Source organism: Sceloporus occidentalis, unplaced genomic scaffold (genome assembly GCF_023333645.1).
Source record: "Sceloporus occidentalis isolate IW3139 unplaced genomic scaffold, rSceOcc1.0.p SCAF_9, whole genome shotgun sequence".
In the NCBI taxonomy this organism is placed as follows: domain Eukaryota; kingdom Metazoa; phylum Chordata; class Lepidosauria; order Squamata; family Phrynosomatidae; genus Sceloporus; species Sceloporus occidentalis.
In genome coordinates, this window is record NW_028316989.1 from 16,323,974 (window position 1) to 16,392,628 (window position 68,655).

Below are 68,655 nucleotides of genomic sequence, written 5' to 3' on the forward strand. Positions count from 1 at the left end.
CGTTTATTTCAGTAATTTAAACCAGATCATTTTCCTTAACATGAACTGCTATGAGAGCATCCCAAAGACTGAAAGCAAAACAACCTACTTAGAAAATGCTAAAGGTAGCCATACAGAAGCATAAACTGGCTGAGATTAAGATGTCTTGGTATTACAATGTTTTATATTTAGAACTGCCTAGATGAAGGTAGACAAAAATCAACATGATTTTTACTTCCCAGAAAGCTGCCATATCCATCTCCAACCTTCTTACCTTTGTCATTGGTGATTGTAATTTTGTTTTCCTTGCCAGTGCTCTTATCCACAGCAGACACATTAAGGATGCCATTGGCATCAATATCAAATGTTACTTCAATTTGAGGAACACCCCTGGGAGCTGGAGGAATGCCAGTTAATTCAAACTTGCCCAGCAAGTTATTGTCCTTTGTCATTGCTCTTTCTCCCTCATAAACCTGGAAAAAAACAACAATTACAAACTTTTAGTTAAGCAGAAAACTCTTTTCCAACTACAGCGCTTTGAAGCAAACTGGACACAAACTGGTCGCTCAGACATCCAAGGAAGGTTCTTAAGCCAACATAGGTCTTTCAACCTCTGGTGGAAACTACGAATGGTTTTGGAATCACCTTCATCATTGCGATCAGACACTATCCTGTCCAGTCATTCAGGCAACAACTTAGCAGCTTCCTCAAAATAGGATGCTATATAGATTTTTAATAGCAGTTATTTCTCAGTTAGATCCACTATACAATTTGGATAACCCAGAATGAGTCACTAAAACACTCTTGTTTAGTTCTTTATCACCCTCCTCTCAAGCAATGTACCTCTCCATACCTGAATCAGCACACCAGGTTGGTTATCAGAATATGTGGTGAATGTCTGGGTCTGCTTGGTGGGGATTGTGGTGTTTCGTTTGATCAGGACAGTCATGACACCTCCAGCTGTTTCAATACCCAGGGACAAAGGAGTAACATCCAGCAACAACAAGTCTTGAACGTTTTCTGACTTGTCGCCAGACAAAATCGCAGCTTGAACAGCTAAAAAGATAAAGAGGGGAAAAAGGGAAACGTAAATTATGCATGCCAATCTATTTTTTGCTACCCTAACATACTTTTTTATTCGCTCAGACATCCAAGGAAGGTTTGGACCATCATTAGCTTCTGGTGGAAACTGCGAATGGTTTTGGAACCAATCATCAGGGCAAACAGCATCAATTTTTTTTGTTCTCTAAACATATGCCTTAATATCACTGAAAACTTGAAAATATGAATGAAAACCAGATTCAACATAACTAAGCATTTAATTGTCTTATTACCTGCACCATAAGCAACTGCTTCATCAGGGTTGATGCTCTTATTGAGTTCTTTGCCGTTGAAGAAATCCTGAAGCAGTTTTTGGATCTTGGGGATTCGGGTGGACCCGCCAACCAGCACAATATCATGCACCTGAGATTTATCTAGCTTGGCATCCCGCAGAGCTTTCTCCACAGGATCCAGAGTACCACGGAACAAGTCGGCATTCAGCTCTTCAAAGCGAGCTCTGGTAATTGAAGTGTAGAAGTCAATGCCTTCATACAGTGAATCGATTTCAATACTGGCCTGGGTGCTGGAGGAAAGGGTACGCTTCGCACGCTCACAGGCAGTGCGGAGTCGGCGCACAGCACGCTTGTTCTCACTGATGTCCTTCTTGTGTTTCCGCTTGAACTCAGCAATGAAATGGTTGACCATTCGGTTGTCAAAGTCTTCTCCACCCAAGTGGGTGTCACCAGCAGTTGATTTTACTTCAAATATACCATCTTCAATGGTAAGGATGGAGACATCAAAAGTGCCACCACCGAGATCAAAGATCAATACATTTCTCTCAGCACCAACCTAGAGCACAAAAGGGAACAGTGTAAATAGTTTAAAGCACAACACCACCAGTACACACCGCTCTGCCTTGACTATGTTGTCTTTTCGTACTTACTTTCTTATCCAAGCCATAAGCAATAGCAGCAGCTGTTGGCTCATTAATGATTCGAAGCACATTGAGACCAGCAATGGTTCCAGCATCTTTTGTAGCCTGCCGTTGGGAATCGTTGAAGTAGGCTGGGACTGTGACCACAGCATTTGTAACAGTCTGAAAGAAACAACAAGTTTGAAAACAATTTGTGAATTAATGAAGAAATTCTTCTACAGTAAAGAACAAACAAACTTTACACGGCCAATCATGACAACTCTTACCTTTCCCAAGTACGCCTCAGCAATCTCCTTCATTTTGGTTAGCACCATGGAGGATATTTCCTCTGGATAGAAGCTTTTTGTTTCCGCTTTGTACTCGACTTGAACTTTTGGCCTGCCTGCATCGTTCACCACAGTAAAAGGCCAGTGTTTCATATCGGACTGGACAACAGCATCATCAAATCTGCGACCGATCAGACGTTTTGCATCTAGAAAGAGATGGCAAGTAAGAGTTAGCTGTGTCTTTTCCAGCATTTTCTACATTACTTTAGAGGGGCTTGCTTTGTTTTCTATCACATTAGAGCTGAAGGGCGGGGTATAAATACGAAAAATAAATGATCTAGTGTGGTTTATAAACACAAGCCACACTCAGATGTCTTGCCCTCTGGGTTACCATAGATGGGAATCATTAAATTCTCCAGGTGCTATTGGACTACAATTCCCAGCAGCCCTAACCAGCACAGCCAATGGTGAGAAAGACAGTCCAACAGTATATGAAGTGATGGACTATCATTTTTGTGAATGTACCAAGCGCCATTCTACCATTCACATCAGTAGTTTCCTGGAAACTTTACAAATGACCAGCAGCTAGGGGCTCTTGGATCACCTCTCTGTTATACATAAATATAATGATAGTAGTACCTTAATGCTCACTTTTGTATGTTTGTAATTGTACGGTTCTAAGTGCTTACAAATGCTGTGGGGAAATCCTAAAGCCATGAACAACTTTCCAATACTCTTGCAACATTCCCAGAGACACCCCCCTTATAAGAGGTGTATATTCAACTATAATTTGGGAGGGTCTGAGAGCATTCAATTCTGCTGCCTTTTGAAAACAAATAGATTGAGATCATGTCTTTCAATCTCTATCACTAAAAGTTTAAAAGTTCTCACGCTATTTAATCAGGAACTGCAAACCCAAATGATCATACATCCCTCTCTGCCCAGATGTACTACAGCAATGCAGCTGTGACCACAGTATCCTTACCAAAAACAGTGTTTGTGGGGTTCATTGCCACTTGATTCTTTGCAGCATCGCCAATAAGCCTCTCCGTGTCAGTAAACGCGACGTAGCTTGGCGTGGTCCTGTTACCCTGGTCATTGGCAATGATTTCCACCTTGCCATGCTGGAAGACACCCACACAGGAATAGGTGGTGCCAAGATCAATCCCAACAGATGGTCCCTTCGACATTGTTTCTCCTGTGAACACATTCAAGACAGCCAAAGCTTAGAAACAGAGCAAAATTTCAGGACATCCAAAATGCAAGGGGAAAGATGAGTGGTCAGCATCTGCCAGACACCGACCTTAGATATTCCTAGAGAATGTGTTAATAAAATCTGCAAATAATCAAATCCACAAAAGTCAGAAGCTGCAAATGTGAGAGTATCGTCAGTTAATATGGTCACTGACTGCAATAAAACAAATGCACCATTAATACCAGTTAAACCAATTTGAGACATGCTGCAGTCTAAAAGGACAAGTTTCTACATTTAAGGGAAAAAACCCTACATTTAAAAAATAATGTGATAATTATGTGTGTGGCAAGAGTTTTAAAAGTAAATTATATTTATATATACATAGACACACATGAGATTTATGTACACACATACACATTATAGTATATATATGACCAGTTTTAAAGGTTATATGTTTGAATAATAATAGTAGTTTCAATTATAGCTTCCCCAATCATGTAGAATCAGGATGGGTTACAACAATAAAGAAATACAATATAACAGGAAACTACAATACAATACAAACCAACTAAAGGTCAAATGAAGTACAAGATTGCAAAATATGAATATATATATATATATATATATCTGTGTGTGTGTGTGGGTGTGTATATGTGTGTGTGTATATATATACACACACACACAGCAAACATAATCCAAAATTCAAAACATAGCAATGCAAAGTACAAAACCCAAAACACATAACTTAATAATAAAGTATAACATAACCTATTAATCTAACTAACAATTTCCAACTCTCCCCGGTTGCTGATCTGTAAGCTGCAGAGAACCTTTAAGGCAGAAGAGCGGGGTACAAGTACTGTAAATACTAATAAATAAAGTAATAATAATTGAAGTTGAACATCTCCATTGACAATTTGAAACCATCAAGGCACTACTTCTGCCAGTTAGTGTATTATCCTATAGATCTCAATGCGTCTGGCCTTGCGTGACTCACCAGCGCCACCCAACCCTAGGCTAGTGAGCCTTAAAAACCCACATGGCGGGAACTGGTACTGCACCCTTCCAAAGGCGTCACCATGCGGCTTGGCCGCGTGTGGTGGATTCTGGGAAAGGATGCCGCATGGAAGGGGAGGAGCCTGCTCCTGCTGCCTCGGGCCACGTGTTCTGCTGCACACCGGAAGTGAAGTGGAGCACATGGGTGGGAGGAAAAGGCAGAGACAGACAAGAAAAGGGAAGGAAGGCAAAGATGGGGAAGATGGAGGGAGGCCTGACCCCTTCCTCCCGGCACCATTTTTGCTACCAGTCTTCTTATAGCAGTGCCCCCACAACTGGGTCTTTTAAGGGAATTTTGGACTTCATCTCCCAGAATCCCTGACTATTGGCCAATGTGGCTGAGGCTTCTGGGAGCTGAAGTCCAAAAGCTCTTAAAGTGCACAGTATAGGGATCACTGCTTTTTGGGAACTGGCTTTGGAGGGGGGAACAAATGGGGTGCCTCTTCCAATATAAATATAATACAATAAAACCAGGACTGAGGAGTTGCAGTGATTTTGGGGTTATTCCATGGTCCTACTTCAGAGTAAGGCATTTTTACTCCTAAGCCCTGAAAAAAAAATAAAGTGGGAAAGGGGGGGGGGGGGGAGAACCAGCATTAATATGGCTTTTGCCTCCCTCTCTTCTTATCCCTTATCTTGGGACCGAGGCAAAGAGACAATTCAACATCTTAAACCGCAATTCAAAGTCACCTGGAGACTCCTGGCTGAGTATTATTCCATAGCTCTCAATGCCTCTCTCAAGAAAGGAGGATGAAGCCCTCCATATCCAGGGATTTAGTTTTATTTTTGGAGATTTTTACACTGATTCAACCATCTAAGGCTTGAAAACATATTGGGGGGGGGAGGGATCCCCAAAAGCAAACCTTGATTTTGCTATTTTATAAGGGACGCCATTTTACTATGCCATTGTACTTAATGGGACTTGAGTAGGTAGATTGGGGCGTGTGTGTCCTGGAACCAAAACCCAAAGGATACCAAGGGCCCACTGTACAAAATTTGGTGGTATGGGAAAAGTTTAACATAAATGCCCTTTGTTTTAACACATACCTATGAACCCCAGTGGATACCAAAGACCCACTGGATAGTATAGGAAGGGTGGGGGAAAGGGGCCTTTTGCTACTGAAGAGGAAGCCCAGTTGCATCATGATGGGAATTTGCTTTTTGGGGGGGAAGCACCCCTATTCCTAAATAGAAAGGGGAGGGAAGGAAGTTAGGATCCATGTGGCTTTTGTCTGCTTCCCTCATGGATTTTCAAGCCTATCTCCTCTTAATTCTTTTAAAAAGTCAAAGCAACTCATCCCAAAAAGTGCAGTATTTGGAGGGGGGGTCCTGGCACCCACCCCAAAATACATGCAAAGTGAATTAGCAGCCTCCATCTTGCAAGGAAAGCAAAAAAGGGTTTTTAAATCCTGCAGCCTTCTTCCCAATGCAGCCTTGAAAGAGGGAGAAGCCCAGCCGCCTCCCTTCCTCACGACTCCCTTCAGGGCAGGAACAGCTGCGATTCAGAAAAGGGAGGCCAAACGTAATCCCCTTAAGCGAGGTTTAGCCCCATTTCTCCTCTTAATACAGCCCTGGCGCCCTATAAAGCCGACCTGTTTAAAATGAGAGCAAACTCGTATCTGATGTCTAATTGAGACCTGCAAGCCGCTCTGAGGGAGCCTTTATGGCTGAAGAGTGGGCTGTATGTACCGCAAATAAATAAATACTAATATAAAAACATATTTAAAACTACTATACAGTGGGCCCTTGGTTTCTGATGATGGGGTTTGCAATGCTCAAGCCCCATGAGATGCAATGGGAGGGCAGTAAAAATGGCGCCCCTTACATAAAAGGGCAAAACCAAGGTTTGCTTTTTACAAGGTATGCACTTTCTTGGGATATTTTCTAAGCCGCAGATGCATCGATCCCTGGATGTGGATGGATATATGTGGATATGGAAGGGTTCCTCCTCCTCCTCCTGGCTTTGTTCCTATAGGAAAAAGAAAAAGGGGAGGGCAAATTCCTGTGAGGGGTGTCCCTCCCTCCTTTTTAAGCACCATTTTGTTTCCTTCCTTGCAGCACATGGGAAAAAAGGACAAGGTCACCCTCTTTATCCTCAAACTGGATGAAAGCATCACCATTGATGCAGTGTATTCTTACTACTACTATATTAAGCTTTGTTTTAGCACTGTGAAATTTACACAGCACTGTATAGATAAAAAACAAACCTATGGTTTACATGATACAGAATATAACTAAACATCTTCCTACATTTTAACAGTCAAAGCGATAAACTAAATTAAAATCAGCCTTGGGTAGCTATCATATATAATGGTCTGGGGACACTGCCCTGAACAGCATTGGATTGAGCTCAGTTTCAAGGCTAAAGAGGCAATGGATTGCCCTCCTTTCTCAGGCTGAACCAATGCAAAATGTAAGACTGCGCCTACCTTTTATCAGCTGTTATGGCAAGGGTTTTGGGGCTACCTTTTTATCCTCGGTCCCCAGGCTAAAACTAAGCTGTTTTAAGAAATGGACAACCAAAAACACCCCTAAGAACCATTTTGTTTCCTTCCTTTCTCCAGCTAAACCAATGCAAAATGTAAGGCTACCTTTCAGCCTTCAAAGGCTAGATTAAGAGCCTTTAAAAGGCAGCTTTGAAAAGGCAAAAATGCCCCTAAAGCACCATTCTGTTTGCTCTTTTCCAAGGCTATGAACCTATATGAAAAATGGCTTTTAAAACCAGGTTTATCCTTTTCTCCTCTGCCCTCAGGCTAAATTAAGCTCCTTTATTAGCTTTTATTGTAATTAACAAACTAAAGGGTTTTTCTTTTTTTTTGCAAAAGGGGCCATTTTGTTTCATAGGACAAACCTATGCCCTCAGTCTTTTAAAACATGGCAAAGGATAGTAAGAACAATCATATTTAATCATTACAAACAATCTGGTTTCTCCTTTTGCAAGCTAAACCTATGCAAAAAAGGTTATTCAGTTCCCAGACTTAGGTTTAAACCTCGCCTTCAGCCCATTTAATACATAAATTAACATATAAATATGTAATGTTACTTAATATATAATATATATACTTATTATAAAGTAATATTATATATGATTTATATGTTAATTTGTATATTAAATGGGCTGAAGGTGAGGTTTAAACCAAAGTCTGGGAACTGAAAATTGATTTTATATCTATCTATCTATCTATCTATATATATAGTGTGTGTATATATATATATATATATATATATAGTGTATATATATATATATATAGTGTGTGTGTATATATATATATATATTGTGTATATATATATATAGTGTGTATATATATATATTGTGTGTATATATATATTTTCCTTTTTTGCAAGGAATTATATATATGTATATATTTATATATTTAAAAAGAAAATATATATCATATACATATTATATAACTTGATAACAACCTAATATATAAATGTAAAGGCAATTAATATAAGAGTTAATTTAAGCATGAAAAAGCAAGATAAAAGGATATATATATATATATATGTATATTAATGCAATACTAAATATTGGAAGCAACCCTTTTAAAACGTAACTTATTTATAAAGTGTATATTGTAAAGCAAAGAAAAGCCAACGGTTTAGTTAAGCCAAATCGTATTAAATCTATGTAAGGCTATAAGGAAAGAAGAGAGTTATATGAAAGATCGTTACCTGCTTAGTCCGCAGCGGACTTTATGTTCAGTATCACAAAAGGACACAGGTCTACACAGCACCGCAGTCAGAGAGGAAAAGCCACTCCCCGAGGCGGCGCAGGGGTTTATATAGGGCTTCAGAATCTTCCAGAACGGCCACGCCTCTTTCCGGCCGCTGAGCCAATCGCGTCCAGCTTTACCCGCCTCCTCCAACCAATGAGCGCGGTGCGCGCCCTGTGACGCAACAATGGAAAGGGAGAGCGAGTGACTCAACCTGAGCCGGCCGGCTTCGCCTTCTTTCCTCCTTTCTAGAACTTTCATTCCCTCCCAGCGTGGAGTGGGTGGAGATTGTTCTACCGGGAACCAATCACATGCCTCCCTTTTTGCATAATCGGATGGGGATGACGTAGCCGCAGAGTTCTTTCCCCCCTCCCTCTGTTGAGGGAAGGACCAATCGCCTCGCGGGATTTGGTTCTCTTATTTGCATAATATCCGAAGGGCGGGGGAGAGAGAAGAGTACAGAGTGCAAAAAGAAAAGGAAAAAGAACAGGGAGGTGGGCTTAGTGGGGGAAGAGGCGTCCAATCACGTCGCCGCGCGGGAAGACGGAGAGGGGAGCCGACCAATCGGGTGGCGGGTTACCTCAGCGAGCGGGAAAGGCGTGGGCGGGGCTGAAGAAGATGGAGGAGGAGGAGGAGGACGAAGAGGCGGTTGGAGACAAAATGGCGGACTAGCGGTTGCTGCAGGGCTCTGGCTAAGAGCCAAAGCGAGGGTTAAATAAGGACGCTTAGGTCACGCAGAGGCGGAAAAGGGGCCTCAAACCACCGCTGAGAGAAATATATCCCTCAGGGAAAGGACTGTACATTTAATTCTCCCTTTGGACACACTCCCAGAGGCCAAATATGTATAAATCCCGAAATAATAAGTCTTTTTTGTCCAAGGCGTGTCCTCCATTTCAGCTTTTCTCTCCAGGACGAATTCCAAAAGGTCCTCCATTTTGTGCAGAGTGAATAAACACATCTATATTAGTGTCTTATTCTTATATGTATTTATATCCCACTGCTCTTCAAAGGCTTACAACAGTAAAAAAGAAAATACAATAAAAACCACACAATTTAAAAACAAAACATATCAAATAGCATATTAAAGTAGCATTAAGTTGCAAAAGTCAATACTAAAATTCAATTTAAAATCTTAAAAGGATTAAAATGGTTGGCTTCAGGCCCTTTTCGATCAATGGTGACCCTATCTTGGGGTTTTCTTGGCAAGATTTCTTCGCATTGGCATCCTCTGGGGCTGAGAGAGTGTGACTCGCCCAACTGGGTTTACGTAACCGAGCCGGGATTCGAACCCTGGTCTCTCCAAAGCTGTAGCCCAACGTTCAAAACACTGCACCACACCGGACCTCTCTTTTGGGGGGTTAGGCTTTTTCCCGTAGCGTCCGCGTGGCGCGGCTTTCGCGTCGTTTCCGACTTAATACCAATCCTAAGATGATCCTATCATAGACTCATAGAATCGTAGAGTTGGAAGAGACCGCAAGGGCCATCCAGTCCAACCCCATTCTGTCATGCAGGAACTCTCTATCGAAGCATCCCTGACAGATGCCCATCCAGCCTTTGTTTAAACACCTCTAAGGAAGGAGACTCCACTACACTCCAAGGGAGTTTGTTCCACTGTCAAACAGCCCTTACTGTCAGGAAGGTCCTCCTAATGTGGAGGTGGAATCTCTTCCTGGAGCTTGCATCCATTGCTCCGGGTCCTGTTCTCTGGAGCAGCAGAAAACAAGCTTGCTCTCTCCTCAATGTGACATCCTTTCAAATATTTAAACAGGACTATCATATCACCTCTTAACCTTCTCTTCTCCAGGCTAAACATCCCCAGCTCTCTGAGTTGTTCCTCATAGGGCAAGGTTTCCAGACCTTTCACCATTTTAGTCGCCCTCCTTTGGACACGCTCCAGTTTCTCAATGTCCTTTTTGAATTGTGGCGCCCCGAACTGGACACAATATTCCAGGTGGGGCCTGACCAGAGCAGAATATACTGGCACTATTACTTCCCTTGATCTAGACACTATACTTCTATTGATGCAGCCTAAAATCGCATTGGCCTTGTTAGCTGCTGCATCACACTGTTGACTCATGTTCAACTTGTGGTCTACTTGGACTCCTAGATCCCTTTCACACATATAAGTCTCCATAAGCCAGGTGTCCCCAATCCTATATCTCTGCATTTCATTTTTCCACCCTAAGTGCAGTTTCTTACATTTCTCCGTGTTGAATTTCATTTTGTTAGCTTTGGCACAGCTTTCTAGTCTATTCAGGTCATTCTGAATTTTGATCCTGTCCTCTGGAATATTAGCTACTCTTCCTAGTTTGATGTCATCTTTAAATTTGATAGGTATGCCCCCAATTCTGTCATCCAAGTCACTGATAAAGATGTTGAATAGCACTGGGCCCAGGACAGAACCCTGTGGGATCCCACTGGTTTCCTTGATGAGATTTGTTTGGAAGGGTTTACCGTTGCTTTCCTCTGAGGCTGAGAGAGTGTGACTTGCCCAAGGTCACCCAGTGGGTATGCATAACCAAGCCAGGATTCGAACCCTCGTCTCTCCAAAGTTGTAGCCCAGTGATTCCCAAACTCTGGCCTTCCAGGTGCATTTGGACTTCAGGATCCCCGTCTATTGACCAAGATGGCTGAGGCTTTTGGGAGCGGAGGTCCAAAACACCTGGAAGGCTTGAGTTTAGGAATCACCCTCATAGCCCAAAGCTCAAATCACTAAGCCATGCTGGCTCTCTTTTTTGGAGTTAATACTGTCGCCTTTTCCCATATTTTATTGTGGTTTTTTCGGGCCATGTGTCCATGTTCTAGAAGAGTTTATTCCTGACGTTTCGCCAGCATCTGTGGCTGGCATCTGAAGATACATATATGAGATATACGGTTATCTAATTGTATTATCTAATTGTATATCTCATATATATATATATATATATATATATATGAACTGAAGATATATGCTCTTCAGATGCCAGCCACAGCTGCTGCAGCGCTCTATAAATAAATGTTAATAATAGTGATAACAATGAAAGCATTTTTATTGTTTCAAAGGAAAGGAAGTCTTCAGCCAGGGCGACCAGACGTCCTCCTTTTTCCAAGACATGCCCTCCATTTCATCCTTCTGTCCAGAAGGAATTCCAAAGTGTCCTCCATTTTGAGCATGACTACGAAGCAGGGGTTGACTTTTATATTAGTGTCCTTGCCTTTCGTTTTGTCATGCCCTACAGTTTCCTTGACTGTCCCACATTTTGTGATGCTTTTCAGGGTTAGGACATCCCCATTGAGTTCACACTGGCCTGTTACAGACAGGCCAAAATAAAGCTGCTTCGAGTCACTTTGGAGGTATGCTATTTCAATGATGCATGCGTCCTAAGAGTCCAAAAGCCGCACCAAAGGCACACTCCGTTCTAAGGACTGGAGCGCAGATTTGGTGCGGCTTTTGGACTCTTAGGACACATGCATCATTGAAATACCATTCCTCCAAAGTGACTCGAAGCAGCTTTATTTTGGCCTGTCTGTAACAGGCCACTGATTCTTCCTGCTTTAGCACATGGCCAAAAGGTCTTCTTTGCACAGAAAAGCAGTTTTTAAAGAAGCCCGTTGCTGGGTTCTGGCATTAAATCCAGGTCCATGGATCTGTCGAAGAGCCAATAAGGTCCAATTATTATTATTATTATTATTATTATTATTATTATTAAACATCTCTTTCCTGGCTTTGCTTTTTGTCCTGTCCTTCAGTGCCGAGACGAGAAACGTGAGCGCAAAAGGAATCTGCTAATACTGGGAGCCTCCATGAAGAGGAAAAGTAACTTCCTTACTTGCAAGAAATGTAAGGTTAAAGGGCCTGTTTCTTCTCTTTGACTTTATCTGGAGAGGAAGTGGCTTAGCAAGATTCTTGCGTAAGGGAAAGGAGAAGGCTCATTTCTGAAATTGTTCACATTTTTGGTAGGATTAGTCCCCAGAAAGGAAGAATAGTCCTTGGGGTATAAGGTTGGTAATCCAAAGGTTGCTTAACAGGGAATAAACCCCATTGAGTTCACACTGATTCTTCTGAAGAAATAGGTTTAGGGTTGCATTGTAAGCCAAAGTGAGTTCTGGCTGTAAAATTCCTCTCTGCAGAGAAGGAGAGGTTTCTTTTTTTTTGCTGTCTTTCATTTCAACCCTGAAGAAGACTGAAAATATACTGATATAAAATGGCTTCAACCCTTTTCTGAGCATCTTTGCTGGCTTGACAGTTTCTGTCTGCCTTAATGTTTAAACCCAGAGGAAATAACTTCAGTAGTGACAGCAATAAATAGTTACATTAAAAAAACCACACAACAACAACCCTGCTTTTTATGTTTGCTTTCAATTGTGCAGCAAATGTTACATTTTTTACTCTTCATTTCCTTTTTCTCTTTTCTTTTTAAATAGGGCCATCCTCCTATTGAAGAAGCTTAATGGTTCTCTGAGAGGGAGGTTTTCTTTTAAGGCCTGGGGGAGGGAGATTCTTTTTGCTGGATTTCTAAAGGCAGGATCTGTTTATAACTGCTAACAAGGTCCTGTGGGATCTGTTTCTACAATTATTTTTCACCTTACAGAACTGTTTTTTCAGTGCCACAGTTGCAGCTGCTCTTGGTAATTTTATCTGAGCAGTTATCTGCTTTCAGGTTTCTTTTTGAGGGTGTTACAAGACTGAATAGTGTGATAGCCCAGGGTTGCTGATGAGGTTAGGTTTACATAAAATGTGGCAGGCCAGCTAATAGCCCTGTGTCTTGTGACCTTTGTGTCCCAATATTGTTTGCCTTCTTTCTCCATTTGCTCTCTGCAAACAGAACTGTTTATCTGCCATCTGCGAATAATGCATCATGCAGCTGAGGAACTGGTCTGAAGTCTGGAGGAATATGTACCACCTAAAGCTCTTTGAAAAGGTTTTACAGAACTCCTTGGTCTTTTAGCATAGGATCATCACCAGTCATCAGCCTCCCATTGACCAGGAGCAAGAAAAGCACCACTCTTCTGAATGCATTCTGTTCAAAAAGCCAATGACTTTGTTCTCATTTCTGCTTTGTAAATACTTTCAGTCAGTGAAATGCAGTTTCTCTTGGTTCTCTGTGGCATCAAGACCTCAGTTGGGTCTATTTATGAAAGCATGTGTTCACTGCTCTTCATCATTATGAATATCAGAGTGGGTAGAAATAATTAAATGAAACAACAAGGTTGCAGAAACATAATCAGCATTCAAAGGCTTTCCTGGCTGGCATCCATAGTTTTTTGTGGGTTTTTATATTATATATATAATCGTATATCTCATATATATCTTCAGATGCCAGCCACATATGCCAGTGCAACGTCAGGAGCAAACTCTTCTCGAACATGGCCACATATCCCGAAAATCCCACAAAGAACTATAATCAGCATTGTCAGCAGTGGCCAGAAGAACCTTTGCACAGTTCAAACGAGTGTGTCGGCTGTTCCTTGAGATAATCATATTTAGCTACAGTGACACATGGCTTGATTATATCAGGTTTGGACTACTGTAATCCACTCTACATGGGGCTGCCTTTAGAAACTGTTTGGAAACTTCAGCGGATCCAAAATGCTGCAACTGAAATGGCCAGTTATAGTAACCATATAACTCCCTCCCTTGTTAAAACAGCATCACTAGCTACCAATGTGTTTCTGGGCGCAATTCAAAGTGCTGGTCATGACCTATAAGGCTCTCCCTATGAACCTGCAAGAGTCCTAAGATCTGTAAGGGAAGGTTTTCTCTTGGTCTCGCCACCATAATAGGCTCACCTTTTGGAAGTCTAGACTACCCTGCTTTCCTTTTGCCAGCCGTGAAACCCACTAGGTGACCTTGGGAAAGTCACACTCTCTCAGCCTTAGAGGAAGGCAATGGCAAACCTCCTCTGAACAACTCTTGCCAAGAAAAACCCTATGGATTTTTGCGTTAGGGTTGCCATAAGTCAGAAATGACTTGGGCCCGAAACAGATGGGCCAAAAGGGTAGCTGTTGGACTGCATTGGGGGCACGGCATTTAAACAGCCCATGCTCTGAATGCAGCCTGAAGTCGCCCCAACGCCACCCTAAAGGAAAAAAGAGGGCCTGAAAAGGAGCAGAAATAAACTGCTCCTTTTCAGTGGCCAGTTAGAAACCACAGTGATGGGCCGGATTGGAGCCACAAGCCCCAATCTGCCCTTTTGGGGCAGTCTGCTTTGCCCCTTGAACGCACACAGCAACAACAAAAGGACCCTTTTGATTAAGAAGGCTTTTAATATGGAATTAATCTTAGGAAGGTTTATTACTGGAGAGTGTTTATTTTTTTTAAAATCTGCTGTATCCTTTTAAAACAACTCTCTTTTAAAGGTTTTGATTAATGGGTTTTTTATGCTTGGGGGGCGGGTGGGATATGGGATTGTTCTTTTTAACTGTAATTTTTAACTTTACAATGTTTTATTCTTATACTGTTGTCATCCACTTAGATTCCTCTGCAAAAAAGTGGAATATAAATAAATAATTATTATTATACTCTTTTAAATGATATTATTTTAGTTGTCATAAAAATCAGCATACCCAATAAAACAGAATCAGGCGATTAAAATGCTTTGACCAAAAGGCTGAGCTGGTGCCGGAACAACTGTAATTTGGTTCTAGTCACACCTTTGTGAGAGGATTAATTTGTACTGGGGTGCCACAACTAAAAACTCACTTGTTGATCCATGACACACCTGAAATACATGGGAAGAGCCTCCCTCACAGTCTTATATAATGGCCATGCCTCTAAATGTTAGAGTCTGAAGCTGTTTAGGAATTTAATAGTAAGCTTCGCCACCTTGAATTGGCATTTGAAGAAAATATGCAGCCAGGGCATGTCTTCATCTGGCTAGTTGCACCTCTGGTTGCTGTTCCAGTTCATCCTTGAGAGCCATCTTATGTATAATACATTAGAATAAACATTGTTTATCAGCCAGATTGTCTATGAAAGACATTCCTAGCCATGGAGAATAGTTGGGTCTCAAATAATGGTGATGAATTTAAAAGCCCTGCATACCTAAATCCAAGATATGAGACCCACTTAACCAAAGCCTCCATTTTATCATGATTCAACTTCACTTTAGTTGTCCTCATTCAGCCCTCAAGGCATGGGCTCATCAGCTGCATATTCTCATCTGATTCAGGAAACAAAGAGATATAGAGATGGCATTAGCATATTGGTGTCACCTCCTGCTCTGCTCTCCCAATGAGCAACTTCATGCAGATATTGAAAAGTAGATCCAATGGTTCTCAAGGAGAGAAGTCAGAAATTCCTCTCCCTTTGCTTGTATGACTTCACAATTCAGATGCATTTAAGCCAAATTGTCCAATGTAGCTTTCTCACATTGATCCTGGAGAGGGTTAATTTTGCCTTGGACATCCAACCAAAGAAGCTGAACACTTAGGCCTTAGTATGAGTATATTGCATTGTTCTTCATTATGACTTTGCAATAGCAACACACAAAGTAAGGCATTCAATTTTCCACATGCACACCTTGCCTCCATCTAGCAGCTCTGTCTGTGCCATATCCAATTGCACTGCATAAAACCTAGTCCTCAGGAGCAACTTTGTGAAGAGAACCATTGCAATGGACAGGAGGAGACAAGGAAATGAGATAGCCTGAGTGACATGGAAGTGTTTTTCCAAGTGAAAAGTCATCATTTACTAGAATCCAATTATTTATTTAATGGGTCTTGAGACGTTTTCAGGAACACTTTGAGGAATACCAATCCCTTAGTTAGAAAACATGTCTGCTAAAGAAAAGAAGGTTTAGTTTGATGACACTGCAAAACCGCAAAGTAAAAACATGACACTGCTTCATGTTTGGTTGAACTGCTGTAATTGTCCTGCAGCCCCTTTATTTAAAAACAACAGCAAAACATTCTTACTAAAATGTTGATTCAAAGGAATCTATAATAAATATTTGCTTCCCTTTGTGTGGCTCATTCTGAGCACAACTACGCCAATAGTAGCAGGTTGAAGAGAAGTAACTTCAGTTTACCAACCGAGAAATAAAACTCGAGAAGATTTATGCAACAACACTAAATAGTAGTTTGTATACAGGATAACAATACATCCTTTAAATAGAATATTTTACAAAATAATGTTTGGTTTTATCACAAGGTAAGTATAGTTGCCTTTCTGAAACAGTGTTGACTTCAAAAAGTCATTGCACTTAACATCCCTTTTCAGAGTGAAATGCCTTGTGGTTCTGGAAATAGGTAATTTCCTCCACCTTTTTCCCTTTCTTAGTTAGTATCTGTGAAATATAAACTGTAAAGTCATTTATGGCTCTCTTGAATAGCAGACCCCAAAGCTTGTGCTTCACCATTAAAGAAAACCAAGTTTTGGCTGGTGAATCTACTTACAAATGGGCTGGAATCAAACAGTACTTTGCAGCTTGTCTGAATAGTTTCTGAGCTGTGTAAATTGTCCTAGTTAATAGATTGCTGCATAATAAATGTTACATCATGAAACTAATTTCTCTAGTAACTGATGGAAACAGTTTAGGATAACTTCTTTTTAACTACCCTGCCATTTTCTATATGGTGAATTCAGTTCAGTGCAACCATCCAACATTTCACTGGTCAATTGGCCTTGTGGTTTGACTTTCTCCATGTCAAGAATCTGCACCATGTGAACTAATGGAACTGCAAAAAGGACTCTGTTGATACTGGATATTTCCATCAAGAGGAAAAGTAACTTCCTTACTTTCTAGAAGTAAGCTCACCAAACGGATTTATGAGGAGGTGCTGAAAGGTTCTCATCCCGACCAAGAAGGAAGAGCCATGAAACATGCATGCTATTCCACATATTCACCTTGAAGTTCAGTGCACTCATGTTTCTTTAATCCCTTTCCAAAAATGAAATGAAATAAAATAAAATGGTGACGCCTGGTCATGGAAATACTGCTGTCACCTCTGAATGAAAGTTTCCTTCCTTTCAGACTCTTTTTAAGGTTTGGAAACAGGAAATAGTCAGATCTGGTGGGTAGGGTGGGTGATCCATGCGCTCAGTCCCCAAATTCAAAACATCCATCATCTTGCTAGCCCTGTGACCAGTGCATTGCCCTGCAAAAAGAGAACACCTACCTGCAGCTTCTCTCCCTATTTTTCCTTCAGTGACTTCTTTAATGGGCACAGTAAGTTAGAGAAGTATTCTGTATTAAGTGCTTGGCCATTCTGAAGATAGTCATCAAAATATCTTTCCTATCCCCTGAAAATGTGGCCAGGACTTTTCCTGCTGACGGTTGAGTCTTGAATCTCTTTGGCCATGGAGAACCCAAGTGACGCCACTGCAAAGGTTGTTGTTTGGTCACTAGATCATTCAAAATGCTGCAAAATCTGCTTGGAGGTATCCACTCCGTTTCCTTTCTGGTCAGCAGTGAAACATTTCAGCACCCACTTGGCTGACTGATTCTGTATAGCTAACTGCTGGTGAGGTTATAAAACCAGCACATTCCCAGGATATATTTAGTGTCCCATCAATTATTTTAGGTGAGATTTGCCAATTTGCCAAAGTCAGCTCATGAATAGGCTCAGAAATTTCAGGAGTCGACACTGTTGAAGGCTTCTCAGACCTTGCTGCATCTTTGACATCTAAATCTCCATGCTGAAAGCTGGTACACCACTTTTTCACATTGAGTGAGATGGGCACTTATCACTCAATGTGTGCATTTACACTCATGGATTTCCTTTGGAGTTTACTTCTGCAGGAACAAGAGCTTCATGACAGCCCAGAGTTCAGCACTTGAAAATGCCAGACTCTTTGTTGAAGTGGTTTTATCAGTGATCTGAAAAAATTAAGAAATTAGAGATACGATCCTGCAAATTTGCAACCTACAATTCAGAAGAATAGTCAAGCTCCAGTGACAAAATTGCACTCAGATTTCAGGGAATAAGTCAGGTTGACAACTTTTCAGCACCCTGTTGTAGACATAGAGAGGTCTGTCACTGACCACAAAGCTACAAGTAGCTGTTAATTTCCCTTTTGAAGTAGATCAGAATAACTGTAATCAGTGGCATCTCTGAAAAGATAATGTTCCATGTATATATTTCATGAAGAACTGTATAAAAGTATATTTTCCCTTCAGGGTTCCATTGGAAAAGTACGTTTTTTGCCTGTCTCTTTTTAAAAAAAGAGTGATCCAAGTTTCCAGCGCGTTACATCTGCAACTTCAGCAATTCCCTTTTCTTCCATGTAAGGATTGATCATTGAGCAAAAAAAACTTTAAAAAAAATTAAATTAAAACCAGTCGGTTTTCTTTTCAAGTCTGTATCTGTACCTCAGTATATAGAAATGGTGCAGAAAATATCAAGAGCTTTTGTTGTGTAGTGGGTGAGTGTAGAACAAAAAAAAATATTGCCTCGGAAGATTAGCTACTCTAACTATACAATGCTGGTGGTATATGTGAGTTATAGACATAGCCGGAGTCTGAACAGACGGAGAGCAATCAAACTGTCTGGAAAGCCCGACTTTGAGCAGGGACCATCGTTGCTGTGGCTTCTGTTTTGATCAGGTTGGTGTGGTTGATTTTCTTTGGCTCGGGTTCCCTGCCATCCATCGCCATGGGGCCGTGTTGCGTGGGAGTTATGTGAGGGGTAGCCTCGGTTGACAACGTCTGTTGGCTGCGGGAGGCACTGTTTGCTGTTGATCTAGTTGAGGAGGAACCAGAATGCGAACTCCTGGATCCAGAAGAGGAAGAGCCAGGCTTGACTAACCGAGCCTTTGGGGCCTCTGCATCTTCTCTGTAAGCAAAAGAGACAGCGTGATTAAAAGTAGGACCAGAAAAGACCCATGCATAATAGATTTCTGAATAGATTTGAAAGTTAATAAATTATGGATGGCTTGCCAGTTGTACAACACTATTAATTACTTTTTTTGCATCATGCATTATGCATGAAAAAGATCATAAACTTCCCCACCCCAGTAATATACATATCTTTAAAATGAGTATTGCTTCCTCTTGTTTTTAGGGAAAGGATTTTAATAACATTGGAAAGAATGCTGAGTCTAGAATTAGATTAATGTTAAGCCGGGGACGCCAACTCTGATGATCGGAAGGTTTGCAGTTCAAGCCCCAAGTGCTGCATGATGGGATGAGCTCTTATCACTAGTTCCAGCTTCTGCCAACGTAGCAGTTCAAAAGCATGCAAATGCAAGTACTGTAGATAAATAGGTACCACTTGGGTGGGAAGGTAACAGCCTTTGGTACAGTCAGGCTGACCATATGGCCACCAGAGCAGTCCTCGAACAATGCTGGCTCTTTGGCTTAGTAACGGAGTTGCGCATCACCCCCAACAGTCGGTTATGACTAGACATTCATGTCAAGGGACTATCTTTACCTTTACCTTTTACCTTAAACCACGTAGATTAAATGTGTTTAGTTTCTGGCTACAAAAATTGTTTCAATATCCCCAGACTGTACAAACAATTTACGTATTACATGAGGGGAGCATCTGTGAAACCCAAAGTAGCATCATCAGCATACAATGGGTCATAGGAGGCCACTGAGCTTTGGTTCCAGCACTTCCCATGAATACCAAAATCCATAGATGCTCAAGTCTCATTAAATGCAATGGCATTGTAAAATGGTGTCCCTTATATAAGTGGAGGGTACTATTTTTGGTCAAGGAGCTAGCACAATAGATTGTGTTGCAATTTCTGCTAATCTGCTCCCTGGCATTCATCAGTTTGAAGTTATTTCGATTTGAAGGGTTAAAAGTGATAATTTTCCTTATATAAAATGGTCAAATCAAGGTTTACTTTTTGAAACTATTTTGAAAATATTTTCAATCTGTGGATAGTTGAATCCATGGGTAAAAACAAATCTGTGGATAAGGAGGGCCAACTGTAATTTCTTGCCTGTGGTATTAGACATACATTTTATTAATCTCTATAAGTACAGCATTGTAATTACTACTAACAAAAGCTGCTTAAGTTTGTTAACCTGTTGGATGTCTGGTCACTCTGCTGTGATGCACTTCAATGTACCTGTTTTTAACAATGGAATCTATTTTGATAAGGGACAAATCTGCCTTCGGCGCTGAGCACATGGGCCAGGATAGCACATCGATAGCACATGGATGGTGCTATATCAGTAAATAATAATCATAAACTTGTTGTCATGGTCTATGATTTTAAGGTACAGGCACTGGCACTAAGTTAATAGAAAGTATCTAAAGGTGTTGAAACGGAAGAAAACATGGCGAAAGAGAAGTAGAAAGCAAAAGGACCAGAAAAAATACAGGCAAATGGCATATAGGAAGGAGTCTAGATAGGACTTAACAAAAGGAACAGTTTAATTCAACCAGAGATAGAGAGTTGGGAGTTTTTTCAGTATGACAAAGGCACAGAAATCAACTTAATGATTGGCTTCTTAAAGAGACGGTTGTGAAATGAAGCCAGGGTTAATGTCAGCAGAATTCAAGAAAGCACAGAGGTTTCTTTTTTTCCCAAGGGTGTAGTCTGCTGAATCATACTTTCAGAGAGATTTCCTGTAAACGCCCCATGAAGAAAGTCATAGACACCTTTTAAGTGCTGATGTGTCAGAAATGGAGGGAGTTGCACTGTCCTCTTGCAATAAACCAGTTCTTGTAAGTATGTGCCCCACCATCTAGGCATGTAGGCAGATACGTGTTTCGGAACAGGAAATTCAAAGAAAGTTCTAGAAAAAGTGTTTTTAGGGCAGTTGATGATCTTGCCAGTTTCTAACTGATAGGGGTGCCATAAGCCAAAGTTGACTTGACAGGAAATAACAAGAACAAGAAAAAGCTGTATGAAACTGGATCATGTTGCACCCTTGAAACTAACTAACAGATTGGAAATGATCAATATACATCCGCAAAACAGGAGACACTATAGGACTATTGAGTGAATCTCCCACGCAAGCAAAATTATGCTTAAAACATGGACTGCAACCATTCATGGAGAGAAAAGTCCCAGAGGTGGAAGAGGGGTTCAGGAAAGGAAGAGGCACTAGGGACCACATTGCCAACATAGGATGGCTAATGGAGCAAACCAAGGAATTCCAGAAGGAAATCAGCACGTGCTTTATAGATCATAACAAAATCTTCAGCTGCACCGAACACAAAAAGCTATAGATGGCTCCTAAAGACATGGGAATGCCGCTCCATTTGATACTCCTGATGCGAAATCTGTACTTAGGACAACAGGCTATTGTTAGAACAGAATATGGAGAAACAAAATGGTTCCAGTTGGCAAGGGGATCAGGCAAGGCTGCATTTTATAACCCCATTTGTTCACCTTGCATGCTTCTGGGAACTGTAGTTTGTAGTGGCACCAGAGCTCTCTGACAAAGAAGGCCAAACATCTCACAAAACTACAATTCCCAGAATTCTGTAATGTTGAACCACGACAATTAAAGAGTCAAATTTCATTATTTCTCCAGTGCAGATACAGCTAACATGTCTTTCCTGGGTGGATTGCCTGAGGATCTTTTAAAATGGGATGCAAGTCATTGAATCTATGGGGTTTTTTAATATACCATTCGTTTCATCCTTGAGCTATTAGATACTGGAAAGCACAAACAAAGGGATATATTGTCCTCATGTCTTGCTTATGGGTTTCCCAGAGTTGTCTATTTGGTCACTGTATGCTGGATTGGATAGGCCTTTGGTGACTTTTCTTATCATATCCTTCCACTCTTTCTTAGGTTGTTCTGTGACAATGAAAATTTGAATACATAAATGTTTAGCAACTGCCAAGAGGTAATTACCTGATTTCATTTGGAGTCTCTTCTTCTTCATATTTCCTCTTCTCTTTCTTCTTGATGGTTAGCCATACAGCCAGGAAAACTAGGGAGAGCCCTCCCATGACTCCACAGACTGCTCCAGCAACTATTCCAAAGTTCTGTGCATCTATGAATTCACAAATGTATACTGTGTTATATTTGATAGAGAACAAAATATTACCATGATATTTTAGGTCCCTATTGGTGATGCAAATTCCATGCAACAAAACCTTTTGTGCTGGAGTTAAAGTGAGGGTTGTTCTTTTGCTTCAAAGAATACAATACAAGTTGAACCTCCCTTATCTGGAATTCTGAAATACTCCAAAATTCAAAGTTGTCCACATAGTAACACTTTTGCTTTCTGACTGTTCAACGTACACAAACTTTGCTTGATGCACATTTCTATCTTGAGCATATTTTCTAATCTTGTGTGATAATTCAGACTCGAATCCTATTCCCAGCTAAAATAGACGCACAACATCAGTGTGGGTTACCTCTGTGTTGCCTCTCCTTTCAACAATGAATGCAGTTGGTCTACTTTAGTTGGGATCAATCAGTGGAATTCAATTTGTTTTTATACAATGCTGTGTGTATTAATGCTGTTGTGCTGAATTCCATAGTATTAATGCTTAGTATTAACTACCACAGGCCCACATGACTTCTGAAATGGGCAAATGGCAGGGGCTAAAGTCTGCAATACTGCTCATCTAGTTATTCTAAAATTCTGCAATATTTGTGAACTGTACCTTTTCAGTACCATTTAGATCCCTTTTATAATTGATATTAAAAACATTCCCTGCTTACTTACACTGTACGGTCACTTCTACAACACAGGTCTCCTGTCCTGCTTCATTGGAGGCAGTGCACTGGTATAAGCCTGTAGCTACCCATGTGAGATTTTTCATAAAAATTTGCGCAGGATTGGAAAGGTCTGGAAAATCAAGAGACATTTGTTGATTAATTAGGTAGCATAATAAGACCCAGTCAAGCCACAGAATTTGCCAAAAACACAATGGCTACTAATGTTTTTGTTGTGTGCCTTCGAGTCATTTCCAAATCATATCACGGATTTTCTTGGCAAGATTTGTTCAAACAGCAAGGGTGCGTGTTTTGCCTTCCTCTGAGGCGGAGAAAGTGTGACTTGCCCAAAGTCACTCAGCGGGTTTCCATGACCAAGTAGGAATTCAACTCTTGGTCTCCAGAATCCTAGTCCAATGCTCAAACCACTATACCATGCTGGCACTGGGATGCTCAAGAAGACACTATACTATTTGGGAATGCTTTAGAAGCTGAATGCAACATATTATTTAGATAGGTAGTCAAAATTTAGAAAACCCTTGACAGCTTTTAAATACAGTCGGCCCTTCTTATACACAGATTTCTTATACATGGATTCAAGCATACAGGGTTTGAAAATGTTCCAAAAAAGTATAAATTTCAAATATCAAATCTTGATTTTCCATTTTTTATAAGAGACACCATTTTGCTATCTCATTATATTTAATGGGACTTGAGCATCCAGAGATTTTGTTATCCACGGGGGATCTTGGAACCAAACCCCAGCGGATAACAAGGGTCCACATTACACATTACACATAAGCATTCTCAGGATATCCAGACTATTCTTTTTATAAAAAACTGCCAAGGATTTTCTAAATTTTGACTACCTCATAATGTATATTTGTTGGAGAGTGAGCACAGTGTAGTAGTGGTTTGAGCATTCAAATATGACTTTGGAGACCAGGGTTCAAGTCCAAGCTCAGCCATGAAACCCATTGGGTGGCTTTGGCAAGTCACAGTCTCTCAGCCTCAAGGGAAGGCAATGGCAAACCTTATCTGAACATATCTTTCCAAGAAAACTCCATGATAGGGTCACCTTAGCATTGCCATAAGTCGGAAATGACTTGAAGGGGCACAACAACAACAACAGCAACAGCAGCAGCAGCAGCAGCAGCAACAACATGTATTTATTACAGCAGTTTAGTTTAGACAAATGGTTATTTGTTACAGTTTTTGGACATTTCCACATTTGGAATTGCATAGAGGCCTTCCAAAGCTGCTACAGAATGTAGGCCTTCCCACCTTAGACTGTTTTTTTTTTCCTGCTCTCCTTTTCCCTTTCGACCCCGGACCGTTGTAAACTCCTTCTCTCTTCTCCTTGCCCCTGACATGTATATTTTATTGTCTTCCTGTTCCCGTTTTTGTACTAATGTTTTTAACTGTTATATTGTATTTTTTATCTTGTATTGGAATGTTTTAATAATTTTTTAAGCCGCCCTGATCATACCTATGGAAGGGCGGGGTAGAAATAAAATTTATTATTATTATTATTATTAGGTGTGCACATACATTAACCAAAAGAGCAACTTTGCCCTGCTTTCTTCGCTTTAAATAAGTGCCATGCTGAGTCACAGCCATTCTAGGAGAAACTTTCCTGAAGATGGCTGGGATGGATTGAAGCAAGAATGACTTACTGATATGTGCCATGGGTGGCAAAGACCCAGTTTTTCCCTCCTCATCTATACGTTGCCAAGTGTACATTATAGGTGTAGTCCCAGTGACTGAATTGCACTGTAAAGCGATTTCTTTTCCTTCTGACATCTCACCTTCTTTCCAACATTTGGGTTTGGAAGGTTTTTCTGGGGAGGAGGAGAAAGGTGATGAAATTTTCAGCATAAATGCAAGCCAGAAGAATTTAGTATTTAGCTGCTCTAGTATTCTGAATAATTGTATAGGAGTCTTACCCAGAACCTTCAGAGTGATATGGGTCCACTCATACTGTCCAGCGTTTTTAACTTTGCATGTATATTGCCCAGCATCACTCGGCTGCAGGAGAGAAATCTCCAAAGAGGCATCCCCTTTCAGAAAATTGGAAGCAAATGAAACACGGCCCTTTTGTTCCTCAATCAAGTCATTATAGATGTTGCCTCCTGCATAAGTGATCACCTAAAAGGCAAAAACAATCTCTGATCAGCTTGCTTCTCTTTTGTTTTGCCATTGCTATTTCAGTCAAAAACTGAAACACAGCAGCTCCTGATCAGAAGAGGTTAAGGCTCATTTTTTCATCTCTCGTGCAAATTACAATTAATAATTAAGACACTGCAATGGTGTGCTTCCTTAGTGGAAATATATTTTACACTTGTTCACTTTTAATTATATCAGCTGAACTTGTAACTCCGTAACTGTTGGTCAGAACCTGCATAAGTTTGATCTTAGACAATATGTACACCTAACATGTTTATCTTCCAGTAAGGGAGACTTCTTCACATATTGCTTTTGTCTTAGAATCATAGAATTGTAGAGTTGGAAGAGACTGCAAGGGCCATCCAGTCCAACCCCATTCTGCCATGCAGGAAATCTAAATCTAAGCATCCCCGACAGATGGCCATCCAGCCTCTGTTTGAAGACCCAAGGAAGGAGACTCCACTGTCCCTGTCTGTGTCAATAGAGCTTCACTCTCAGCCATCATCAAAACTGAAACTTTATAATCAGATCAACTTTTCCTTCACTGGAGTAGCTTAGAGTAGATGATCGCTGGACACAAGTCCAATTGGATATACTTTTTCTGGTACTTTTTACAGCTAATATATGTAGTTAATATTTGGCGGAATTCATAATGATTATTACACAATCATAGTCGGCCAGGTTAGATTTAACATCTGCAAGTTTTTAATCCTGTAAAATAGTGAGTCTTCAATAAGAATTCTTGAAACACGAATATATGGTTCACAGCCTTTAGAGCCCCAAAACACACCAACAACTTTATTATAATCCTATCACTTTTGGAGTGGCTATGCTTGAAATCTAAGTCCTAATAGATGATATAATCATAGCTGCTTTATTAGTATTGACCAAAGTATTGACCAAACTGTTTATCGGTTTGCATTTGACAAAAATGCTCAGTTCAAATGTAAAGCTACAGTTTCCCCTGCAACTGCTTCATACAGGTCTACAAGTGAGTGGAAGCTTCTTTTATTGTTGTATTTCTATAGCTTATTTGGGCAATAGTGGTAGGGCATTAGGCATTAAGGAGTTAGGCATACCACTTTTGGTTCAGCCTCAGAATCTTTTAATAGCCATTCAATGTCCAGACTTGTTGGCTTTTCGTGCAGCCGGTGATAACAAGGCAGAGTCACGTTTGCTTCGGCCACTCTTTTAAATTCTGTTTGAGCTTGTGACATCCAAGCTGAACAGGACGCTGAAAGAGAAAGAGCAAGGCAGAATGTTTTAGTGATCATGACATAACAAATAGAATCCTTGATATTTTCATATCATATTGCCAGCTGAAGACATCTATGTTTTGTGCTCCGAAATGTACTGTTCCCCGCACTGGCAGTTACACAATCTACAATGGATCTTCCGCATTCGCTGGGGTTAGGGACACAGGACCCCCGTGAAAGTGGAAAAAACACAAATTTTAAAAAACCACTATGTTTTTAACCTGAGAGAACACCTCTCTTGGAAACTCTAGGTCCTCTGAGTCAACTCTGTGGTCAACATCTGCCAAAGGTTGACCATAGAATCATGCTGGAGGACCTGCAAATGCCTAGAGAAGTGTTCTCTCTAGGAATTTCCAGATCTTCCAGTGTGACTTTTGGCAAAAGTTGACCATAGAGCAATGTTGGAGATTCCTAGAGACAACTTATTAATAAAATCCATGAATAATCAAAGCCGCAAAAGTCAAAGAGGCAAATGTGGAGGGACAACTGTACTTAGCTTTCCCTTGGGTCCCGGACAGATTATGATATCATTATCTTCTGCACCTGGCTGTTTTTGCCTTCCACTTTCTGGCTGTGAATGGTTTTGGAATCTGTCAAAATGCTGGGACACACTCAAGGAGATGTGGGTTTGAAAGCTGATGGAAAAATTCTCCCAACTCATTTGTTGGATTCGAGACAGATTCAAATGGTGGGACCTCCATTCTTTGAATCATTGTTGGGCAGATTCCAACTTTGTGGGGTGTGCTTTCTACTTGAAACCCAATATCTGCACTGGAGCAAAAGGAATTGCTCAAAGTAGGGGTGTGCCTTTTGAATTAAAGAGAGGAATGCCTGTGAGAACAGGCTGAATCCAAGTATTTATTTTCAGAACCAGAATTGAATTTTAAAATCCCTCAGATCAAAAATCCTTGTTTTCCCTCCTGCTGTCCTTAATAGTAGTTATTTATTTGAGCTTTTAAATGGTTGTTATTGCTACATGACAGGGAATCAAAACACTCTTGCTGTTCTACTATTGATCACCAAAAGATAAATCAACATATCCTGATACATCTTCTGCCCATGAGTGCTTTAAATAACTCTCCTTCATCCCCATTTTTGGTCCCAAAAGGGAAAGTTTGCTGGAGATTTACTTTTGGCAATAAATTAGAACAGCGTGTAATGGCCCTTTCTCTCTGAAGAATATTTCCTAGTATTTCCTTGTCAAGGCTGGTCTGTGGAGCCAGTTAGAAAAACTTGCAAGTGTTTTTTTTAAAAGATATTTTAATTTATGCCTTGCTTCTGCATTAATATTTGGGTGTTTTTATTTTACATGATGATGCAAAGTAGGCCTGCAACAGCTGATGCCTCACCTAAGTAAAAGATGAGTTGAATAAGTTATTTTCCCAACATAGATGCTAGATTTTCAATGTTGCAGCTGAGTTGGCTACGAAATTGGCTTTGATTTGCTACTGATCTACAAAACAGATGGCAAACTTAACATTCCATGATTATTTTTCATGATACACAGAACAAACTGGCACTGGATAACATAAGAGTTTTGAAATGCATTGAACCTGATGGTATTTATGGTAACTTTTTAAATCGGTTGCGGATATGTAATACAACAGTTGGAACACTTTAGCTTGCTTCTTTTGAATAAATAGTTGCTTTTGAGTTATTGAGAAGCAGTGTGGTGTAGTGGTTGGAGTGCTGGACTATGGAGACCAGGGTACAATTCCCACCTCAGTCATGAGACCCATTGGGAGAATTTGGGCAAGTCACATACTCTCAGCCTCAGGGGAAAGCAATGGCAAACTTTCTCTGGATGAATCTTTGAAAGAAAACCCCATAGGTTGTAAAGGACTTGAAGGCACACAACAGCAGCCAACAACAATATGAGCTTTTGTTGGCAGCAGTCCTGCCCTGTTGCAGGTTGAATTGAGAGGCAGTGTCATGAAGAATGAATGTTGAGATCAGCTCTCTCACTTGTCTCATCTCATCTCCTATTATTGGTTTGTGTGACTGTAATAGGGTGAGACAGGAACAGTACAGTGCACCCGCATTATACGCGGGCGTGCTTTATGCGGACTTGAGTGTATGTGCTCAAGCCGCGGGGAGCGTGTAGGGCACAAGGGGTGGTGCGTCCCATTCAAATGAATGGGGCGCATGCCCGTGGCACCCCGCACATTCCTGTGCCACTGCACCGCCATGCATGAGCTTGAGCATAGGTCGAATTCACCTTACGTGGAGGGGTCTGGAACAGATCCCCCACGTAAGGCAAGGGCCCACTGTACTTTGCAGGGTTTTGGCTTACAGTTGTTCATCATTAATATACACACACATGTACTTCAGTTAAACCTTTTAATGATGTTCTGAAATTGAACACTAGAGGGACTCAGATACTTATGTGAAAAGTAGACCAAAGAAAAGCAACATAGGGCTTTATTGCACAGAGGTAAATTGCTTAAATCCTGTGCAGAAATGAGATTTTAAAATTCGGAAGGCACACAGCCTATGTGAGAAGTTTCTTAAATAGCACAGTCCCATCCATGTTTATTCCAAAGTTCTCCAGAGTCATAGTCTGATGTTCAAACTACAGTGGGCCCTTGTTATCCTCTGGGGTTTGGTTCCAGGATCCCCCGCGGATAACAAAATCTGTGGATGCTCAAGTCCCATTAAATACAACGGCATAGTAAAATGGTGTCCCTTATATCAAATGGAAAATCAAGGTTTGCTATTTGGAATTTATACTTTTGGGGAATATTTTCAATCCGTGGGTGCTTGAATCTGTGGATTAAAAAAAATCCATGGATAAGGAGAGCTGACTGTGCTACACCCCTATTCTATATGAGTAGTGTCTCTGGCAGAGAGGCATAAATCTTATAATGTGTGGATGGATGGACATGGTGCCATGTGGGGTAGAAACTTAATGCTTTTGCTCCCCTCCCCGGCTTCACTTAGGAACCTTAATTTTCCTATTATGAATAGCTTCATAAACTGAGCAATGGAAAAAAAAGTGAGGGTGGGGGGGAAAACACAGCATTAAAATTGGCTGAACATTTTGTGGGAATACCTAATCAGTTATATACTGGCTATGACCAGATTATGTACATGCTAGGACATCTGCTGTTTGTATTCTTTGGCGAGCAATGGGAGAAAGGCCATAGGTCGCCATATCCCGAGAGTGCGAATGCTTCAGGATGAGGGAGACCCAGTCCCCGCATGCATGATGCCTGGAGTCTGCTCTTCTAAGCTGCTCTGTGATTTCAGGCATTTAGTTGAGAGGCAGAAGTGTCTGGACGCAAACATATTTTATTGCTGTCATCTCCCACAGGGATCAGCTAGCTGTGCTCAAAACAAAGAGGTCAGCAAAGACCATCCACAGCAACAGAGCGCCTCAGAGCCCTGGATAATTTGAATCATATGTGTTTGGGAGTGAAGTTTCAAAAGCCTCTCTTGCACAACGATAAAATGGATATGTATTATTTCCTTTTTGTCTTTTTCAAGCAATGATATGAGGCATTTGGAATGTGAACAGTAGAGGAATCAAGATGGATCAGCACAAACCGAGGAAGCAAAAAAGAAGGATTTTTTTTAGAAGCAGCACTTAATTAGAAGAAGAAGTAAGGAAGCAAAACTTTGATAGGTGCTATGCATTAATTCGCACTCCTTGAAACGTGGGTGACTGTGAGCAGGTAGGTGTGCAGGTGTGGAATCGGCCGTTATTTTCCCGATTCCTTCAACAAGTTTTTGTACAAGTGCAGACAATATAAGGAAACTTTGGCCTGTTACAGACTGCCAAAATAAAGCTGCTTCGGGTCTCTTTGGAGGTATGCTGTTTAAATGAGGCATGCATCCTAAGAATACGGAAGCTGCACCAAAGCTGCCCTCCAGTGCTTAGGAATGGAGTGTGGCTTTGGCGCGACCTCCGGACTCTGCATCATTTAAATAGCATACCTCCAAAGAGACCCGAAGCAGCTTTATTTTGGCAGTCTGTAACAGGCCTTCAACAAAGTTTATTAGTGGATCCTTATACTAGAACTACTGTCGGAGACAGAGGTTTGTGTTTGGTGTGTAAATTCAGTCCTCTCATTTTGGCAAGATGCCATGAAAATATGACATTCGTCTGCATGAAAACAAGAAAGGGGATACCGAACGATAGGAGTAAGCTAGAGCTGTGGCTTAGTAGAGGAGGTCACACATGTTGATAAAGGGACAAAACTGTTGAGGGTTGCAGATAAAGTTGAATTAAATGAGGAAACAGCGGGTCCACAAAGTCACCAAAAATTAAAGAAAAGAATGAAGAGTTCAGTGCCTGGTGGAAAGTCTCAGGATTAAGGGAGCAAAGATTTCAAAACAAGTGAAGGGGGTGGACTATGGGCACGTGCAAAACAAATATGATGATCAGACAGCGGAAATTTGCTGGCCTCTTAATAAGAGACGACACACTTTTTGATAAGAATGAAATCGAGACTGTGTCCAAGAGAATGTGTAGATAAATCAGAACAAAGTTTTGAGTCCAAACAATGATAACAAAGAACTAAAGCGTGCAGCCACAGGATCATTAAGATTGTCCATGTGAATGCTAAAGTCCCCCAAAATTAGGGTGGGGACCTCATCCAAAATTTCAAAAGGCAACCAAGAGTCAAAATCAGAATTGAACATTGCAGATGGTCCAGGTGGACAATAGATGGCTGCCACCCATAACTGCAGAGGCTGAAAAGGTTTAACAGCATGGAACTCAAATGTAGAAAAAAAATGGGTCTGTGGGAAAGAACAGTAACTGAAACTGACATAAGTTAGATAACAAAATGTCCAATGTGTGTTGTATGTCTTCATTTTGTTAGATGACAAAATGAAGGCACACAACACGCACACTAGGCTGTCTAGGCACATCCTGCTTAGAACCAGATAAATGAAATGTAATACATGCATATTTAGAAGCACATCCTACCAAGAATGTACTGTACAGAGAAAAGGAATATAAATTAATACATGAATATTTTTCAATCCAGTATCTCTGGAGATTTCTGATGCAAAAAGCATGATGCACAATTGTCCTACTGCAGGATGCAGCATTTGCTGTTATCCCTTCATCCCAGGCAAGATGTGAAGGACGTGTGTAGGTTGCAGACTGGGAACTGTCTTGTATAAGGCAAGTGCTAACACATTTGCTATTGCGTTCCTGGGTGTGTCCTCTTTATCGCTTTCATCCAGCTGTTTCTTTTGGCACAGGACACCTGCATGTAGAAACCTGTGTATATACACTAATGGTGCATGTTGGATTGAAATCATAGTGATTGTTCTATGATGGCTACCCACTATGTGACATAAATAAAATGGCCTGAGTCCCATTGAATCAATTCTTGAATGGTGAGTTATCACTAACCACATCCGATCAGTTCAGTTGATCTTAATATACAATAATCCAATCAGTTCAGTTGATCTTAATATACAATTGGCCAGGACCCAAAAAGCTTTCTTATTTTCAATGTAATTTTAAAACTGCCGATTCAGGTAGAAATATAACTCTTTTGTAAGAATGTAATGGCCAGTTAACAATTCCATAAGCAGGCTTTTTGCCTCCAACCAAATGGAAGCTCCACCTTGATCTCATCTGCACTGCAGAAATAATGCAGCCTGACACTGCTGTAACTGCCAGGGCTCAGTGCTATGGAATCCTGGGATTTGCAATTTGTTGTGGCACTACAGCTCTCTGACAGGGAAGGCTAAATATCTCACAAAACCATAGACCCAGAATTCCATTGCGATGAGCCATGGTAGTTAAAGCAATGTCAAATTGCATTATTTCTGGAGTGCAGATGCAGCTCTTTTGACTAGTTAGTTGTATTTCCATGCAAACATACTATATGAAACAGCATATAAATCAGCGCTGATTTAACCCTTTTGGGAGTTTGTCTTCAAGCCTAGATGGAGGTTTACATGGAAACTGCATTAATTAACTCTTAAAGAAGGAAACTGGAATTTTTTTTTATAATAATCAAAACGAATATCTGAAAAAAATCACATTTGCATACAGACACTTGATGGTAAAGCCAGACAAACCCCTTTCTTTCCAAAATTTAAATATACAGACTGAGTCTCCCTTATCTGGAATTCCAAAATCTGAAATATTCCCAAGTCCAAAATTGCACACATGGGTGGCTGAGATAGGAACGCCTTTGCTTTCTGATGGTTCAATGTTTTGTGCACAACATTACTGAAAATGTTGTGTATAAAATTACCTTTGGGCTATATGTATAAGGTGTATGTGAAACATAAATGCCTTTCATGTTTAGACTTGGATCCCATCTCCAAGATATCTCATTATGTATATGCAGATATTTCAAAATAATTTTAAAAATCTCCACAATCCCAAACACTCCTGTTGCCAAAGATTTCAGATAAGGAAAGTTCAACCTATAGTGCTAGTTATGTATAGGATAATCGCTTAGTTGGAAAAATAGACATGAAATTCTTAAGAAATAGTAGTTCTGTATCCTTCCATCACAGTCACCAAAAATCTAATTTACTTCTCAAGCACCAACTTCATTCTCTTAAAAGCAATCCTAGTGAAATGCTCAGTTATGTTCCAATAATTGTGCTTAACCAGACATGACATTTCACTTATCCACTACAAGCATTGCTAATATGAAAAACAACAACATATGAATGGCTGATATATTAATTTAGTGTCGGTTTTCATATTCCCACCTATGCTGAAACATTGCACACCTATAACCACAGCTTTCCTTCAGGCAAAAATATGAATGACAGAAGCTGCTCTTCCTCCATGTTCTTTATAATTTAAAGAATGTGAATCTCCATCATTTGTGCGCATCTGCATAGTCAAACTGCAATGAAATGAATTTGAAGAATACATCTTCCCTTTCTTTTGATGTTGTATCCATCAGCGTCCTAATTTTAGAATAGCTTCATGTGCAAAAAAGTTAATGCCCAGTATTAGAAAGTTTTATGGGACTCTTAATAACTCCAAAATTATTCCCAAATCAACTTGAACCTATCCCAAAGAGAAGTATATCTTGCAAAGCTTTCCTTGCTATTGTAATCTCTTTAAAGATGTTTTATTTTCTTTCGCAGTTTTAGTAAAAGTCCAGCTATAGTTGGGCTATTCTCAGCGTTTTCAGACTGAAATGCTCTTTTAAGTGAGAGTCTACAAAAGAAGGAGTTCACTTTTACTGTTGGAGGTTTCTGTCAACAGTTTTCCTTGGGAAACATTCCATTCAATGGATATGTTAGAAACAGTGATAATATTAAGTTTTCCCAAGCTTGATCACTGTGTATTTAATTTCCATACAATCTTAGTACAGTAGTTCCTGGCATCTCCTGGGGATGGATTCCAAGACCCTCCCCCATGGATACCAAAATTCATGGATCGTCAAGTTCCATTAAATACAATGCCATAGTATAAATGGCAAAATCAAGGTTTGCTTTTTGGATTTTTTTTCTTGAGTATTTTCAAACAGTGGATGGTTGAATCCATGGATAAAGAATATGTGGATATGGAGGACCAAATGTATTTAACCGTATGGCACTTCAACCGCATGGCAGTTCACTAGTTTGTATTAGGATACCCACTCTCATATTGGTTGGAAACAGACTAGTTGTTATTATCATACATCCAGCCCTTAGACTTCATGCATATCAGAGAAAGTGCTTGGATCCATCTGCTATTAAGCTATACTGTTATACATGATCAGATTCACATTCCCACTCTAAGGCTGCTTTCCACTGAAGTGATACCGCTTATTACTTTTCCAATTTCCATAGTCTTTCTTTACCCCAATCCTCTGTTTCATTTCTTTACCCTAATCCTCTCTTTTCCCTTCTCCCTGACTGTCATGCATGCATACACAGGCGTCTCCCCTTCTGATGTTTAATTCTCTAGCAAAGGCTAAGAAGCCTACGGCTGTTTCTGAGGGAAGCCCTGAACAAGAAATGCACACATGCACTGTGTCCAACAAGGATGCCTCTGACCTTTGCACAGAGGAATAAACCAGTTTATTTTTCCCCACTGGGCACTTGTCCCAGTTTTAGAATGAAGGATGATGCCCTAGGTCTGGCTGAAGCTGCAGAGACCTTTCCAGAAGCAACCCTCATGATATCGGTGACCTGAACAGAAAGATGCTCCAGCTGAGAGCTATGAGATGCCATTGAGCTCTGGTGAGTGAGCATAATGCTTCTAACATGCTGAACCAGAACAAATGCTGCTGCATGTGGGCTGCTGCGGAGCATATCTATTAATAAGATGTGAAAAGGCCAGCCATGTTATCAAGGAACATACTCCATAAAGGTCAGAGGGAGTGTATATGGCTTAGCCTAGGAAGCCTATTGCTGCAGGTAGTTCTTTCAACCTGAAAAACTGGCCCACAAGACATTTGCAACACCCTTTAGTTCCTGTTGGCTGTGGGCCAGGTTTTCAGGCCTTTTTCAGAGCTGGATGCAAAAAACAAACAAACAGAAAAACATATTGTAACTGGTTAATATCAGTAGGGCTGCATCCACACTGCAGAAATAATCCAGTTTGATACCACTTTAACTGCCATGGCTCAGTGCTATGGTATCCTAGGAATTGTAGCTTTCTGAGACTTTCAGCCTTCTTTGTCATAGAGCTCTGGTGCCACAATAAACTACAATTCTTAGAATGCCATAGCACTGAGCCATGGCAGTTAAAGTGGTCTCAAAGCGGATTATTTCTGCAGTGCAGATGCAGGCTAAATGTCATAGATGTTCCCTTTGATAAGGTGCTGGTTACATTAGTTCTGTCATGATAAAAGCTACCGAAGGCCAGATTTCTACCTTCCAAGGCAGCTAAAATTAGATTTGGGTGGGAAGAAATGGAAATGCTTCTTTCCAAAACCAACCGAAACTCTAAATTTAATTTGATGGATTGACTTTATGCAATAAAATGGAGAAAAGCTGGCATTTGAAATGAACACATGCTGAGCTTTTTATGGATTTTTTTCTTTTTTTGAAAAAAGCAAGCATTTTTGAAACCATGTCCTTGAATATATATATATATTTTAAAATTTAGTGCAAAAATGTGAATTGACTCAAGTCACTTTGCCAGAATGAGAATCCTCCTCTTTTCACAGTGACTCTCTCTCATGCCTCATAGGATACAGATCTTTTTTTAGCCTTTCTTGGGTTGGTTGTTCCATTTATGAACTTAACATATGATAGAATGGGAAACAGAAATCTTATCAAGGCCATATCTTTGGACGTACATATGAAATTTGCAGATCCAATGTGGTGTAATGGTTTCAGCATTGGACTATGACTCTGGAGACCAGGGTTTGAATCTCCACTTGGCCACAGAAACCCAATTTAGACAAGTCACACTCTCTCAGCCTCAAAGTATGCCACTGGCAAAATGTCTTCTGAACAAATCTCGACAAGAAAACCCTGTGACAGTTTTCTGTGGAAGAAAATGAAAAGTATCATCCCTGTGTTGTATGTAACTGCTTGACTAAGTTTTCCCCTCAATAGGTGGCTGTCGTCTTAGGAAATGTGTATCTAGAGGATGTCTCAGCCTTTCTGTATCTTACTTTGCTCTAACTCCTGCTGTTCCCTGGCCTTCTGAATCACAATTTTCTATCATTTTGATATAGCTTTTTAAAATCTCACAATTATTTACACTATTGATATAGTTAATGGTAGAGCTGGGTGGTAGATCATAAATTCCGTTCCTAGCATCGGCAAGTATGGCAGTGAAAGACCCCTGCCCCAAACTTGGAGATTATTGTTGCCAGTCACTGTAGGCAATACCAAGCGATATAGATCAGTGAGATGTTTTATTACGACAGTGTCATTTGTTCATATATTTCTCCAGTTGCAAAAGTGCCACAGAGGTACATCCAGCTGCCCTCCCATATGCAAAATGCTGAACTAACAGAAACATGGGGTTGTGCACTTAGTATAGTATCTACTCAACTTTGCTAGGAAGAACAAATTCATGAACAGTGAAACCAGGGCAAGCTATGGCTAAGAAAAACATTGGCTGCATACTTACTGGGGTATGTTTTCTGTTGGTCTTTTAGTTTAAAGACTTAAATATTAACTTTCTACAGTGGGCCCTTGATATCCACTGGGGTTCCAAGACCCCACAACCCTGTGGATACCAAAATCTGTGGGTGCTCAAGTCCCATTGGTTACAGTGGCGTAGTGAAATGGTGTCAGTTATATAAGGGCCTGTACAGACAGGCCAAAATAAAGCTGCTTCAGGTCACTTTGGAGGTATGTTGTTTAAATGACACACGCATCTTAAGAGGTCAGAAGTGGTGCCAAAGCTGTGCTCTGGTCCTTAGGACTGGAGCATGGCTTTGGCACAGCTTCTGGACTCTTAGGATGCATGCATCATTTAAACAACATACCTCCAAAGTGACCTGAAGCAGTTTATTTTGGCCTGTGTGTTCGGGCCCATAAAATAGCAAAACCAAGGTTTGCTTTCTGGAATTTAAATCTTTTCTGAAAATTTCCAAGCCATGGCAGCTTAAATCTGCACATAAAGAATCCATGGATATGAAGAGGCAACTCTATTTTATATTTTCTTAGTTATCGTCATATGCCTTCAAGCTGTTTCCAACTTATGGCAACCCTAAGGTGAACCTATCACAGAATTTTTTCTGGGGTTGAGAGTGTGTGACTTGCTGAAGGTCACTCAGTGGGTTTCCATGGCTGAGCAGTGAACCAAACCCTGATCTCCAGAGTCCTAGTCCAATGCTCAAACCACTGAGCCAGGCTGGCTTTTATTGATTGTGAATCACTTTGAGAGAGCCGTCGCTCTGAAAAGCATCATAAAAATACTGAAATAGCTGCATACACACCTTTTTATGCCTACTTAGGTTTTATTAGAAAACATACTCACTTGCCAAAGTGGGATAACATGGCCTGGCTGACCTAGGAGGGTTTACACACATTCTTTGATTCTTAAAACAAAACAAAACAAGCTATAGATGATGTTGGTCAGCTTCCAGTCAAAGCAGTTTCTCCTCTTCTTGACCTGAACAAACTCATACTGTAAACTGTTTTTGGAAAGATTTTCTGGTTTGAGCAACATGCCCCTAGGGACCAGCTCTCTGATCGTTCAGCATGGCTTGTATTGGCTATGGATATTGTATAAACTAGCCATCTCTGTCTCAGGTTGCACTTCTGCTTAGTTATGAAATATTATAGTGTGGATTCATACTGCCTTCCAATATGACAAAGAAAACATAGGATTGCAAAATACAGTTTCATGCAGGGTTTGGCGGTTTAAAATTCACTCATTCTGTGATGAAAGAAGAAGAGGCTTATAAAAACACACAACTTTTATGTGGCATTAAAACTGCCTAGCAAACCGGTTCAGTCATAAGTGTGTAGGTGGCTGTAGATTTTTGTCAGACGCATCATTTCCTTCATCCAAATTTACATCTTCCCCAAAGGACCAAAACCATAAAAGAACCATGTATACTGTAAACAAGGCAAACGCTGCCCAAGTAGAGAACGTTCCCTCATCTTCTAAACACACTCTTGCACTATGGTTACTGAATGCATATCAAAATAAATTGGGGCAGAGAGAGGGCTGATTTCTATCAATAAGCATTTAGCCTAATATTTATAGTCTCACAACATTCTTTTTCAGGAAGAAAGTATAGTTATTTTAGTTTTTAACCTCGAAAGCTGCAAGATTTACAGTGGCAGCCATGGAATATTGACTCTCCACTTTAAGGACATGATAGGCAGATCTAGGCAGTTGTATTGGTTGGACTTCCTATTGTTGCTGTTGTGTGCCTTCAAGTCATTTCTGACTTATGGCAACCCCAAGGCAAACGTGTCACATGGTTTTCTTGGCAAGATTTGTTCAGAGAAGGTTTGCCATTGCCTTCCCCTGAGGCTGAGAGGATGCAACTTGCTCAAGGAGCCAAGAATCAAATCCTGGTCTCCCGAATCATAGTCCAACACTCAAAGCACTAAGCCACACTGATTTTATACAGCTGTTAAAAGGTACATAACTGTTTGGTCCAGGAATTGGAATTTGAGCACAAAAGTTTCCTCAATAGTGGACATGTGTGAAGAAATAAGGGATTTTAAAAAGGCTTTCATTATGTGGCCATGTGCATTTCTAGGGCAGTACAGGGGGTGTGATGTCTTAGGAAGTGAGTATCTAGAGGATGTCCCAGGCTTTCTGTATTTGATTTTGCTCTATCTCCAGCTATTGCTCCTGCTTCCCATTTGTGGGAAGGGACTGCTTTCTGATGCGTACTGCTGTACTTCTCCATGGGTACCTTGGGACGGTGGAAGATGAAGATCCTGGGAAAGACCTGATCCACTCAAATGCAGATGCCAAAGAAAATGGCTGTGATGCTGTCAACATGCCATGGCAAAAACCTGGAGGTCTCTCCCTTTGCTGAATAGTGCCTGGACCCATTCGGGAATTGTGAACAAGGCAGCTAGAGTGGAAAGGCCAGGGACATGGATGGTCCTTTTGGATGCCTCGGTCCACCAGCCACTGGCAGCAAGTGGACTGGAGCCTTTCTCTTCCACACCAGCCCAATCTACTCCTATGGAACCATTGGTCTGGCTAGGGAAGCCCCAGACAGTGTGGGGATGATAGCATGAGTTATCATACTTGGGTGATACTAACCTTAGTAATGCCACTGGCCATGTACTTGGTCTGTTGCATGTCATTTCAATTATGGTCAGGATACAAAAATGTCTTACTATAAGGGTCCTGGCAGAAGAACTTATGTAGGATGGAGGTAGTTGGTTGTAGGAAAGAAGGAAGTAGAAACCTCAAGAAAGAGTGGTTGTGGTATACCTTCAAGTTGTTTCTGACTTATGCTGACCCTAAGGTGGACCTATCATGAGGTTTTCTTTGCAAGTGTCTTCAGAAGGGGTTTGCCATTGCCATCATTTTAGGCTGAGAGAGTGTGACTTGGCCAAAGTCACCCATTGTGTTTCATGGCTGAGCCAGGGTTTCAGCTCTGATCTCCAGAGTCATAGTCCAATTTTCAAACCACAGTAGATCAAAAGAGGCAAAGAAGAGCACATATTTTCCTTGAACAACTGGCTAAATCCATAACTAAAGGCCTCTCATTTTACCTGTATTCTAAATTATTAATACAAGCAGCTCATTTTATGAGATACAGAGTTTATAAATGTATGGGCTTGCTGAGCATGAGAATGGATGACCATTTTCTGTATTTGTGAATGGTAGCTGTGTGAGTATGCAAATGGCAACTCTCAAGAGGTACACAAATCTTCCATACTTTATTTCTGCCTTTATTTCACATAGATGCATAATCAGATCTGTCCACCAGTAGGCATTCATCAGTGAAAACAGAAGATGCTTCCCTAATATGTGCCATTAAAGTGCATTGCGAGAAGATATGTGACCCTCCTTTCTTAAATTGTCTGTGTTTCTAAAAATGCATCTTCCCTGTTGAACATTCAGTGCCACTGCTGTAATCTACATGCATTCATTCAGTCCAAAACCTAGCATTGTATATGGGAGGAAGGAGGTGATAGAGAGAGAAAAAATAAGAGAGAGAGAGAGAGAGAGATAAAAAGAATTAGGAAGATAAAACATAGTATAATAATAGGCAAGAAGTAAGGGAAGGACTGAATGTCAGGACATGTTGGTGCTTGAACCCTGAAGCCTTCTTGATTCCACCCCAAATATCTATGCGACATGATTAATTTGAATGTCATAGCCATCTTAATGTCAATTATTTTTAATGTCACCGCCTTTGGGTTGCTAATATCAGCAATGTTGTACTGCTGGTCATAAATTCCACTTGAATGTTGTGGAGGAGACATTTTGATGGAGCATTGCATTTTAGAAGATTTCACTAATTCCAATCTAAAAGTATGGAGGGCATGACAGAAAGCTATGGGAGGGCATGAAATTCCTCTGAATTCCTTCAGAGGAAGGCAATTTTGCAGTTCCACATTTGAAAAGAAAAGTTCTGGGTGAATATTCCTGTGCTGGAATTGTGCAGCAAGGAGCAGGTGGCCTTTAAAGAAGTAATATAATATTAAACGTGGGCAATATAATGATCCTATATGCAGATAGCAGATGTACTACTTCGAGAAAGCCAGTGTAGCATAGTGGTTTGAGTGTTGAACTACAACTTTGGAGACCAGGGTTCAAATTCCTGCTGAGTCATGGAACCTAATGGGTGACTTTGGGCAAATCACACTCTCTCAGCCTCAGAGGATGGCAATAGCAAACTCCCTCTGAAGAAATTTGCCAAGAAAACCCCATGATAATTTTGCCTTAAGGTCATCATAAGTCAGAAATGACTTGAAGGCACACAACAACAAACTGTACTTAGTCGAAGACTTTCATGGCTGGCATCCATAGTTTTTTGTGGTTTTTTCAGACTATGTGGCGTGACTCTGGAGACTAGGGTTCAAATCCTGGTTTGGCCATGGAAGCCCTTGGGCTAGTCACACTCTCTCAGCATCAGAGGATGGCAATGGTAAGTCCCTTCTGAACAACTCTTGCCAAGATAACCACCATAATTTGGAAATGATTTGAAGGAACACTACAACAACACTGGGAATGAATTCAGTTTCAGTGCCTATACTCAGTGGAGACCGCCGCCAGAGCAATGCTGTGGACATGATTCAGCCAAAGCAAGCTGTCTGTAATATAAACATACACACCCACAACAACAAGTTAACTTCTTTACGCATTATACTTAGCTGACCTTCTTTGGATCCCTCTGCCAGTGGCAGGGAATGTCCTGATCTTGGCCTCTTGGATGAGGGGCAAGTTACATCATGAACTAAGCCATAGCTGTCAGGGACTATCAGGATCTGTGGCTCATTCAGAACTGTAAGCAGCAAAAGGAGGAAATCCCATCACACTCTAAGCTGCGTGCAATTCTTCTGGAAATACGAATCCTATCCGTTGTGTTGCAATCCCGGGCAGTTCCCATCTCTCCATTTCATCAGCACAAGCGCAAGCTTACCAGCACTCATTAAAAACATTTACTATAAATGGTCATCAGGTGAAATATACACAACTGCCAAGAGAAAGAAGGCATCTCGTTCTGCTATAGCTTGTGTATATGCATCTGACAGTTAGCATAGCCTAAAGAAACCTCCCGTCCCAAACAGTTCACATTCTTTTCACCCCAAGCTAAACTGCACACAGCAGTGTTGTTTAAACAAGCCGAAAAGACAATCTATGCCAGAGTTTAATGCAGGAGCCTCTGTTCCTAACCCCAGCGCTCTGCAGGCACAAGGCTCCCTCGCAAAACGCCACACGCCATCCTCCACTTGTTTATGCATTTTTGCATTATGAGACAGCCAGAAGGGGATCATTAAATCTACTGTACTCCAGGGAGACTGGTGAATTTAGCCGATGCGTTGGAAACACAGAAATCACAAATAGCACGGAGTCAAAACTTATGCCGTGTGTTTTCCACATTTTATCTGTTTATTAAATCAATGCATAACTTGACACTTGAGAGCAGTTTTTGGAATGTAGAATGAACTCAAGGCAAGCACCATCAAGTTTATAATGAGGACTGAGCTTAATGGAAGAAAGGAATGGAGGAATAGCCATTTTACAAAATGTATGCCTACACATAATACAAATATCCTTCTTTTAAGTAATCAGCCTACAGTGGGAGCCCTGTGTTTCTGCAGTTTTCCATATTGCCCTGACTTTTTCATAAATGTTCATCAATTTCCCTTGTTGTTGTTGTTGTTGTTGTTGTTGTTGTTGTTGTGTGCCTTCAAGTTATAGGCAAACCTATCACAGGGTTTTCTTAGCAAAATTTGTTCATAGGGGTTTGCCACTATCACCTTCTGAGGCTGAGAGAGTGTGACTTGCCCAAGATCACCCAATGGGTTTACATGAGCAAGCCAGGATTTGAATCCTGGCCTCCAGAGTCATAGTCCAATGCTAAAACCATGATGGCTCACACACCACACTGGCTCCCAAATTTAGCTACTTTGGGGGGAAAGCCAGGATGAAATAAAATGGCTGATGAATAGATAAAAATGTCCAACAATGAAATGTGAAATAAATTAAATAAAACACTAAATGAATTCATTAACTAAAACACTATGTTAGCAGATCTATTTCATAACAGGACAGAAGAGAAGTCTAAAGTTGGCCCTCTATATCCATGAATGCAACCATCCACAGCTTAAAAATATCTATTTTTAAAATAAATAAAATCCAAAAAGTAAACCTTGATTTTGCAAGTTTCTGGAGACAGGCTTTGCCATTGGCATCCTCTGAAGCTGAGACAGTCTGGCTTGCCCAATGTCCAAGGTAACCCAGTGGGTTTTAATGCTTGCATGGGGAACTGAACCCTCGCCTCTAGAGTCATAGTCCATTGCTTAAACCATTACACCAAACTGGCCCTAAGTTAGAGGGTCTTTCTCTGAAAGTTAGAGGTTTGGCGTAATAATCTCAGACCTCTAAGTAGGTTCAGTTTATGCCACACTGTGGGTTCACCACTTCACCAACGTGAACCCAGCAAGAGCCCAAGAAGCTTTAAAACAAAGGTACAGTTGTCCCTCCATATCCACAGATTCTTTGTCCACAGATTCAAGCATCCACAGCTTGAAAATACTGCCCCCCCCCCAAAAAAAAAAAATTCCATAAAGCAAACATGGATTTTGCCATTTTATATAAGGGACACCATTTTACTGCACTATTGTATATACAGTAATGGGATTTGAGCATCCACACATTTTGATATCCACAGAGAGTCCTGCAACCCAGCTGTAAACTGTCTCTTTAGACCATCAGGCAGATGTAAAGCAAATCTTCTCCCTTGTACACCCTCAAAACCACCTTTTATGCATTATTTCTGATGCTGATGCTTCCTTCAACATGGCTATTTACCAGACAATGGAGAACCAGGTGTGTGTGTGTGTGTAGAGAGAAGTATCCAGTTGTGTTCCTGTAGCTGGTTGCACAGCAATAATGTCGCCTTTGGTGCTATGCATCCAGTTGTAGGAACATATCTGGATGCTTCACTGTGTCCTCCCCTCCACTGGCCACTAAATAGCTGAGTTGTGGGTGATGCGGCAGCTGAAAAGTGGTCTTAAAGGGTGAGTATGGAGAGGTGCCATAGCTCTATCAGACAGAAATTCATAGTATCTCTTCCTTATTCAGGATTTATTAACAATGAAAACTGCAGGAGCCATGTCCCAGATATCTGGCAACATTAGGCTGAGAAGCTAGAAGGGAGACAGCTTTCTGTTTTCTGCTCTTGATTTATTTAATTACTTTGAGTATTTATACCCTGCCTTGCTTCATCTCAAAGTAAAAATCTAGATTACCAAATTATTTCCCAAGGAACAATTTATGTTTGGTAGGAATAATAGGCCATTTCCTATTAGCATCATTATTTCCAGAACTTTTTCCCCCAACAGAGTAAGAGTTTACAGAGAGGTTTGGATTTAGTGAGACATTTTTGGTTGAAATCTTGCTTTGCTTGAGATGTGCTTAGTCTGTGGTAGAGATTTTTGCATTGCTCCATACCCTTGAACCAATGCCAGGATGCTTTCAGTTTCCTTTAATTTGCAAGTTTCTTTTCTTTTCAGTATTGTAACAATATTGAAGCCATTTCATTCCAAGCAACATTTTTATTCCAGATTCTAACATCTGGCGTTCTGTTTCATGTGGATTTTGGAACAGGCTTTTTGAAAGGAAAATGCAAGGTTCCAGAAAATCTCCTACACAAAGTTCTATAAAAGTAAATTAAGTCACTGTTTGACTGAGCATGGTGAGGAATTTAATTTTGAGAGACGGTTTTGCTACTTTAATGTGAGATTTTGAAAAATGTTATTTTGAGCTGCAGTTTCCTTAGATGTTTCCTTACTTGAATGGAAAATAAGTGGAATTGTATTTAATGGAACATTTTAATGCATGTTGTTGTTAACTGCCCTCAAGTCAATCACAGCTCATGGCAACCCTGTGGATGAGACATCTCCAAGCCCCACTATCCTCTATTGTGGCCTTCCTGAGTGACTCTAACCATCTGGCACACAGTCTTCCTCTCTTTCTACTGCCTTCCACCATACATAATAAATATTTTAGACAACCAACATGCGGTAGTGGTTTGAACATTGGAGACCAGTGGTTGGTTCCTTGCGCAGCCATGGGAGAGTCACACATTCTCAGTGCCAGAAACCCCCGTGATAGGTTCACCATAGGGTTGTCAGAAGTTGGAAACAGCATGAAAGCATACAACAAATAAATATATTTTCAACTCTTCTGTACAGTCATTTTATCAAATCCTTTGCACAATCTGATATTTCATAATGTATTCAGAAGTAATGTGGGTTCTTTAAATGTATATATATACAGTGGGCCCTTCCCTTACGTGGGGATCCATTTCAGATCCCCCCCATGTAAGGGGAATTCCATGTATGCTCGCACCCCATTGAAAACAATGGGGTGTGTGCTCACGGCGGTGCACAGTATGCGTGCCACAGGCATGTGCACCATATGTTTGATTGTCGCATGGCTTCAGCGTAAACTTGAAGCTGTGTATAGTGCGGCTGCATACGGTGCAGGTGCACTGTGTGTGTGTGTGTGTGTGTGTGTGTGTGTGTGTGTGTGTATATATATATATTGATAGATAGAAAGAGGGAGAGAGAGAGAGAGAGAGGATAGATAGGAGCCCTGGTGGTGCATCAGTTAAATGCTGGTACTTTAGCCACAATGTTGTAAGTTCAATCCTAGAGGAGGGCTCCAAGGTCTACTCAGCCGTCCATCCTTTCATTGGTCAGTAAAATCAGTACCCAGCTTATTGGGGACAATTAGCTTACACACTGTTAACTGCTAGGAAGTTCTAATTCACTGATAAGCAGTGTGGAAATGTACCTGTTATTGCAATCGGTCAATTGATTGATAGACATTGGAGTGCCACTACATTTGATATTCCTAATGAGAAATCTGTACTAAGGACAAGAGGTTACTGTAAGAACTCAGAATGGTTCCCAATTGGCAAAGGGGTCAGACAAGGCTGTATTTTATCACTCTATGTGTTGTTCAACCTGTATGCAGAAAATATCATAAGAAAAGCAGGATTAGACTCAGAAAAAGGAGGAGTGAAGACAGGAGGAAGGACCATCTAAGATTTGTGGATGACGTCATACTATCAGTGGAAAACATTATAGACTTGGGACAATTACTAAGGAAGGTCAAAGACGAAAGTGCAAAGGCAGGCTTACTACTGAAAATAAAGAAAAGAAAAAGAATGACCATGGAGGATCTACATAAATTCAACCTAGATAATGAAAAAGATCACAATAGTCACCATAAGTCAGAAATGACTTGAAGGCAGACAAGAACAACAAATAGGAAACTGAATCTGAATTTGTTTTATTATTTATCTACTGCATTCCTCCCATCTTTTCCCCAAGGATATCAAGGTGATTTATAGGGTATCCCCATTTTAATTTATTTTATTTTATGTTATTTTATCTTTTGTACTGCAACCCTGAGAAGTAGGCTAAGGTGAGAAAAAGACTGCTGCTGGCCAAGGTCCCCCAAGAAGGCCCATGGTTCAGTGACGATTCCTACTTGTCCGCTGAACCCTAGTCCAGTAACTACTAAAACACAGTGGCTTTCTGTACGCATCATATTCCAGGATTCTCCTTTCTCCACCCATCTGTCCTTTCTTCATTTTAGCATGTTTGCCACATCCTTGCTCAAGGGGGAATCCTCATTTTCGTTCCCACCCCCAGCCTGAGTTGGTAAGGCTGGATGGCCTCTTTTGGTTGAAGCTTATAAGCTCTGGCAGTGATGACACAGAAACAGAGAACAGGGGATGATTTAAAGTAACAAGGAGGGTTCTTCCTTCAACACACAGTACATTCAACTAACGTAAATCTCTTTACTGTTATCTTTCAGTTCCCTTCTGAACCTGGCCTTTGTCGAGGACCTGCTTTCCCATGTGGAGAAGGGAGAGAATTCATTCATTGATTGAAAGACTTCTATTAATAAATGCTTACCAGATATGGATCTTCTCTGGACATTTGAAACCAAAATCAATTGGCTAAGGATTTTTTTACAAATGGTGGAATAAAGACTTGTTGGTTATTTCAGTTTCAGGGTCAAAATTTCACATAAGACCTTAAAGATGGCTTCTGGATATATGAAAAAAATAAATTACAACCCATCCACCTTGAATAGTGTCTGTTAAGAACATTGCAGTGGTATTAATTCTTACAATATATAAAAGAGATTTAGAAACTGCTAAAAAAAATTAGCCATATGTGGCCTGAAATGTCACCCAAATAGGAGTTTAGATGTACTAAGTGTTATTTTTTTCCACTTCAAAGCACACATGCATAAAATGTGTTAATTTGAAGATACAATTTAGCTGAAGACTTAAATTAGTGGCCCTGGTTAGTGCTAAGAAATGTAATCTTGTTATGTTGCACAGTTATATCACTCTTGCCCCATTTGATCTTTGCTTATGGAATAGCATAATAAGCTAAGTCATCTCAACCTTGCAGATGGTGTATTGAACCAAAGAGACAGTGTTCTTTCCTAATTAGATTTCCAGGTCTTGTGTAGTTTGAAATGACACCTTAGGCCATTAAAAGTTGCATTCCTTGCTTAAGAAAATCCTAGGGAATTCATGGGGTCGCCATAAATCAACAGGCAGATTAAATTCACATACACAAACAAAAGGGAAAACTTGAGTAGATTCTTCTACTATAGAAGGTTATAGAAGTGACATAGTCAAATCTTATATAAAATGACAAAATCAAGGTTTGCTTTTCAGTTGAATATTTCTAAGCTGTCGATGGTTGAATCTGTGGATATGGAGGGTCAACTGTATCTTAGATACAGACATGTTGCTATCACTTGTGGCCTCAAAAATATGCAATGTCCTTGCCTTTATGCCATGAACGACTGGCTGTAACTCAAAGGACGGGCACATGATGTTTGAGCATTAGACTATGACTCTGGAGATCAGGGTTTGATCCCCCACTTGAGCATAAAAACCCATTGGGTGAGCTTGGGCAAGTCACAGTCTCTCAACCTCAGAGGATTGTAATTGCAACTTCCCTCTGAAGAAACATGCCAAGAAAACCCCATGATAGGGTTTAAAGGTGTGATACAAGCAATTGGAGGTTTTGCAAAACAAAAGACTTTTAAAAAGACTACAAAAGACCTTAAAATGTGAACAAGTAGGAGAATGGGCTAAGGGTGCCTATAATGTGCAGTATGCCATTTTCGGCACCAAGTTGGAAACTCAAAATTATTGCTTTATGCCAGTTGTGGCTTGGATCTGGAGGATGGGAAGATGTTGCTGCGACAATATTTCATTTTGAAGGTCCCTGCATCTTCAGTGAAGAAGTTGAACATCTTTGGGGACAGTTGCATCTCTTTGTGCCTCTCCCGTTACTGAAGACAGACAATAGTGGCATCTCAAGTAATTTATTTAACAGCCCAGTTAAATAAACCCTTCCTCATGCATGAATGTTATCAACGCTCCTTCTCTTACATTTGTCTCATATCGGAGTTTTTCCATGGGAGGTTTATCCAAAGCGGGAAAGGGGACTATTATTGCAGCTTCAGTTAACGTAATTCAGCTGGAAAAAAAAGAAGCTTTAATATTCTTGTGGATGTTAATATTTTGGAGGAGGGAGGGTAGCTGTAGCGAGATGAAAGAGTGCATAAAGCAGAAGTAGGTTAGCCTTAAGAAATCTGTATTTAAAATTGATCAGGGACAATCGACATTGCCACGTGAAATCTGCAAATTCTTCCATGTTCTGACTAGGGTAAGCTTTGGGATACTAATTTCTGAATTTATGATACCTCTCCTTGTGGATTATTTGAGCATTTTTTTTGCAGCATTTAAAGCTCCTGATAAGGAACAACAAGGTTAAATGAGAAGGTGGTACCTCATTTTCTGTTGCATAATAAAAGACAAGTTATGACATGGTGCAAGAGCTTAGAAATGCATAGACTACAGAGGCTAGGTTCCCTTTTCATTTTATTTTAGGAATGGTATTCATGTTTTTCCAAGTATCCCTTATTATAAGGGATGTTCCATATTTGAGGCTTGGTAAGCTTTTCATTTTATATTGACTGAATAAAATGCCAAAAGAATCCTATATTTTGGTGTATGGGATTCCTAAGTGTGTCCATCAGACAATTTATGAACATGGGCAATAAGTGATTTTCCCCTCCAATGAAATTAATGGCTTGGTCACCTGAAATCAATACTTACATTTAGTATTCTGGTAGAACACACACTTCTTAATAGGTATTTCCTGATAGTCAATTCTGAATTTTGACTGTCTTTTATTGCTGTTTTGAAAACCTGGCAACACTAGCCATGTTAGAAATGAGTCTGATAAAATCTTAATGGCATTCGATTCATTATGGTTACTTGATTTATTAGATTACATATGTTGTTGTTGTTGTTATTATTATTGCTATTAATATTATTTAACAGCCAGCCAACATAGAGCAGTGGTTTGAGTGTTGGACTAGCACTCTGAAGAGACCAGGGTTCGAATCTCCGTTTGGCCGTGGAAACCACTGGCTGACCTTGGACAAGTGACATACTCTCAGTCTCAGAGGAAGGCAAGGGAAAGCTACTTCTGATTAAATCTGACCAAAAAACCCAAAACAAAACCCATGATAGGTTCTTCTTAATGTCGCCATAAGTTGGAATTGACTTCAAGACACATGACAACAACTAATATAGCAGAATTCTGGGTAAGGAAATACTTGGAAATGGCCTACATACCCTAAAACAAACACCTAAATACCTAAAAGGAACTGATCCTGTCTGATTTTGAAAGCTAAGTAGGGCCAGCTCTGGTTAGTATTTGGGTGGGAGATTGGCAATGAATACCAGATGCTGTGGGCTACATTTCAGAGGAAGGAAGAGGCAAAACCACCTCTGCGCATTCCTTGCTTAAAACGCTATGAAATTAATGGGGTCCATAAGTCGACAGGTGACTTGAAGACACATACATAGACAGATACTTGGAGTACGTCTCCAGACTTTTTGTTGTTGTCTATGTATTCTGAACATAGTACAGAGTGTACATTATTCACTGTATACAGTGTGCATTACTATATACTGTACATGCAGTGTACATTACTCACTGTATATAGATTTTTAAATAAATCTGTCCTCTACAAATGATTAAAAGCCTCAGTTTCATGCTGAAGAAAACCTTCAGCAAGGAATTAATACTCCCTGTGTCTTTTAGTGGACTCAGTTACTAATGGACATGCATTCACTAATCCAGGACAAGAGCAGTTTGCCCAGGGCATTGCTAAACTGGAGTTTTGAGTCCAAGTAATTAGTGGAAGTATTAATGGGCATTACAGCATCATTAGTGTCAAAGCAACTGACCTTGGGATCCCCAAACTTTCTCTCTTTTTCCAGTGACCATAATTTTCAGTACCATCTTCCATGTAAACATGTTCATTTCACTCTTTTAGAACCACAGTCGTCTTTTGAATTCTCAGTGAAGGTTGTTGTGAACAATTAATAGAGTCCTCTAGTCCCAATTTTTTAAAATTGTTGTTTGTTGTTGTGTGTCTGCAAGTCGTTTCCGACTTATGGTGACCCTAAGGCAAACCTATCATGGGGTTTTCTTGGCAAGATTTCTTCAGATTGGGTTTGCCGTGGCCATCCTCTGAGGCTGAGAGAGTGTGACTTGCCCAAGGCTGAGCTGGGAATTGAACCCTGGTCTCCAGAGTCATAGCCCAATACTCAAACCACTACACTATGCTGGCGCTCTTATGCCACAGTAAACTTGTTACTCTTAAGGTGCTACAGGGCTTGTTTTTTTGGCAGTAATGCCCTGGACATGCTCCTGCTGTCTTAAAAGTTCACTAAAGTTCAATAAAAGGAAGCTGTGGCTTTGAAATACTGATATTTATTCTGTTTTCCACAAACCGTACATGTGCTCAGTGTCAGAAATGACACAAGGTGCTGCCGTACTGTACAATTAATGCAGTTTGACACCTCTTTAGTAGTCATGGCTCCTTGCTATGACATCCTGGGATCTGTAATTTATTGTGGCACCAGGGCTCTCTGAGAAGGCTAAATATGTTTCAAACCTATAAATCCCAGAGCTCCATAGCACTGAGCCATACACTTAAAGTTGTGTCAAACTGCATCAGTCCTGTGTAGATGCAGCCACAGCGATATATCATACATTGAGTCTGGATTAACATGGCTTGATTTTTTCACCAGCGGTTTGAAATCTGCTATTGGAATTCCATGCTTGTTGAAGTCTAATTAAATAGACACGCCAAAGAAAAGTACATTCATAGACTGTAATGGCCATCACTGTTTTCCTTATTGCATTTAGGTATTATAGGTTATGATAAATTCATTGAGTTGCTTTGAAAGTGCCTTTAGGGCCTCTTGTAAGTGTTCCATGTTTCAGTCTATGAGCCGTCATGTAGTTTAGCATCCACAAGAAAAAGTGGTACTAATCTTTCATACTCCTAAAAGTTGAATCTGCAACTCTAATATAATCATATTTATTTCTAGTTAGTCCATTTTGTTACCCCAAATCCTTTATTCTTACTATAGCAAACTAACAAACAATTTAAAAAAATCAATTTAGCTTCCAAATTATACCATACCCTCCAACTGTCCCATTTTGGCAGGAACACTTCAAATTAATTCTCTGATATTTCACTTTTTCAGCTACTTTTAAAGTGTCCCAGTTACTCCTTTCTCCTCCCACTTTTCTCTTTTGTCCCCATCTTACTTCAATTGCTACAAACAGATGCCTGGAACAGACGATCCCAAAGCGTTGTGCTGCCGTCGCTACTAGGGTTAGGGACCGTGCACCAACTGCACGGTCCCTAACCCTAGCATGGCACAGCAGCGGCCTAATGGCACCGTCCTGTCCACACGGACACCGCCATCTTGATGTAAGTGATGCACATCTTGATGTCATGACTGTGCCATTGTGATGTCCACCCGGCGACCCAAAAAGAATCCAGGTTTTCCAGGTTCTTTTTGGGACGAAGGGACACCAGGCAGTTTGGCTGCTGCGGCATCCCTCCACGGGAAAACAGGCCGCATCAAGTCTGGCCTTTCCCACAGGTATGTATGGGGCCCAAGTTCAAAGTACAAAAGTAATTTGCACTAAATTAACTCAGTGGGGCAGCATCTTGCCATTCCCAGTAGGTTCGGGCAAAAGCAAACTGCTGCAGCCTCATTAATGTGAATTCTTCCTCATTAATAATTTTAGTCATCTTGCCCACCCTTTGGTGTTCCTGGGCCATCTGTGAAATGTTGGAGGGTAGACAAGACTGCCAGTGTTAGCTGGGGGAATACTTTTATGCTTCGGAATAATCTGTGTACTATTGAAATCCAGTTTTACTTCCTCATAACAGAATACAGCAAATTGATACACTGATTCCTAAAAGGGCTTTTCAAAATTATGGGTCAAAATATTTTCCAGACTGACACTAAAAATTACCAGTAAAGAGGTTTGAGAGCATTGGACTACTACTCGGAGTGTAGTGGAGTCTCCTTCCTTGGAGATCTTTAAGCAGAGGCTAGATTGCCATCTGCTGGGGATGCTTTGATTTGGATTTTCTGCATGGCAGGGGGTTGGACTGGATGGCCCGTGCGATCTCTTCCAACTCTATGATTCTATGATTATATGATTCTATACTCTGGAAACCAGTGTTCGAATCTCAGTTTAGTCATTTAAACCCACCTTGGGCAAGTCACATGTTCTCAGCCTCAGGGGAAGGTAATGACAAACCTCCTCTGAACTAATCTTTCCAAGAAAACTCTACAACAGGTTCACCTTCGGGTTGCCCAGAAGTTGGAAATTAGTCTCAAAGATGCTACAAGGTCCCTTTGTGTATCGATGTTACAGACTAATATATCTCCGAATTCTATCCCAATTCATCAATAGCTAATTCTTGCTTCCATTTCTCCTGGTAGGTTTCAGCTTGCTTCAGATTCGATGCAGCATCTAAGAGTGTTAAGAGCCACGTTTTGGCAATTGTTCTTTTTTAATGCCTGAAGATTAAAGATTAAAATAAATGAAATTGTGCAGCCAGAAGGTGGGATCTATTAATTGAGTTGAAGTATACATATGTTTTCCGACTTATAAAGGCGAGGAACAGTAACCATATTTTAAGCAGATGTTGCATAATGAAAAGTATCTTGGTATCTGATGAAATAGTCTTGGTTGCAAAATCTCATGCCACGGTGAAGCGAGTTTGTTTGTAAATTGCCACATCCCTGATTTTTACTATGAATTCTTCTGAAATCTGTCTCCTTTAAATCAAGGTTGGCCTGATATCTGAACTGAATCACAATGCTCCTATCTTAAGTGAATCATAATGCTCCCCCATTGGTTTACCGGTTCATTTTACTTTCCAGAGAAACAGAGTTTACTCAGGATATGTTAATACTTAAGGCAGATTGGGACTTCCAAATGTTGTTTGGACTGCAATGCCCATTATCCTTCACCATTCTGACTAGGACTGATGGGGAATGTAGTACAGCCATGTCAGGGGAGGCACACTTTGATTAAAGGAATTATTAATTGGTATTAACTGTTCCTGAGAATGCAGACTTGCTAATGAACATAAGAAGTGCCTCATTACCTGAATGAGTTAAAAGTTTACCCAGACCACTTTTAAAAAAGCAAATCCAGCATTCAGCAGATACTAAATGATCTACTTGAAAGGAACCATTATTGTTGTTGTGTTCCTTCAAGTCATTTCTGACGTATGGCAACCCTAAGGTGGCCCTATCATGGGGTATTCTTGGCAAGATTTGTTCAGAGGAGGTTTGCCATTGCCATCCCCTGAGGCTGAGAGCCCAAGAAACATACATTTTCTTCCACTTAGGACACAAACTGCTTACTCTCATATTATATGAGCATATGTGAACTCTTTAAAGCAGAAGTATTTGGTACAATTTAGATTTGGCAACGTACATATTTTGTTACAATGCACTAAAGAAGTGAATCCTGAAGATTTATGGTATGTTCTTTCAAAACTTCAATAAAGGTTAGTGCTCAGTTTGTGCTCTATACCCAGCTTTCATTCAGCTACATCTAACAATGAACATGCAGAAACATGTGTACTGCTGAAGGCATGCCAATGTTGCAGGAAATGAGCTTGGCTGCACCTGCGATGCAGAAATCAAATATTGCTTTAACTGCCATGACTCAATGCTATGGAGTTCTGGGATTTGTAGTTTGCTGTAGCATCAGTGCTCTCTGACAGAGAAGGCTAAATGTCTCACAAAGCTACAGTTCCCAGAATTCTATAGCATTGAGCCAGGGCAGTGAAAGTAGTGTCAAAGCAGGTTATTTTTGCAGTGCGGATGCAGCCTATGATATAAATCACCGGAGTTGCATCATAGCAGTTCACTCTTAACATAGTGTGCTTGGTTAAAGTGCACAAATGAGCAGCCTATATTAATATATGCCAGCCATGACTTATTAACTGTAAATTGTGATTTCTAATGAATTAATTGAAGCTAAACCTAATGCTCGTGTGCTGTATTAGAGAAGCTTTGGTTATTTTAAATGGGGAAAATATAAAGAGTGGAATGGTGGTTATTCGGGCTATGTGGCCATATTCTAGAAGAGTTTATTCTTGATGTTACGCCAGCATCTGTGGCTGGCATCTTCAGAGAATGCTGGTGAAATGTCAGGAAGAAACTCTTTTAGAACATGCCCACATAGCTCGAAAAACCCACAAAAAACTATGCATGTCGGCCATGAAAGCCTTCGACTTCATGGTGGTTTGATTGTTGGATGACTCTGGGGACCAGGGTTTGATTCCCTGCTCAGGCACAAAACCCACTGGGTGATCTTGACTAAGTCACATACTCTCAGCCTCAGGGGAAGGCAATGGCAAACCTCCTCTGTACAAATCATGCCAAGAAAACTCTGTGATAGGGTTGCCATTAAGTCAGAAATGACTTGAAGGCACGCAACAACAACGCTGGATGATTGGCAATCCCATTCTGTCCAAAGTAGCAGAAATGTGTATCTCCCAGCTTTCATTATTGATCAGACGTCACTTTGACAGCTCATTTCATACAAGGTCTTCAGATCCTCTACTTTGATCACCATGTCCATTTAGTTTAGACTCTCTTATCTGAGTTCTCTCTGAGTTATCCCAGGTGCACCCCACAAACAAATCCTTTCCCAATGGCTCCATCTCCGCAGCACTTTGGTCAATGGTTCTTTTGTGTTGGGGAAGGAAAAAGCAGAAAAGCCTGATGCTGGAGAATCTGGCTCCATTTCCTCCTTGTCTCTGGAATGGTGATTGGAAATAATTGGAAGTGGCACTGGAAGTAATCTGAAGTGACATTCCCTGGGCTCTGAGGCCTTTGCTTGAAGTCTAACGATCTCCTCGCAAAACAAAACCTAAATTTAAACAATGAAGTCACAAAGTGATTTGCCTTCAAGGTTGAAAACCCTGTGATATATATTTTTAAAAAAGAATAAAAAATTGCATTGTGAAAAGAGTGGGGTGGAAAGGAACGAGCGGCACTTGACTATATGTTGCTGCTCGCTTTTCAAGGCTCTCTTTGATAGAAGAGATTGGTTCTTTTGTGCCATTTCTTCGTGCTGCTCCCCGTTCTTGCTCTGATGGAGAATTCAGTTCTATATTAAACATTTCCGTTGCCTTTAAAATTTTATCAAGGCTCTTACAAAATTCTCTGTAGAGTGAGCTCTACAAAGCAGCCGTGCATGTCTTATAAATAAGCATGGAATGGAAGAGTGCCACCCTCCTCTCCTGACATTTGTCCTAAGGATATGGAACAGCAAAGGAGAGGAATCCAGGATTCCTTTTGTTAAAAATATTGTGTTTTAACTGCAAGTGTAATTGGAATCAGGGGTACCATATACAAGTATAAGCCACTCATATAATATATCATACCTGCAGTTCACAGATTGCCATTGTACATGGTCCTGAATGCTAGGAGTACTTCCACAAGTAGCAGCAAGAACATTTTTACATGCTAACTTCGGAGTTTTGTTGCTGTTTAGATGTCATGTAATGGTCTGAGAGTTGGATTGCAACTCTGGTTGTTGTTGTTGTGTACCTTCAGGTCATTCCCTGCTTATGGCATCCCTAAGGCGAACCTATAGTGGGGTTTTCTTGCCAAGTTTCTTCAGAGGAGTTTGCCATTGCCATCCCCTGAAACTGAGAGATTGTGATTTGCCCAAGGTTACCCAGCAGGTTTCATGGTTGAGCTGGGACTCAAACACTAGTCTCCGGAATCATAGTCCAACACTTAAGCTGCTACACCACACTAGCTTTCACACCAGGGTTCAGTTCCCCGCTCAGCCATGGAAACCCACTGGGTGACCTTGGGTGTGTCACACACTCTCAGCCCCAGAAAACCCCATAATAGGTTCACCTCAGGGATGCCATAGGTTGGAAATGAAAAAAAGAATAGGTGATGTATGCATGTATGTTAATTGGATTTAAATATGTGTATGCATATATGTGCCTTCCAGATGTATGTTGACTTATGGCAACCCATGAATTTCACAGGGTTTTCTTAGGCAAAGAGTACTCAGAGATAGTTTTGCCAGTTCTTTCCACTAAAATACAGCCTACATCACCTGATATTTGTTGGTGGTCTCCCATCCAAATACTAGTCACAGCAGACCCTGCTTAGCTTGCACAATCAGATGGGATCCGGTGCCTTTAGGATACTTGGCAATATTGCATTTCCAAATTCTAGTCACATGTGTTTGGGGCACAAATGAACATTTAAGCTAGTTTATCTATTGGTGTTTACCTCCAAGGTGTTTCTGATTTGTTGTGACCCAAAGGCAAATCTATCATGGAGTTTTCCTCGCAAGATTTATTCAGAGGAGGTTAGCCTTTGCCTTCTTCTGAGGCTGAGAGTGTGTGACTTCTATATTTATTTGATTCATTTAGGTATTTATAGCCTGCTCTTCAGCCATACTCTCAGAGCGGTTTACAGATTGCTAATTTAACAGCTAGATCCATTTGTACGATTGCATACCTTTTTGTACAATTGCACACCTTTTGTACAATTGCATATCTCTTCCTAGCTTGTTGGCACCTCCAGGCATGGATTGCTTTCATTTTGTCTGCATAAAGACTTGGAGAATTGAGATTTCTATAAGCATATATGATGTTAAATATGTGTGGAAATTGTATAGCAGTTAAGTACTCTGGGAGAATGAGGTACTGTACCCTGAATTGTAATGCATACCTAAAGCCTATGGGTCAGTGTATGGATAGATTTGCCTACTACTCACCTTTAAGTTTTAGCAAACAGGCCTCCCCATACCTTAGTATTTTGTTACGGTTTTGACCCTGCTTTGTATATTGTGTCATGTGAATAAGATAGCAGCAAAGAGTCTGATCTCATCAGAAAGAAGAAAAAAACCCCACTTAATTTGGATTTATATTGTCACAAGATGAAATAAAATAACTATTGAGGAAGAACTCTATATGTCAGATAAGCCTTGTAAGAAGAGCCCTGTAGGGTCACACCAAAGAACTCTCCAGTCATTATGACTTCCAGGAATCCAACAAAGAGACCATGAATACAATCACTCTTAGACCACTTATCTCCACCAGCCCTTTGGGTGGCTTTTGAAGGTCTTTTTATCCTTTCAGCCTCATCTCCAGTCCTTCCTGTTGTGCTCCATTTGTCTTTTCTGCCTTTAGATACTAGCAAATGTTGGGAGGAAAAAGAGCTTGTGGCATGCTGTCATTTGTTTTAACAGTACAGCTATTGGATGCCAGTCTCCTGATTCAGTCTGCTGTGATCAGAAGGCTGGGAGATGGAAGTGGTTTCCAAAGCCATGCTCCACAGTTATCAATGTGAAGGCTTATGCCAGAAGGGACATGCTTCCACTTTCTACCACAACAGACTTTTTGCAACCTAAGCTCTACTTTGCAGTCTGTCTGGTAGTAGAGATGCTTGGAGTTGCTCAAGAGAAGAAAGCTCATATGTGAACGGATGTATTGGAAAATTGGTGGCAATAAGAATTTGTATTTACTCCTCCTTAGATTCATATTTACTCCTTCTTAGCCAGCTCTGGCGATGACCCAGTGTCATCTAGTTCAAAAGCATCAGCTCTCAACACCTTCAGCTCCATCATTGTTCATGCTTCATTCCATCAAACCTTTTAAAGAGTTTGCTGATATTTGCCTTCCTTGCCTTTCCCAAGAGATGGGTTTCTGTCTTTGAATTTACTCTGACTCTTCCAGGGTTGAGAAATTAAGATATGGAAGCCTTTATACGACTCTCTTGTAGACTTTTCCCCTCCCGCAAACCTGTCTGCTTGTCAATTCAATGTAATATATACGAGGAGAGGGGGTCAACTCATTCTTCACACTATGATGTCTTTGGATTAGTAGAGGAGGCTACTACAGCTAACTCTTTTACAAGGAAAACCAATCTTATTTTACTCTTAAGAATTCCCTCCATCTTTCTACCTCCTCCATTTTGTAGTGAATTTTCCAAACATATAATTGGTGGTAATGTGGTTTTTCCTTGGGATGGGCGTATTGCAAAAAACACAACAAAACAGCAGCTTTTTTGCTGTTTGGAGCAAATGTTCTTTATATTTCAAAGTAGTTGTGATAAACGGGTCTTGCAATAAGAATGTTTAAAATAAAATGGCAATATGAATTCGAAGTATACTTTAAATAAATAAGCCTTTCTTCACTAGTTCCTCTGGATATTCCCCTTCTTATAAATGGTGGCCACAATACAGCCAGAGTTAAGAAATTTGATATCCCATTGAATTCAGTGAGTTTAGAGCACAGGATTAAATCTCTCCTACTGTAACAACTGGTTCTTCAACAGCCTTATCTTTGGATTGCGCTATATCTTGGTTATTGGCTACTTTGTGTATGTGACATACAAAACACATTTTCAAACATCAACACCCCACCGAACCATGATACCTTTCTTGGGCCAACCAAAATGCACAATATACATGTTGCAAATACCCCCAGATATTTTCAAACATACAAGTCTTGTGGGTGTCAGTACTTTGTTTAAGACACCATCATCAGCTGGTGGTCCCTGGAAAAACTGATCAGCCTTTCTGGACCTTGAGTGTGTAATAGTATGTTAAACAACCATTGCTTTTCTTTTATTGTACTTTCTCTTGCTTCCCTTTCCCATCCCTCATTTGATCATCCACATCTGTGCCATCAATCCCATCTATAGCCTCCATTTCTGATCTTTTTAATTTCTCTCTCCAGTTTTTGTATCTTATGCCCTTCGCCCCCTCTTTCCATCACTCTTTTCTACCTCCCTCCCATTTGTACTTTGGCACATCTGTTTCTAATTTGGGCTGCCGACGATATCGGTTGGAAACAATAGGTTCTTTTTAAAATTGCAGAAATGAATTCCTTCACAAGAGTACGGAAAGAAAAAAGTTAAGCAGATTGACCCCCAATCCTGGAACGACGATTATTCGTTCAGGTTTAAAGAAGGCAAATTCACTTCAGGTTTTGTTCTTTTAAAACCTCTGCCTGATGTGTGTGTGGAAAAGAGAGAGAACACCCTGTAACCAGCATTTCAGCTTTCTTCAAGAGAAATATGCAACTGTCTAAAAGCTTGTGTAAAAACAAAAGCTGCACACTTAGAACATGGCACACTTTCAGCTGTGTTTAAGCTGAGAGTGGAAAAATGGTTTTAACTATTGTTTTTGCTTGTGTTAATGATAAATATGCAAGAAGCTGGAAACAGATTCCCTCCATGCTCAGCAAACTTTGATGTGAGTCTTTCTTTATGAACAAACTTCTTAGCTAAAGAGCCCCTCCTTTAATGCATGCTGTTGCATTTGTAAGTTCGGTTCTTAGGAAGCGACATAAAATGAAAATCTCTTAACTTACCTAGAAACAAGATGGAAAGCGCAGACATTCCGTCTCAGTGAGAGAGACTTTTCTTCCCTTTTAAAAAATGTCTTTCCACGCAGGAATGGCAAGCAGACCTGCTCAGGATTCAAAGTAACGCCTCTGGAATGTGCGCTGCATAATTGCATCCATGTGCCAGAAAAATAACCAACTTTGCTCTTTCTTCCCTTCTGTTATTCATTCCCTGTCCAGTTTCCAAGCAGATATGGGGAAGAGCTGCTTCTCTTCTGATTCAGAGCCTGTCAGCATCTGGAATAGGAAAGGCAGAGGCGGTATGGCTGAGAGACACATCTATGGCTGCACACAGAAATTTTGCATGTCTGGAAAGAAAAGGAGAAAAGCGAAGGAGGGGGGAGAATATACAGCATACAATTTTAACCACATGGCTGGCTCCCAGAACAGTCCCTCCCTACCATCAGCTAGGATTCGCTGTGAGGGTTGGTCATGTGGGCAGCTGTTGCTTATTCCTGGTAATAGAGCAACCCCACCTTCTATGGCAAATCAAGTCGATTTTGCTAGTCTGGAAATGATTCCAGTGGTTAAAACATGAAGCCTGATATTCATTAGCTAGTCAGTGAATGACAGTGGGCTCCTGACATCCCCTGGGGTTTGGTTCCCGGACCTCCTGTGGGTGCCAATATCCGTGGATGCTCAAGGCCCATTAAATACAATGGATGCTAAAATGGTACCCTTTGTATAAAAGGGCAAAATCAAGGTTTGCTTTCTGGGATTTATTTATTGATTTGAGTATTTCCAAGCCATGGATGCTTGTATCTGTGGATAAAGAATCCATGGATATGGAGGGCCTACTGTACCTTTGTTTTGAAGCTTCTTGGGCTCTAGCCGGGTTCTCTTTGGTAAAATGGTGACCCCACAGCTGGCATGAATTGAACCTACCTATAGCTCTGTGATTATTCTTCCAGCCCTCTAACATTCCCCATTCAGAGGAACAACCTTAGGAACAGTGTGGTGTAGTGGTTTAAGCGTTGGACTATGACTCTGCAGACCACAGTGTGATTCCTAAAGTGTCAATATATATAACTGAATACTAAAGTTAGGATTGTCCATGCCATTGTATTTACAGTTTCTATGTATGATTGTGAAAGCTGGAGAGTGAAGGAAATTGACGGGAAGAAAATCAACTCATTTGAAGTGTGGTGCTGGAGAAGAGTTCTGCAGATACCCTAAACTGCCAAAAAGGCAAATAAATGGCTCCTAGAGCAAATTGAGCCTGAACTATCCCTAGAAGCCAAGATGACTAAACTGAGACTATCATGGTTTGACCATATTACTAGAAAAGACAATAAGGCTTGGCAAGAGAGAAGGCAGTAGGAAAAGAGGAAGACTGCAGTTGCAAGACCTTAGCAGAGCTGTTGGCAACAGGTTGACTCAGGGGTCCCTTATTCATGGAGTCATCATAGGCCATAATCAACTGGATGGCAGTTGATAACAATGTGGCTTCTAATACAGTGGGCCCTTCCCTTATGCGGGGGATCCATCCCGTCCCCCTATGTAAGGGAAAAACGCATATGCTTGAACCCCATTGAAAACAATAGGGTGCATGCATGCAACACAGTACGGTGCACATGCCACGGATGCACACGCCATTGTTTTTTCCATGGTGTGGCTTCAGCATAAGCTGAAAGCCATGTATGGTGCGCCTGTGTATGGCATGGGCACACTGTACAAACAATTTTTGGACCAGGCATGATATAGTCCTGATATGTCTCAGGTTGCATGCAGCTGGGCTTTGATGCTTGTTTTATTCAGCGCTGAGTAAGTCAGGCACCAGGCTCACTCACGGAGTGCGAGAGTTAATATAAAAAAGCAAATATCTTATGATTCTGTTTTCACAACTGCTGGGCTGGATTAGCCCTAGTCAGCTGTATTTTCTGGTTTGTTTAGAGTCTTTTAACAATTCTTTTGTCTCCACAGCTGAGGTGCTTAAAAGTTGTGGAAAAGATGCCTCTCTCCTTTTTCTTAATACATTTATTTGTTTTTGTCTGTACTGGCGTGTGCATATGTGTAAAAATAATTAATGTAATATATCCGAGATGCAACAATATTTGGTAAGAATTTCAACTTTGCATGCTATTTGGAAATATTTGCTTGCTCTTTGAGTAAAAAAATGTCTGTCTGCTTTTGCTACCTGTTTTATCAACAGATGACCAGTGAAGCCTGCAGAACACCCCTGTGGCCTTCTATCCCTTTTTCATCTGTTGTCTCTAACCTTTCATTGATGCTCATATTAATAGCAAAGTCCTATATATTAACTAATATCTATATTTCCTACACATTAAGCAATAATCCATTATAAACAAGAAAGATACTCTGTTCAGTTTCACTACTGTGGGCATTAACTACTAGATGGTGCATTTAAACCCTATGATATGAGTTTGAATTGTTAGGCATCATGCTTACATCTTGTTCCTTACACCTGTTGAAATGAAATTCCATATGCGCTACACAGAATTTGGGAACACTTGCTTCTAGACTAGTTTGTTCTGTAAACATCCAGCAAAACCCTTCCCATATGTCTTTTATATCTTGCTTTCTTGCACCATGGGGACATCCTATGAACTCAAGAACTGGCATCCTCAAGTGTACTACCAACATTTCCACTATTTTCTGACATGTTGCTGAAATGAAGCAAATATGAGCTATATGGGTGTCTTCTTACAAGAGTTCATTGTTCAATATGCTGGAATCCTAGTTTAGTGACAAACCATGTGGTTTGCATGCAGAGCACCCCCAGGTTTAGCTCCTGCCATCTCTAGTTTGAGAAGCTTAACAAGGAAAACCTCTTTGTGCCTGAGGATCTGAAGACTGATTTTCAGTCAGAGTAAATTTTCAGTCTTGGAGGCTCAGGGCTGTGGCTTGCTTGATTCAGGCTATCATCTGGTATGTGGACTTCCTCTCTTTCTACATCCTCGACTTTCCCTAGTATTATTGTCTTTCCTTAGGAGTCATGACTTCCCATGATGTGGTCAAAGTACAACAGCCTCAGCTTGATCATCTTGGCTTCCAGAAGATGTTCAAGGACCCATCTGTTTGTCTTTTTGGTTGACCAAGATATTCTCAGCATTCTTCTCCAGCACTACTTCTCAAATGAGCTTATTTTCCTATCAGCCTTCTTCATCTTCCAGCTCTCAAATCCGTACATAGCGATGGGAAATACAATTGTTTGGTCTATCCAACTTTAGTGTTCGGTTTTATGCCTTTGCACTTTATTCATAGCTGCCCTGTCCTTGTCTTCTTCGGATTTTGTGACTGCAGTCTCTGTTCTGATCAATGATTGATTCAAAGTATGGGAACTGTTTTTCTATTTCAATTTCTTTGTCATCTAAATGTAAATTCTCTTTAGTTGTTATTTATGTTTTCTTAATGTTCTACATTAAGCTTGCCTTAGCTTTTTCCACTTTGACTTTCTTCAATAATTGTTCCAAGACTTTATTATTTTCTGCTGGTAGTATGTTGTCACTTGCATATCTTAGGCTATTGATACTCCTCCTTCCGATCTTCACTCCTCCTTCCTTTGAGTCTAAACTTGCTCTGTTTATGACATTTCTCTGCATACAATTTGAACAAATAGGGCAATAGAGTGCAGTCTTGCCTGACCACTTTGCCAACTGCGAACCATTCTGTTTCTCGGTATTCTGTTCAAATGGTAGCCTCTTGACCTGAGTACAGATTTCACATCAGGACAATCAAAAGTAGTGGCACTCCCATTTCTTTAAGAGCTAGCCATAGCTTTTGGTGATCTATGCATTCAAAGTCTTTACTATAATCTATAAAGCACATACTTATTTTCTTCTGGAATTATCTGGTGTGCTCCATTAAACAACATATACCAACAGAGTACACAGTACTGGACAGAACTGACAAACAGTCTGATTTGGTATAAGGAAGCTTCCTTTGTATCAAGTGAAAAGTACTTATAGTTACATTCTTTGATGCCAATGTCTAAGGTTGCAATTTCACACATACTTCCATTGAATGCAAACTCAGCGAGACTTATTTCTAGTAGATATATGTACTATTGTGCTTTAAAAGATAGACCCAAGAATAAAGACATCTTGGATTCAAATCATGCCCCTGGCTTTTTAAAAGTATTACTAATATGAAGAACTGTCAATGCTAAGCATATTAATTCATTTATTAATTCATTTTGTTCAGAGACATACAGCTGACAGTATTCTGGTTTCTTCCAACCCTCCCCCCCACTAAATGTGATGGATGGAGTGGAATGACAAAATGAAATGCCATAACCTTAAGGCAGACATACACTTAATAATGGACCAATTAGCTATATCAGTTAAATAGCACTACACCAATCCACTCAAGACATTTTATACCTCAGCTGCCACTTTTGCCTTCCCTGGGAAAGCGTAGATAAAATTAGCTATGAGATATTTGTTATTCATAGAGAAGCCGTAGAAAAGAAGCTGCAGAAAAGAAAGAGCTTAAAAACCCAGCTTCAAATTATAAATGGTTTATTAAAGGACAACCCCATCCAGCAAAGCCATCAAAACCTGTAGTTAACAGACAGATGTAACTCTTGCTGCCAGAAGAAGATGCACACACATCTATCCAACAAAGATGAGAGCTTGGTTTGCTTCTGAATTTCTGCTCTTCCTTGCCTGCTGGTTCCTATGTAATGTAGCAAAAGCTGTGCTGAATTATCAAGGCAGGACACAAATCAATGGGGAAAAGTGCATTTCATCCCTTCCTCCCCCCTTCTCCCAGAGTCAAGAAGCACTGAGCTTGTCACTCCAGATTATAGTTCTGACAGATGACATCCCAAGCTATGCCATGAATGCTACCCAAAATGCATCATCGTTTTAATGGAATCAGTGCGTTAGGAGAGAAGCATCATTCCCTACACTTATTCCCCAGTGACTACTGAAATCTTCAGAGGAACAAGAGAGAAGGTTGTAATCTTATCCCCACTTACCTGGTAGAAAACTTTAATAGAAGTAGAAGATCAAGAGAAGTAATAGTGCCACTGTATTCTGCTTTGGTCAGGCCCCACCTGGAATATTGTGTCCAGTTCTGGGCACCACAATGAAAAAAGGACATTGAGAAACTGGAGTGTGTCCAAAGGAGGGTGACTAAAATGGTGAAAGGTCTGGAAACCATGCCCTATGAGGAACGACTTAGGGAGCTGGGGATGTTTAGCCTGGAGAAGAGGAGGTTAAGAGGTGATATGATAGCCCTGTTTAAATATTTGAAGGGATGTCATATTGATGAGGGAGCAAGCTTGTTTTCTGCTGCTCCAGAGAATAGGACACAATGGAGCAATGGATGCAAGATATAGGAAAAGGGATTCCAGCTCAACATCAGGAGGAACTTCCTGACAGAAAGGGCTGTTCGACAGTGGAACAAACTCCCTCGGAGTGTAGTGGAGTCTCCTTCTTTGGAGGTCTTTAAGCAGAGCCTGGATGGCCATCTGTCGGGGATGCTTTGATTTGGATTTCCTGCATGGCAGAATAGGGTTGGACTGGATGGTCCTTGCAGTCTCTTCCAACTCTACGATTCTATGACTCTATGATTCTAAGAATTTAATGGGGGTTCTGAGTAAGAATTGCACTGTAATGCAATGAAGAGGAAAGCAAACATGTTGCAAATTCCATGCAACTGAATGGAGAGGATGTATTTGTCTTATAGGCCATTGGTGGGACTTCTTCACTTCTGTTTTGACTTTGGGCCTGAACAGACAGGCCAAACTAAAGCTCCTTCGGTTCACTTTGGAGGTACGCTGTTTAAATGACACACAGATCTTAAGAGGCCAGAAGCTGCACCAAAGATGCGCTCCAGTAATAAGGACTGGAGCATGGGTTTGTCATGGCTTCTAGCCCCTTAGGACGTATGCATCATTTAAACAGCATACCTCCAAAGTGACCCGAAGCAGCTTTATTTTGGCCTGTCTGTTTGGGCCCTTTGTCTTCTCCAAGAAACCCAGGAGACCACCTTACTGGCAGTTAGCAAGGCAGAAAGAGCTAAAAGAATCATGTGATGTAATAGAGGCTGTTGGAGATGGATACAGAGAATGCCAAAATGTATGTTTCCTATTACATTTGAGAGCATCTTTACTTGAGAACTTAGGTCCTCAATGCAAACATAATTGCATTTGACATCCAAAATGACCCTAAATTTAGTTGCTAAAGTGCAGTTGGTACTGAAAGTGTGAGCAAGTGACACCTCTCAAGACCACTGCTTTCCAGTGACCCTGAAGGAGCTTTTTCAGGAGGGAAAACAGAAGAATCTAGAGCTGTCTTGTCCTCTGAGGAAGAAGCAGTGCTGTAAAGTCAAAAAGTTGAGCTGCAAACCAACAGTGGCCACAGCAGACCAATTCTTTCCACTACTGAATCCATCACCACCATACAAGCATCACTATTACCAGCAGTGTCAAATAAAATGGCATTGATTGATATACACAGGCCCTCCATTAACATCTGTCACATAGCTTTCTGAGTCAGGACCATCACCTTTACCTTTTATCATGTGTCTCCACTGTCCTGGAGAAATTTCACTCTGACCATAGAACTTCAAATGAAGTCCTCTGGGCTATCATTCAGAGGATGAGAACAGCTATTTCTTGGGGCTAGAGATTCAGTCTAAAACCCACCCACCCCCCTGGTTATCAGAATTTGTCTTCAAGTGTGTTTATTCACTGAAATCATATTTGATTCAGCAGTCATGGACCAAACCAGATATATTCTTTTTGTTCAAAGTAGTGTTTGAGACATTAATGCAAGACCCTTCTCCACTTGAGATTCCATTACATTCTTTACATGTCCATAGGCTCTAGCCTTCTGTGTTACCAGAAGGTATTCCCTTTTTTTGATCATTTGGACTTTCCCTTTGCTATGATGGGCTGAAGGAAAGGCTGTCGATATTAGTATGATTTTTCCAAGTAGGCTTTGCAAATTATTTCACTTATTTATGAACTATGAACTTATGAATTTATGAACTACGAATTTATGAATTATGAACAAAGAATGCAGAGTTATTCCAAGAGAATGATTTTAACAGTAACTGAGACGTATCTCTGTTTTGGACTTTTGTAAGACAGCCATTTGGTTCTAGTCACTGACTTGTTTATTCTCACTCTTGGGCTTTTAGAATGAGGGTGGGCTTTAGCAACTGAATTTAAGGTGGAGACCTGGGCATTTCTCTCTTCCCTTCTCATTTGACATGGAATCTGCCTATGGTAAAATAGCTTGCTCATCTTCTATTTGTTTTACAGAGACCATAAAGAAGAACAGACTGGTTCCTGGCAAGTGTGGTTCTTTGAGAGGTTTTCTGTGAATTCATACTCCATCCTCTTTATCCCCTTCCTTCCACATCCTGCATTAATTTCACAGCGAGTACAGGACCAAGGAAGGATGCTGAGGCACATGACCACATGTTTGCTGAGAGTGTGAGGATGAGGTTGCTGTCAAAAGATATTCAACTCTGGAGTGTTTTGAACATAACTCTCTGCAGGTACAAGACCCATGACCACTTAAAGAATGAAGTAAGCAACCTTGCCACATCCGATTTGTAGTCTGTTGTGGGTCAGCTCGGCAGATGTCACTAAATGGTTGGGTAATCCTATATTTGGAAAACAATATACTGTGACATTTGAGAACACATTGGTTCATATTTATTCCCCCATTGTTGATGCATGTCTTAAATTGCTGTTGACATCAGGGTGGGATATCTAGAATGGTCAGCAGCTGTCAACAGAGTACCCATACTTTTAAGTGCAGCTTCTCCTAAAATATGGTGGGGGGGAAATCAGTTTCATGGAAGTTCTGCATTCTTCTTAACATAACATAACATCGAACATAACATCATTCTGCCCACAATCTAAACATGAGTGGGATTTTTGAGGGAAAACTTCAGCATCTGTCATTCAGATAATAGAAGTCGGGTTTGAATGATTGGTTTAAATGCAAGGACATCATATGAGTGTTTTGAACAAGTAGAGTTGGTAGTGTGAAGTCGAAGGCTTTCATGGCCAGCATCTTCAGAAGCATCCAGCCACAGATGCTGGTGAAACGTCAGGAAGAAACTCTTCTAGAACATGGCCACATAGCCCGAAAAACCCACAAAAAACTATAGAGTTGGTAGTGCATTTTTCATTTTATATCTTCTCTGTGATTTTAGTTGTAAATGCCCGAGTTCATACGAGTGCAGATATGATCCATCTGCAAATATGCTCAAGACCCCATCTCACATAACTGCAAAGTATCTTGGATATGTTGAAGGAATTTTAAGGGAGACAAAGTGCACAGATTCCCTTGCACTTCAATGGTCCAATGGACACAGGCTGTCTACAGCCCCATTATAGCACAAAACAAAGATTTTAGCACTTTCAGATGCCTATCAAGCAACAAAGACAAATGCAAAAAAATCAAACATCCAGTCTGGCAGAACAACATGGGGACAACTTAGCACATATAACCAAGGGTGAAAGGTTTTGCTTTGGAAGCAAGATTTTTGTTTTAAGCTTACAAGTGCCCTTGCGCCCAACACTGGATTGAAATAAAGTCATTGGGCTTTTGTTTTTCCTTTCCTCACAAAAAAAGTAAGACAAATGCCCTTAAGAGAGTTCTTCTGTTATATTTATGGATGCCCAGCAGTGAACTGGAAAAACAGCTTGGGCAGTGGCATTGAAGTGGTTTAGAAGTACCTAGCAAGGGATTGATGACTCGAACTCCCAAGCCGGTGTAGACTCTCATACTTTTCATTTATTCAAGCTCAGCTGGAGGAAAAAGCCATTTCTATGTGGAAACAGTCAGACTGTATTACTTCCACGTCCTTGCAGCTCGTATCCTCCTTTCCAAAGGTGCCACCAGTTTGTCGACAGTCGTGGGTGTTTTATGTATTCACGCATGACTATGCTATACTATATGACTCTTAAAAGGACGAGGACAAATATTGCACCAAACTGCGATGGGAAAAAGAGTGGCAACAAATTACGTGAGCCGTTTTGCTCCGGAATTGGTTAATGAGAGATAGTACATTTGGCTTTTCAGCCAATTGCCTTAGTGGGGAAATCACATTATTTCCATTGATTTGATGTCTCCTAGTTAGCCTTGTTAGCAAAATGACTTTGCTGGATGTAGGCCAGGATTCCCAGAGATAGGAAAGTTAGTAAAAAAAGAAGAAAGGTTTAATGTATTTAGTTGATCATTAGTAAGTTTAAAACAATCTAGATCAATTATAGTTAACATTAGAAAGGTGGAAATTATTATGTTTATGTTAATTTGCTGTTCAAATTTCAGTTTAAAACCTGCAATAGAGCCATTACAAAACACCTTTTGGGATTTTACTTTCCACCTCTCATTGCCCTTCTCTTGAGCTTGATGAATTTTTGGAAGACGCAATTGGTGCAACATTTGTCCTCATCCTTTTAAAAGTCATATAATATAGCATAGTCATGTGTGAAAACATACTTGTAAGGAATGGAGAAAGGAATAGGGGGGGAAGGGGGGGGCTTCAGCCCACCCACCCCCCTTTTTCCTATTCCTTTCTCCATTCCTTACAGTCTCATCTCTGTACTCCTCTTTAGTATGGTTTCTCATGTAATTAATAACTAACTTCTGGAATTAATTCCTCA

At 40.6% G+C, this 68,655-nt stretch overlaps 2 protein-coding genes and 2 non-coding genes across 4 annotated transcripts in view; all 4 read right to left on the reverse strand.

Annotated features, from left to right (window-relative positions):
• The window catches only part of HSPA8 (heat shock protein family A (Hsp70) member 8), a 9,527-nt gene extending 1,290 nt beyond the window's left edge, over positions 1-8,237 (reverse strand). The window contains exons 1-7 of the mRNA XM_089537446.1: positions 8,147-8,237; positions 3,206-3,418; positions 2,221-2,426; positions 1,964-2,116; positions 1,314-1,869; positions 833-1,035; positions 254-452 (exon numbers count right to left, since the gene is read on the reverse strand). Of these exons, the coding sequence (XP_089393572.1) occupies positions 254-452; positions 833-1,035; positions 1,314-1,869; positions 1,964-2,116; positions 2,221-2,426; positions 3,206-3,410 (1,522 nt within the window). The 5' untranslated portion in view covers positions 3,411-3,418; positions 8,147-8,237. The remainder of the gene's footprint in view (positions 1-253; positions 453-832; positions 1,036-1,313; positions 1,870-1,963; positions 2,117-2,220; positions 2,427-3,205; positions 3,419-8,146) is intronic.
• Positions 542-638, reverse strand: LOC149306984 (small nucleolar RNA SNORD14). The gene has a single exon (XR_016282415.1). It is a non-coding gene; the product is annotated as a small nucleolar RNA SNORD14 (small nucleolar RNA).
• LOC149306985 (small nucleolar RNA SNORD14) lies at positions 1,118-1,202 on the reverse strand. The gene has a single exon (XR_016282428.1). It is a non-coding gene; the product is annotated as a small nucleolar RNA SNORD14 (small nucleolar RNA).
• Positions 8,238-16,017: 7,780 nt separating the features above from the next.
• CLMP (CXADR like cell adhesion molecule) lies at positions 16,018-59,344 on the reverse strand. The gene is made up of 7 exons (XM_089538219.1): positions 59,025-59,344; positions 25,991-26,145; positions 24,692-24,893; positions 24,422-24,586; positions 22,756-22,878; positions 21,933-22,074; positions 16,018-18,942 (listed from the first exon to the last, which is right to left on the reverse strand). The coding sequence occupies exons 1-7, from the start codon at positions 59,050-59,052 to the stop codon at positions 18,648-18,650; spliced, it is 1,110 nt and encodes a 369-aa protein (XP_089394345.1). The 5' UTR covers positions 59,053-59,344; the 3' UTR covers positions 16,018-18,647.
• Between the last annotated feature and the right edge of the window lie 9,311 nt (positions 59,345-68,655).

Coding starts and splice junctions, on each gene's coding strand:
- CLMP (XM_089538219.1), bottom strand. CDS start 59,052: ATGTCTGCGCTTTCCATCTTGTTTCTAG. Junction 24,894..25,990: donor CTGAGGCTGAACCAAAAGTG/GTATGCCTAACT, acceptor TTTGCCTTTTAG/GTGATCACTTATGCAGGAGG. Junction 18,943..21,932: donor GAGACTCCAAATGAAATCAG/GTAATTACCTCT, acceptor TTTTGCTTACAG/AGAAGATGCAGAGGCCCCAA.